Source organism: Rosa chinensis, chromosome 4 (assembly GCF_002994745.2).
Source record: "Rosa chinensis cultivar Old Blush chromosome 4, RchiOBHm-V2, whole genome shotgun sequence".
Lineage (NCBI taxonomy): Eukaryota > Viridiplantae > Streptophyta > Magnoliopsida > Rosales > Rosaceae > Rosa > Rosa chinensis.
The window spans coordinates 19,970,738-20,042,826 of record NC_037091.1 but is presented as its reverse complement, the minus strand read 5'-3'; the positions used below and the strand labels follow the sequence as shown (position 1 = coordinate 20,042,826).

The following is a 72,089-nucleotide window of genomic DNA, read 5'->3' as shown; positions in this document are numbered from 1 at the left end:
CGTGCTTGATAATCATGAAGACATTTAAAACATTGCATCAACATTAAAGCATAGTAAATATGCTATTAAAACGATCACATTTTGTAGGCATGCTTGGATTGTAGTAATCAATGAAGCATGTAAGGTAGGATATTAGCTTTGATTGAAAAAAAAATAAAATAAATGGGAACTTATCTGGAGCCGTTCACAAGTAGGGAAGATATAGTAGAAAAATTGGAGTTGCCTATATATAAGACTCCATATCGGCTAGCAAGTACCGATAATGCATTTACTTTTGTTCATATAAGGTGCTTGATTGCGTGACTTTGCTTCTGGTAGCATATAGGACGGTGGCCGGGTCCGTCATGGAGTAGGCCATAGTAACCAGGCAGCCATGTATGTAGAACCCGATGACAATGCGTCATGTGAGAATAGAAGAAGTGCTTGAATAATGTATGTGCATGCATAATGCTCCACGTAATAGTCATAGGTTGTGGCCATTGACCACTAGTGCTTGAATAACTTAATTGTGTGTACAGGCTTTAGTGAACACATTTAGAGTGCTTTGGTGTAGCCAAACTTTGCATGTGGTTACTCATGCCTTGAACTAGTGTCGTGAATAACAAGAGCTTCATGTGATAAGTCTGCATACTTGAGGGAAAAGATACAGCAACTATACTTGAAGACTACTATGTGGTGAGCGATGCAGCTCGTAAGTGATCAGAATTTTAAACCACATGGAGAGTATTTTCAATTAATAAGGAGAGCAGGAGCCATGTTTGGCTTCATAAGAGGTGAAGAGATTTATTCAAGTACACTTTAGTAACAAGACACTACTACAAAAAGTTAATCACACAACACCAATCACACAACGGAACAGAAATCATATGTTGTGTGTTTAAGTAAAGTCTATTGTACAACGGTATTAGTGATGTTCTGTTGTGTGAATGTCAACAAAATGATAACTTGTTTATCAGAACTACATTGCACAACGGAATTAAGTATTTTCCATTGTCTGAGTCTTAGAAAATCTAGCGGCAGATTTCCTTCCACTCTGGAGTCTTGGTTGCCTCTTGAAATCTGAAATTTGGGCTATTAAGCGCAACGGTGCTTAAGATTTCCGTTGTCTGATTGAAAACTGCGCCAAATTTTGAGGAAGTTTACTTGAAATGTCGCAAGCTGTAGAAATTAGACAACAGATTTAAGCTATTCTGTTGTGTGAAGAAGGAACATAGGCGGTAACATTTCGAGCCAAAATGTTGTAGGCGGCATGTTTCCCTCCATGTTTCCAAATTTTGATTTTATGTAGTGCACTCATACAACGGATGGTGAGCTTTTTGTTGTGGGAGTGACTTTGAGATTTTTTTGAAGTTTAATTGTCATGCCATATCGTGTCCAAAAGAAAGAAGAAAACAAAACAAAATCTCTCAGACCCTCTCGACCCTCTCTCTCGACATACAATCTGTAAACCCTCAGAATAGCCTCTCGACCCAAATTATCTTCCTCACTGTTCCTCATATTCACCAACTCCACCCCCAATTCTCTTTACCTCTCCTTCGATCTACTCTTATCCTTGAAACCCTAACTAATTCACTTATTAGGGCTCGCTCTTCATCTTTGATTGAAATTGATCTCGTTGGTGGGACGACATCAATGAGAGAAAAAAAGAGAGAGAAGCCATGAACACGATGCAGTACAGGGAGGGTGAGCACCACCAGCACCACCGCAGTCGAGGTCAGCGATGACCAAGCTCTCTACGACCTCTTCCCTTTGGGTCCTCAATGATGAATTTAGTTCAAATTTCTTCTTTTCATTGAAATGGTTTACAGAATTCGAAATGGGTTGTTGTTTCAGGCACTCGATATGTTCAGCAGAGAGAATAGTAGGCTTGCTTCTTTTCATTGGATTCCTCTTCACCGGCGCCGAGTCCATCATTGAGGTAGACCTAAGATTCTTTCGTTTCTTCATGAATTTGGTGTGGGTCTTTTCTAAAATGGGTTTAATTACTTCTTTGAAGCATTGGAATTTAGGGATTTATTGATTCTTGAAATTTAGGGCTTCTTCAATCTTTGGATTTTGTGAATCGGTGTTTGTGGTTGTTCATCTTGGCACTGCGTTTTGGTAATGCTTGTTGCTTTTAGGCATTCGTCTTGGCTGCTCATCATCTTGTTTGCTGTTCAACGAAGGTATGCTAGCTTCTTTATCATCGATCTTTGTCATCTCAGGTTTTCTAGGTTTTTTTTTTTTTTTTTCTCTCTTTGAATTTTTCTAGGTTTTGCAGATAGATGAAAATGTGCAGTATACCTATTTGACATGATAGAAAAGGAAATAAAAAGAAACTAGTTGATATTCTTCTATAGTGGAGTGCTTAATGATGTTTTCTGTAAATGACAGCTATTGCTGACATTCTGAAGAACAATGTACCTCTTCCCTCTGGGTCCTCAGCGATGAATTTAGTTCAAATTGCTTTGGTATCTTGAAAAGTTGCGTGTTTCTAAGAAATTGTGATTTTCTTGTTGTAGACTAAGAGAACAAAGAAGGCTGGAATCGTCGGGAAATATGGTAAGTTCTGTTAAATTTAGAGAGATCTAAATGCTTTTGTTCTGGTCTATGCTATGGCTTGTATATAATTTCATTGCTTTTGTAATGCCTTTATGTGATAGGGAATTGGGGACTTTGTTGGTGACCTGGTTGGGATTGCATGAGTGAATTTTTACAAATTGGGAAATAGATTTGGTGGAGTTTGGGAAATTGAGAAGGAAAGATGGAGAGGATTTTGACAGTGGTGGAGGTGGGGATTCAAGTCGGAGGGGAGTTGTTAATCAGTACCATCAAGATTGCAATACTGCCCATAGCAAAAGTTTTTACAGTATGTTCTTTGGGTCTTCTTATGGCTTCACTGGCACATGGAAGGAAGCTCTTGAATGGGGTAAGGCAAAATTACACTTATGTTTTGTGTTTAAAATTGCATTCTGGTATTATGGTGTGCCAAAGGTTGCTTACCTATTTGTTTCTTGCAACTTGTTTTCTCACTTTTGCTTCCATGTTTGATATTTTCTCAACTTGGACAAGCAATCATTTGGGAGAAAATTCTCGAGTGGTAAGAGCTATTTCTGCTGGGCCATGATTCCAATATCATTTTTCTATTTACCTCATCTTTGAAGTCACAGTAACTTTCTTTGTATATACGATGTGAATATCTTTTGTTTCCTTACTTGAGCAATTCGAAGTCATGGAGTTCTGTTATTGCTTTTCAGATTTTGAAACTTGGATAGAAGTTTTAGTAATGGTATCTAGTTTGACAAGAACTATCTTACTTTTTGCCACTATATATTTTTGAGCTGCGTACTTGTGAATCCCTACACTTGTTGGAAGGATGATCATAAACTTTGAGGACTATTTAAGTGACTTAAAACTTTCTTTGGATTGTTCTTACTTTGACTATATGTGTTGAGCAAGTTATGTTTTTCAATTATGAGCTGTAGCAACTGAGAGATATGCTCTGACACCTAATCTTGTGTCATATATATTTTCTTTGTCAAGGCTGGAATCATTTCTATTGTCCTAGACTTTTAGTTGCTTTTCCATAGTTGAAACTTATTTGGAGAGTTGTAGGGGTGGTATTACAAATGGTATTTGAAATGACAAAAACTATTTTATTTTCTGCTACTCTGTTTCTGAACTGTGATTTGCTGATGGCTGTCTCTACACTTGCCAGGATGACGATCGTTAATTTTCGACATCAGTATTGTAACTTATAGCTTACATGTGAATGTTACTATTAGTTTAAATATGTGCTTTGAATATGTCTTGTTTCTCAATAAAAATTTTGAATATTGAGCTGTACTGTAATGTAGAGGTCACTTTACTGGGATACACCTGATTCTGCATTATATTTTGTCGCATACAAATAAATATATGAATTTGGATTTTGATAATAATTTCAAAGTAGCCTCTTTAGATTTTCATATTGATCATTGCATATTAAGTTCTTATTTTGCTATAACTCATGAGAAGAAGTACAACATAAGGAGGCTTGTACTAGGAAATTATTGTGATGTATTGATTTTATTATATTATCATGATGATACTACATGCTTGGACTGTGATTGTACGATTTGTATCAAGTTTTCAGAATTTAATGGTGCGCATCGATCTGGAAGAGTAGTATGTGAGACTGGTTCTTCTATCTATGCAAGATATTGCTAGGTTATCTACAACGAGTTGGATCTACTTGTTGTTTCCCATGTGAATTTTAGTTGTGGTACAGTTGAAGTTTGTTTATATGATTAAGAACATGTATAAATGTCTGCGACTCACATTATCATGTAACTAAGGCTATTATATTTTTTATGCTGTAGGAAACACCTGCTATTAGTCAAGTCCTACTATGACAAAAGAATAATTGGATGCGCTGGTGTTGAAGGAGGTAAGCTCCTCCAGCTGCATCTTTTTCTTCCCTGCTGAACTTACATCATTCCGCATTTGCATTCATGTATCTCTTTTATTTTTTACTTTATATTATGGGGGTTAGTTATTGCTGGCAATGCTTCTATCATAATGCTATCTATGTGTGTGTGTGTGTCTCTGCTTGGGTACTTCTCATATTGGTCTCATATTTTTAACAGTGTGTAAGGGGTTCTGTTGTTCTCTTGGACAGTGATGGTGTAGCTGCATTAGTGCTGGCGAGTGGGAAGAAGGCACTTGAATGCAATAGTGTCAGCATATGTATTTTTTGGAATAATGATATTGTATCAGCTTTTGCTATCTTTCATTGTAATTAGCTAGGATGCAGCAGCCATCAAGCTAGCTAGAATGTCTTCTTTTTGGTTTTATGGTATGGATGGATACATGAATGCTACCTCTTTTGGTACATTAGATAGTTGAATGAGAGTATTTCAATGCCTAAATCTTATATTGTGCATTATTTTTGTGCAAATATTTCAGGTAAAGAACAATAAATTATATTACGTAGTATGAATACGCATATATCGTATCACACAACAAATCAATTTTAATCACACAACGGTACCTATAAAATTTTGTTGTCTCATTAATACTCACACAACAGAACAAATAGGTATCAGTTGTCCAATGTTAAAACACACAACGGTCCCTATAAAATTTTGTTGTCTCATTAGTACTCACACAACAGAACAAATAGGTATCAGTTGCCCAATGCTAAATCACACAACGGTCCCTAAAAAATTTTGTTGTCTCATTAGTACTCACACAACAGGTTCCATATTTTTCTGTTGTATGACAGGTTAACCAACAACATTATATTATTACTTTCGTTGTCTGAGTGTCATTTTTCTAGGGTTGGCTTGAAATAACGTACCTGCCGAAACCAGCCGCAAACCAGCCGAATCGTTGCAGTCGGCGCCGACAGATTTGGTTACCGACGCTACGGTACGGTACTGCCATACCGAACATATGTTCACGGCTCGGTAGTGGTAGTGCAAATTAGAGAGGTTCGGTATTACCCAACCGACCGGGTACGATGGGTTCTTATAATTTATTAATAATTTTTATCAGTAGGATGATATGGGCCGTTCATTTCTAAGAGCAATTAATCATAATTGTTGGATCTGAGTGGGGAGTGGGAAAACCTAAAGGGGTTGAGGTTCAGACCCCATTCTCGAAAGAAACAACCGCTCTTCTCTCTCTCTCTCAGAGAACCCACCCCCAATTTTTTTATTCTAGCCCCAAGTATACAAAGATCTTTGCAAATCCAGTCCCAAAAACACAATCTAAGCAAGATGCGAAGCTCACCAACATAAATTTCAACCTAGATATCCTTTGATTTTCGAAATCCCCAAATCTTTCGAAAACCTAGATCAGTTGCTTGGTTGAAGCGGTTGTTCAGAGGATTATATGGTGTTCAACTGGTGGTTCAGAGCACAACTGATTAGGTAAAATCTATCTCCTTAGTCTTGTCTAATTTGTAATTTTGTATGATAAAAAGGTAATCTATTAAGTGATTTTGTACAGGCCAAGATGGTGGGAAACAAATGGGTCTAGACTTTGATAAAGTGAAGTAAGTAATCTTCTTCGATGTCTCAATTAGTCTGTTTCATTTTTTGTGAATTGTTGTTGTGAAATGAACTTGAATTTAGTTCATTTCAAATGTTCAAGTTAAAGCTCTGCCTTTTAATCTATTTGGGCTGCTCACTGATTCAATTTGCAATTTTTTTGGTTATGCTTGTTGCTATGTCAGGGGAACTATTCCAGTTCTGCATGCATTTCAGCAGTTGGGTTATAATAGGTGTATCAGAATTTTAGTGATATTTACACAGTGGGGATGTATCAATCTAGAGCTTGGATGTGTGTGGCCGTTTTGGCCGTGTGCTTGTGCTGGTCTTCACTACAAGCTGGAGCACAAGCGCAGAATATTACCAACCTCGCAAATGTCTTTGATTAGGTAAGTAAACTTGTATGTGATTGGTTGTGTTTTGATTATTTGAACTGTGATTATGTGTAAATGACTTACTTGCAGAAAGGTAATAATCTGAAAATATTAACTTACTTTGCGTATTTTGATATTTTCATCAACTTATTATTATATTGACTTTGCTGTTTTTATTCTTTTTGTGGTTTTTACTTTGAAGGAATTTCTGCACTGAGTTTGGGAGGTGAGAACTCTTCTACAACAACCGCTACTTGAAGATTTGGATGCTGCAAATCTCCAGTTCAAAAATATAGCTGCTGTGTGGTTTTTGTTTAGTGATAGGAATCATCAAATCACAAGCAGATTTTTGATTCTTTGAATATTTATAGTTCCTATTTGAAGTTATGTAATATTTAAGTAGTTTAGACTTAGAAATCAGTGACACATGATTTGTGAACTTGTAAATTGTAATGTAGAACTGGAACATTATTAACTATAGGAGAAAAGCTGAGAGAAAAACATCAAGTCTGGAACTCACATCTCCATAAGAAAGTGAGGAATAGACTTGATGAAGAGGTATTTATTCAGAAAATTGCCGAGAGTTGAGTATTAAGTATTTGGTAAAAACTGCCCAGAAAAAATAGGCTTAAAACAGGCTAGAATGAATAATTTGGCTGAAAAAATACCAATCAGTATTAGGCCCATTCATCTATTTCGGTTGGGCCTGAACCGAAACTAAACCGATCGAAAAGTCGGTAACCGAAAGCTTCGGTATTGACTTTTTTTGGCACGGTAGTGGTACTGAGTTTGAGCATACCGACAGGATTCAGTCGGTAGTCGGCACAACCCAAAAACCATGGTAACCGTACCAAAGCCAGCCCTACATTTTTCTGTTGTGTGAGAAGTTAACAAACAACTGTCCCTACTTACTTCTGTTGTCTGACCACATCGACACAACAATTGAATGCGCCGCATCCAATTTCTGGCATTGGCATGAGCAGAATTGGTGCAACGGTTTTAAGCAGTGCGTTGTGTCTATGATATCCACACAACAGTGTTTCACCGTTGTGTGAATGTGCTCATCACACAACATCGAGATAGACGATAGACATGGTCCACATCACACAACAGATTTCCACTGTTGTGTGATGCAATTTTTGTAGTAGTGAGAGCTTGAAATTTGCATATTCCCTTTGAACTTGGATTGATGCATACAATCTTGGTGTATATGCAGTAATTGCACAAGAATATGTCAAATCGCAGACGTGTAAGTAGTAGGCGAGTAGCAGAGATATATAGAGGCGTATAACTTGATGGTGTTGAAGAATAGACACAATTACCAATAGCAAGACTTAGCTTTGGTTCGCCGAAGTTTATTGCTCGGAGTGAGTTCCTTTGAAGTTTCTTTAGAACGCATTATGAGCTTGGAGAAGAGAGGCATAGATGAGTAAGTGTCCAAGATGGGTGTCGGGATGTCATTGCGATATCGGGAAACAGATTAAACAAGTGTTGTGCCTATTGGTAAGAAAGCTGCCGATATCGAGAGAGGAACCGGTCTTTCATGCAGAGATACCAATACCGAGGGTTGAGAGTTGAAAGGGTGATGCCCGAGTTGCAATGTCATTTTGATTGCAATACTAAGTTGGAGTGGTTAGACCGAAGAATACACAATTGCTATTTGTCATGAGCATGCAAAAGTGCAGTGGCGGATCCTTATCATTGATGACAACAAACTCAACAAATATAGTGTGGAGTTTGGCTGGAACAATAATTTAAAGTTTTAAACCATTGGGGGGAAGCAATTAAGTAGTGTTGTGCTCACAATTCTCTGTACAGATATTAAGGCAACATGTATCAGATGTTCAAGGTTGAATATCAATAGGATATATATATATATATATATATATATATGTTTGATCGCTACTACCATGTGCATGACAATGTGGAGCTATTGATATAGTAAGCAATTGTAAGTGGTCCGTACACATAATTGTGTATATGTATGAAGATATGATGGAGCCCAAACATTAATTATGGTGCAAGGATGAAGTTTGAATAAGGGAAAATCTGTACGTGTATATTTTTGCAAGACTATCATATATATGTTGATAGTGGCATGAATGATGTTCATATTCATGTGAATATATTTGTGTTGGTGGACATATGGAGTCCAAACATTGATAGGCTAAGAGAATGTGTACAATAACAATTAAGCAATCATGCTATTTCTCTTCTATTTGAAAATGTAACGTGGGGACATTTGTATGAATGCCCAGGAGCATGTATATGTGATCTTCTCATGTATGAATGCCCAAAAGTATGTGCATGTGAAGCATAGAATAACTTCCGTTTGAATGATTTCTTAATTTGCATGTAGCAGCATGTATTTATTTCGGAGGCATGTGCGTGTAAGCATGTAAGGACTCCATGAGGTAGATAAAAACGCAATAGCTATGCCAACTGTTGTTATATTTTAATATTTTATTTATTATTGAAATTAAATTTGGGAGAATTTATTTTGTGTTTAAAATCTGAATTTATTTGTGTGTTTAAATTCAGAATTTATTTTGAATTTTATTTGTAACTCATGGTATTTTATTTTGATTTATTTTGGATTTTAATTCTTATAACCTATGGCTGTTGATTACTACCCTATTAATTGTAAGGAGTGTCCTAAGAGCCTATAAATAGCACAATTTGTTGCATGCTCAAATACATCATTGCTTTTACGTAATACTATTACAAGATACTACCATTCATCCATCAACTTTCTTTCTAAAATCCCCCAAAGTGTCTTGTGTGTTTTTTTGGCCAAAGAAAGGTGTTCTTTTGGTGGAGCTTTGGGTTCCTCCAATTTGTGCAGATTGGTGTGAGCCACACAACTTGTTGTTGGGCTGTTGTACCCTGGAGGGGACAAGTCAAGAGATTTCTGGTGCACCGGCATTGTTCTGCAGAGGGCTTGAATCTCCTTAAAGAGAGCGAGATACCCACGCCTCAGCCTATTATTAACGAGTTTCTAATATAGAAATTATAATTATTATTATTGTAATTTCACCAACAATTTTAAGGAGATTCAAAGAAGATGGAGTGTACTCAAGAGAAGCCGTTTGACAATGTAGGAGATCTTAACAAGCCTTTCCGCTTCAAAGGTGCACATTTCAAGATATGGAAGGGAAAAGTTCTCTTCTACCTTAATCTTCTCAAAGTTGCCTATGTGCTAACGGAGAAGAATCCATCAAAGAAGAATACCGAAGGCATGAAGGATGATGAACTCCTTCCTCATGAAGAAAAAGTTGAAAATTTTCAAAAAGATGAGTATAATTGTCGGTATTATCTCTTGAATTGTCTTGCTGATCATTTTTATGATTATTATGATACAACATACTCTTCTGTCAAGGAAATTTGGAAAGCATTACAGAGCAAATATGACACTGAGGAAGTTGGTGCGAAAAAATATGCTGCAAGCCGTTTTTTCCGCTATCAAATGGTGGATGGCAAGTCGGTTGCGGACAAGTCCAAGACTTTCAAATGATTGTAGCTGAAGTTACATCTGAAGATGTCAAAATTGATGAAAATCTAGTGGTGGCTGGTATCATTGATAAACTTCTACCTTCATGGAAAGAATTTCAAAAATCCATGCCTCATAAACAAAAGGAGATTTCCTTGGAGACCTTGACGGCTCGCATCCGAGTTGAGGAGGAAGCAAGAGGTCAAGATGTTCTTATGCAAGATACAAACAATGACACCTCCAAGATAAATTTAGTATCTTCTAATAATAATATGCCTAATGGTCATTTTCATAAAAATTCTCTTATGCAGCCAAAGAAGAAAAATATGAAAAAAGATGGTAAACCTCACCAACAGAATAAAGACAGACCAAGCTATGTGAATAAGAACCAATATCCTCCTTCAGAAAATAAGTAACAATATACTTGTTGTTATGTTTGTGGCAAAAGTGGGCATATTGCTCGAAATTGCAATTATCGAAAACGTGAGGCTATTCCTCAAGCTCACGTCACTGAAGAACCATATGTGGCAATGATAACTGATGTAAATATGGTTCAAAGTGTTAAAGGATGGTGGGCAGATTGTGGTGCTAATAGGCACATATAATATGATAAAGATTGGTTCAAGAAATACACTCCTTTTAAGGAGCCCAAAACAGTTATGCTTGGGGATTCACATACTACTCATGTGCTTGGAACTGGTGAGGTGGAACTCAAATTTACTTCTGGTAGGGTGCTAACTTTGAAAGATGTGTTGCATACACCCTCCATGAGAAAAAATTTGATGTCTAGTTATCTTCTTAATAAGTCTGATTTTAAACAAACTATGGAATCTGACCAATATGTGATCACCAAAAAAGGTGTATTTGTGGGCAAAGGTTATGCTTGTGATGGCATGTTCAATTTGAATGTTGAGACTAATAATAAAGCATCTACTTCAGTTTATATGCTCTCTTCTTTGAATTTTTGGCATGCATGTTTATGTCATATAAATAGTAGATATGTAGGAATCATGAGTAGCTTGGGCTTAATTCCTTCAGTGCAAAAAGATTTTGAAAAATGTGAGACTTGCAGTAAAGCAAAAATTACTAGAAGGCCTCACAAAAATGTTGAAAGGAATACCGAGCTATTGGAATTAATTCATACAAACTTATGTGAATTTGAGGGAATTTTAACTCGTGGAGGTAACATGTATTTTATCACTTTTATTGATGATTGTTCTAAATATGCTTATGTCTATTTGTTGAAAAATAAAAGTGATACTTTTGCCAAATTTAAAGAGTTCCTCCTTGAGGTTGAAAATCAATTCGGTAGAAAAATTAAAAGGCTCCGAAGTGATAGAGGGAGAGAATATGATTCTTTTGAATTCAATTCTTTTGTTCAATCTTCAGGAGTGATTCATGAAGTTACTCCACCTTATTCACCTGCATCTAATGGTGTGGCAAAAAGAAAAAATAGAACTTTAATTGAGTTAACAAATGTCATGTTGATTGATTCAGGTGCTCCATCTAATCTTTGGGGTGAAGCAGTTTTAACTGCTTGTTATGTGTTGAATAGAGTGCCACATAAAAATACAAAAATTACACCTTTTGAGGTGTGGAAGGGGCATAAACCAAATTTGGGTTATCTAGCCTTTGTGAGGTTAACTGATCCTAAAAGACCAAAATTGGGTGCTAGAGCTACTACTAGTGTTTTCATTGGATATGCTTTAAATAGTACAGCCTATAGATTTCTTGATGTTGAAAATCATGTTGTGATTGAATCTGGTGATGCAATTTTTTATGAAGAAAAATTTCCTTTTAAATCGAAAAATAGTGGTGGTCAAGAATCTAGAGAAAATATTTTTACACAACCTAGTTCTTCTTCTTCTAATTTGCATATACAAGAAACTAATGAAAATAAACCTAGAAGAAGTAAGAGAGCTAGAGTTGAAAAATATTTTGGCCCTGACTATTATGTTTATAATGTTGAGGAAAATCCTTTTTCTTTACATGAAGCTTTATCATCACCAGATGCAATTTTTTGGAAAGAGGCTGTGAATGATGAAATGGAGTTTCTAATTTCTAATTATACTTGGAAATTAGTAGATTTACCAACATGTTTTAAAACCATTGGGTGTAAATGGGTCCTTAGAAAAAAGCTCAAACCAGATGGAAGTGTAGACAAATATAAAGCTAGACTTGTTTTTTTATTTATTAATTTCATTACCCCCTGAGGTTTGGGGGTGTCATCATTTCACCCCCTCTACTTTCAATTTTGAATTTTTACCCCTTAAACTTTTCAATTTCAATCAGTCTTGTCCAATTTTTACTGTTCTGTTCCAATTGGACGTTAAGTTTGACTTTTGAGGGCTAAAATGGTCATTTCAACATTAAAAAAAAATTATAAAAAAAAATTTTTATGTTTTTTTTTTTTTTGTCTTCAACCTATACACCACAAAATATAATAGGTTTATAAAAACAAAAAAATATTCTAGGTGGTTGAAAGCCGCTAACTGGTCTACGATATTTGTAATATATCTCTGATAAAGTGAAGAATTTTAGAATATATCCCCAATAAAGTGAAGAAATATCTGTAAAAAATAATTTTACACTTTATCTGTAAATAAATATCTGTATATCCCCAATAAAGTGAAGAAATATCTGTGTAAAATCATTTTTGGTCTGCGATATTTGTGATATATATCCAATATTTATCCGTAAATAAATATATGTAAAAAATGATTTTACACAGATATTTCTTCACTTTATTGGGGATATATCCCAAAATTCTTCAATTTATTGGATATATATCACAAATATCGTAGACCAAAAATGATTTTACACAGATATTTCTTCACTTTATTAGGGATAGACAGATATTTATTTACAGATAAAGTGTAAAATTATTTTTTACAAATATTTCTTCACTTTATTTGGGATATATCCTAAATTCTTCACTTTATCGGAGATATGTCACAAATATCGTAGACCAGCGAGCGGCTTTCAACTACCTAGAGTATTTTTTTTGTTTTTATAAACCTATTATAACTTGTGGTGTATAGGTTGGAGACAAAATTTAAAAAAAAATGAAGAAACAGAACAAAAAAAAAAAAAAAAAACGAAGAAACAGAACAAAAAAAAAAAACTAAAAAGCAGAAGAAAAAAAATTTAATTTTTTTTCTTTTTTTTATGTTGAAATGACCATTTTAACCCTCAAAAGTCAAACTTAACGTCCAATTTGGACGGAACAGTAAAAATTGGACACAGCTGATTGAAATTGAAAAGTTTAGGGGGTAAAAATTCAAAATTGAAAGTAGAGGGGGTGAAATTTCACCCCCAAACCTCAGGGGGGTAAACTGAAATTAATCCTTTTTTTTTTTGAAAGGATTTGATGTTATTAGATATCAAAGCCATAAAAACAGGCCAGAGTCTAACAGAACTTACATAAGAAAACCCGGGACAAACCGGATAACCTATCTAAGCCACTCTAAACTCATTAAGATCTAAAGGGACGCTCGCTGAACAGCAAACCTAAACTAAGCAAGAGTAGTCTCGCTCTCTAAGGGAGAAATATTCATCTAGTCTAATCTGCCAATCACGCAATTGTGGTACAAATATCAACTAGAAACGTCTTAGAATAGCTTATAGAAATTACCCCTACTTCAAAAGGCTTGAGTCCAGAATGTCTAGAAACTTGGGGAATTAAGAAAGCGCGAGTCCCTTCCCCGTAGGGTTGGAACTAGCACCATCTGCATCCTCCTCAGTAGCCAACAACCTCGGCATCAGGTTGCTCCTTGAGCTCTTCTTGAGAGTCTGCCGCATATAGCCCCTATTTTCATAATTGAGCCGTATAGGCCCATTCTTTTTCTTCAGCTCAGTCTCTGCCTTTGGCCCATTTCCTGCCCTAGGTCCAGTCTTCAACCCAGCAGTAAGGCTTTAAGCAAAAAGCTGATTTAGACTTTTTTGATACTTTTTCTCCGGTTATAAGAATTACATCCATTAGATTATTGATTGCTATTGCTGCAATTCATGATTTGATTATTCATCAAATGGATGTGAAAACAGCTTTTCTAATATTTTATTTATTATTGAAATTAAATTTGGGTGAATTTATTTTGTGTTTAAAATCTGAATTTATTTGTGTGTTTAAATTCAGAATTTATTTTGAATTTTATTTGTAACTCAAGGTGTTTTATTTTGATTTAATTTGGATTTTAATTCTCGTAACCTATGACTGTTGGTTACTACCCTATTAATTGTAGGGAGTGTCTTAAGAGCCTATAAATAGCACCATTTGTTGCATGCTCAAATACATCATTGCTTTTACATAATACTAATACAAGATACTACCATTCATCCATCAACTTTCTTTCCAAAATCCCCCAAAATGTCTTGTGTTGCATGCTCAAATATATCATTGCTTTTACGTAATACTATTACAAGATACTACCATTCATCCATCAACTTTCTTTCCAAAATCCCCCAAAGTGTCCTGTGTGTTTTTTTTGCTAAAGAAATGTGTTCTTTGGTGGAGCTTTGGGTTCCTCTAATTTGTGCAAACTAGTGTGAGCCACACAACTTGTTGTTAGGCTGTTGTATCCTGGAGGGGACAAGTCAAGAGATTTCTGGTGAACCGGCATTATTCCGCAGAGGGCTTGAATCTCCTTAAAGAGAGCGAGATACCTGCGCCTCAGCCTATTGTTAACGAGTTTCTCATATAGAAATTATAATTATTATTATTGTAATTTCACCAACACCAACTAATGAAAACGGATCAAGAAATAAAACTTAGCTCTTTTCTTGTGATGACCCGCTCCCACCATGATGGGAAATTGCATGTTTAATGGATGCTGGAAGCGCCCTTTGGGTATGAATCCAGGCAAGAGCTACAGGTGCCCAGTTCAAGTCGGCGAGGATGAGGGTGATGATTGGAAATCGAGCAAGAATGATCTTCATAGAGCTGAAGCGAGAAATGTTCTGGTGTTTGGACTGGGTATCCATAGTAGATACTCGGGTGCCCGGAATTTTTGTTCCCTCTTTTTTTTTTTTTTGTTGGCGACACTGAGAGAGTAAGAACTGCTTTGCTTGTGTTGGGGAGCCAAAGCTACCGAGACCGAGAGGAGGACTACCTGCAAGGAGATACCGATAGTCGAGAGTTGTAATACCGAGAGAAGGTGGTGAGACCAAGTTGGGGTAGTCACCGATGCCGACACCGAGAAGGGGACTTAGGCATTACTTGTACAGCTGTAACGTATGAGTCGATGTGATTACGGTTTAATTAGTTGGAGAAACAGGCACCAGAAAGCACTTGCATTCCTTCGATACCTGCAATATCCAACGATTGCCCAGTTTGGTCATCTCTGATAGAGGAAAGGCTCAGGTTAATCATTAGTATCATCATTGGTTGGTTCTGGACATAGTTTCTACCTGTTGTTCGTAGCGCATAGAGAGCTTGGGAGTGAAGCGAGAGCCTCTGTTCTGGTGCTTGAGTCTTGACCAAGGAACATAACTTTCTCCAGCTTCGAATTGCCATGGGATTCAGAGACCGAGAGCCATTGGGAGAATTTTCGGTGTCATCGAGATGGGTTTGAACTGACACCGAGACCTCCAGTGTCATACCAGACCGAGACATCCAATGTCGTACTAGACAGCTCTCCAATTTCGAGATCGAGATGGGTTGACCCGGAGCAACTCTATGGCTAGAGTTTATCTGATGGAGGTTCTCGAATGGGGTCATGGCAGTGATGAGCCACAAAGAGAGCTGAAATTTGTTAACTGAAATCTGTGATCAGCTTTCCCTCTCTCCGAGCTCCCCTTCTTTGATCTCTCTCATATATGAATCCAAGGTTACCAGATTTGCCGAGATAGAGTTGGGAAGATGACGTCAATTACACGGAGGAGAGAGAGACCATTGGTGGTGTGATCGGTTTGCACAGGAGAGGATGTGAGGAGAGCTAGAGAAGGGCAGGTGTCGAGGGAGAACCTGGGTGTCCACATCATTTTTGGGTGACCACGGCGTTGGAGCGTGTGATGAATTTCGGCGTCTCCGGAAGGCGGAAAGGCTACTGGTGTCTCGTCGGAAGCCAGTGAGCATGAAGGTGATGGAGGTAAATCGCGGTGCTGACCGGAAGTAGGTGGAAGAGGGGAGAAAGAAAGTCCAGATCTACTTTCTCTCTCCTCAAACTCTTTGTAAAAAACCCAGAAGCTCAAATTTGTTTATTTTTCAAGATCCAGGCCCTGTTGACGTTGGATTGAGATTGTATGAAGGAGGTGAGCTACATAATGGTACAAGAGATCAGTCATGGAGGAGAGAGAAAATTTCATATCCACTTTCTCTCTCCTTAGAGCTGATTGTGAATAGAAACACAGAGGCCAAAAAGCTCGATTTTGGTGTGAGGAAGATGAAAACTGATAAAGATATGAGTGTTTTGGTGCATTAGCAAAGGAAGATTCAAGAGGAGAGGGAAAATTGGTTGCCAGAAAAAAAATTCTGGCAAGATGATGAAATTGCTCGTGGTGAGCTCATGGCACCACTGGAGGGCTCCTTCTAGCGCCAAATGTTTCTGTGTAAGAAATGGGGTTGTCGTGGGAGCTTCCATCTCCGAGATCCAATACCTGTCAACCATGAACAGAGGTCAGAAGGAAGACCGGGTTACCCGGCTTTCGATCCTCGGATGCCTAAGTCAGATACATGTAAGAATGTAGACTAGGTATGAGTAAATGGAGAGTGGTGGCTTACCTTGAGTGTGTGGAGAGACATGTATTTATAGTGTGGGGATGGGCTTATCACCCCTTTATTTCCAATGTGGGACTTGGTGTGGCCTACTCGATACCTCAAGTGTATGGTATCGGCATCGTCTTTGGGCGTTATCGGTATTGCTTTAAGTGGCTAATGAGCCTTGTGCTTCCAATACTTGTGCCTGAGAGGTATCTATACCAACACTGTTCACAGAAATATTCTTGATATTCCTGTTCTACCAGTTGGCTTATAGCGTTTTTCTTCTTTCTTCAGCTATAAAGCATTCTTTGTGATAAGTTTTTTTTTTTTTGACGAAAAGAGGTCAGCCCATTATATAAAATTTAGCAAGCAGTACAAAAACGAAACACCCCTATGAGGTCGACAGAAAGAATCATTCCTTAGAAAACCCTAAAACCTACTCTAAACAAGAAAAAGACCCAGGAAACCCCTAGTACACCCACCTTTTAATACCGATACACACTATTATTCCAAACAAAAATCTAAAAATCCCGAAGCAAGAGAGTAAAATGAGTTCTCAGAGGAATTGATTTTTGCGACCTTATAAAAAATTAAATAACATTCATCATGAGGGGAGAAGAGTAGAAGACTCCCTGTTCATGTCAGCTGCCTTCACCTTACCATCCACTTTAGAGGGTACCGTCACCATGCCAGCCTCATCCACACGACCCACACCCACAACCTCCCCCTTACTCTTCCATTTCCTAGGTTTCTTCACTTGCCCTTCCAATTCAAGGACCCAAGCCACTTTGGGCTTGTTCTTACTTCCACGAGAGCGGCCAAGTTTCTTCTTCTTAGGAGAAACTATAATTTTGCCATTCTTATGCTACAGCATCAGAGTAGTATCTTCATCCACCTGCAACTCAGGAGTAGGAAGAGCAAGATACCGTTTCCCAACCTTTGTAAGCTCAAAGGCCGCTTTTCTTTTCGAAGCCAGAAGAACCGATTCCGTGACCTTCAAACCCGGATATAATTTCCTCTCCACCTTCTTGGTATCTAAGACAATCAATTTAGGTATTGGTTTGGAAGGCACCATGGAAGCCCAATTGGTAAAGTAATTTCTGTCACTCAAACCGGCAAGGGCCTGCTCAGTACCAGTAGGAGCACCATGCATTACTGGTAGGGCTTCTATCTCACGGTGTGACGCATGAACTTCCACTAGCCCATCCAATCCACTTTGCACCGATTCTGGAATCACCACCATCTCCATCCCTACAACATCCTCCTCCCTCTGCACCAAGGAAATCCCCGTAGCATAATCAAACCCCGAGTCCAGCTGCTGTCTTTCTAACAACAAACCTGCTATGGCCGCCATCGGTGGTTTCTTCAACATTTCCTCCTTTTCATTCATCAAAAAACCATCGCAACCTAAAGCATCATGTTCAAACAAGCCACAGTCTCTGCAAAAACTGTTCACCTTTTCATAAATCAAAATGCTCCAATTTAACTATGGGAGAAAATTCAAACAACATCCGTGTGCGAACCCGGCGACGAGTGTCCAAAATCAGAAAGATTTTTTGCTCCTCCTCCTTACGACGAAGACCCAGTTGATCAAACAGAATCACTTGTCCAATAGCTGAGCCAATAAGTTAGAGCGGTCTTGTTTCGAAGGGCTACCGATAGCCCTCTTACCGCCACCCATATCTCCATACCCCACAATAGGACTGCCTCCACGGAGCCAATCCCATCATATTCTCCTAACAAGAGCATGGTATTCCTATAGAACCAGGGACCACCATGGATAACACGATTCCGGTCAGCTTTGCTGTCAAATTGGAACAGAAAGCGTTCACCAGCATCTTGGATTATAAGGCCAGAACTGAGACGCCAAATGGATGGAATTGTGCTTTTGAACCCCTGGATCCTAGTTTTAGGTCCAAGCAGACAACCCACCATGTACCAGTGGTCATCCTGCAAAGCCGCCGTCCCTACCAGCCGAAGAGACACTCTGGCTAAACCATTGGAGCGAGGGACAAAACTATCAGAAGCCATGATTTTCTAGATCAAAGTTGAAAAGGTGTTGTCACAGAATTCCACGATAAACCCTAGCAGAGAGACGGCTAGGTCAAGAATTGACTTCTTTGTGATAAGTCTTTTTTGACTCTTCACAAAATATAGGAAGGCCATTCTTTTCTTGACATAGACAGTAGTCACAAATGAATATACCAGGGCTAATCTGATATGAAGACATTATTTCTTCTTTCTTGCTTTCTTCCCAATTTTTTACTTTAAGAATATTCATCTGTCTGGATTCTAGATATTCTATTTCAAAATCAGACCTGTCATCTTCTTCTTCAGACCAGGAAGAGTAAATAGACCTGTCATCTTCTTCATCAGAATAAGCTCTTTCATAGCCTTTTATGTTTGTTGTTTCTACTGTAAGCTCATAATCTTCAAATAGAGCTTTTGTAGATCTTTTGTTCTTTTCTGGATAGTCATTGGCATAATGTCCTTCAACTTTACATAGCCAGCATCTGCACGCTTTGTTTTCTGGTTTATGCTGATGGTTATTTTGATGATTCTTTTTTTTGAAAAATTTCTTTTTAGGAACTCTTTTATCCTTTTTGAAATTGGAGCTTTTCTTAAATTTTCAATTTTTGTTTTCAGTTTTCTGAACCGTTTCGAGTAATATTTCTCTTTTCCTTTTTTTGCGAAATTTTGCTGCATGGCACCCCTAATTAGTGGGTATATCCATAATTCCATATCAGAACTTTTCAACTCCTTTGATTTGTTTCTTAGCCATTTTGGCTTTCAGATTTACTTTGCATTGTTATTTCAATAATTGTCTGATTCTATTAGCAATTCCTCATACTGAGAATCTTTCAATAGGCTTTGTAGCTATACTTTCCCTCATAGTTGTTCTCCATGGTTCAGGGAGTTTCCTATGTAATAAGTGTATTAGATCAGTGTTTTCTAGTTCACCTATTGTACAGTAGTATTCTTGGAATTCATTTAGATACTCTGCAAAGTATCTCATGTCGCAGATCTTGAGAGCATAAATGTTTGATTTGGCTAATTCTTTAGCTTTTCACTTATGTTTGAAAGATCTCCTCGAATTGGTCATATAATGGTACTGCAAAATCATATGGTGATTTTGAGTTCTTGGTTTGTTCTAACCATTCTTTTCCTCTTCTATTTCTTTGAAAGAGAAATAGTATTTCTTTGCTACTCAAGTAAGGGTAGTTTCATAATACACCTATAGATCTGGTGCTTCGAATTTTCCAAGGGTAAGAGCAGAGGCCATCATAAGGCTGTCTACCCATTAGTCAATAGCTTTTCTTGTATCTAGAACTTTGCATAGATTCAACCAGATACCATAATTGGTAATGGTTTCCTAGGCAGATTGTCTTCTGGGACAAATCTTTGAGAATTTCTTTCTCCTTTGCCTGTAGGAGTTTTTTTTATAGGGAGTTTTGGTTTTTCCTTTTCTTTAGTAATGAAAGTTTTGATGCTTTCTCCTTCTTCCATTTCTATTTCTTGATAAGGAAGGACTTCTCTTGCCTTTCTTATCTTAAAGGTTTTCATTTATTCGATTAGTTGTTTTAATAGTTCTGTATCTTTACAGGATTCTGCTTCTTCATAGAGTTCATAGAGCTTTTCTACTCTAAGCATATTTACTGGTCTATTTAGATTAGCTTCTAATTCTTCTTCAATAATAGGATCATGTAATGGTTCTTCGACAATGAATTTAGTATCGCTGGTACTTGCTTCTCTGGAGCTATTCCATCTTCTAAAATTTTTGTTTATCCTGATATTTTCAGGACATACATCACTTTTTTTGTGATTATCAAACTTTAGACTAATATCTCCAGTCTTTCTACTTTCGTAGATTGTCAATTTAGCACTTTCTGGTAGTTTCTTTGGACCATATAATTTCCATTCTATAGGAAAAGTTCCTCATTCCACATAACTTTATGTATTTGTTGAGAATGATTCTTTTGGCTGGTGAGAAATCCAGTAGTAAGACCTGAGATATTTGATATCCTTGTCTTAAGTTCTACTGTGGTACTCATCAGTTTATAGTATATTATGTATATTATTGCTAGTTTTTGCATATTTTCTTTCATTGTTATACCATCTGTTTTGACTCATAGTCTTAAATAATGGGCTGCTTTTGAGGAATGATCATTAAGAGATCTGTTTCTCCTGTTGTAGATGGAGTTGTAAATTCTAATAATTTGAAATGGTGGTTATCCATCAATTCAACTTTTTCTCTTTTATAGATTTGTTTGAAATCTAGTTTTGGAATTGAAGAGTTTTTCACCTCTTGTTCTATTTCATTGTATTCAAATTCTTTGGCATTTAAGTGCTGTACTCCTTATTCAAAAAAAAAAAAAAAAAAAAAAGAGCTGCACTCCTTTCTTTTTCCTAAAGATGCTCATCATTTTAGCATCTCTCGCTACCAAATGCTTTGGTTTTCGAATTTGATGCTAGTCAAACTCATTGTTGGTTCTGGAAAAATCATAGTTGGAACATGATTCTTCACAGGTTTTTCTAATGGTTTGAACCCATTAGATTTCGTGGATTTTGCTGGAAGATTTTTCTTTTCTTTCAGCAGTTGTTTCATAGAATCCAATATTTCTTTTTGTTCATTGATTTCTGCTAACACTTTTTAGCTCTTTTATTTTCTTCCCTTTGAGGGAGTTCTTTGCTATAATCCATCAATTCAACTTTTTCTCTTTTATAGATTTGTTTGAAATCTAGTTTTGGAATTGAAGAGTTTTTCACCTCTTGTTCTATTTCATTGTATTCAAATTCTTTGGCATTTAAGAGCTGTACTCCTTATTCCAAAAAAAAAAAAAAAAAAGAACTGCACTCCTTTCTTTTTCCTAAAGATGCTCATCATTTTAGCATCTCTCGCTACCAAATGCTTTGGTTTTCGAATTTGATACTAGTCAAACTCGTTGTTGGTTCTGGAAAAATCATAGTTGGAACATGATTCTTCACAGGTTTTTCTAATGGTTTGAACCCATTAGATTTCGTGGATTTTGCTGGAAGATTTTTCTTTTCTTTCAACAGTTGTTTCATAGAATCCAGTATTTCTTTTTGTTCATTGATTTTCTGCTAACACTTTTTAGCACTTTTATTTTCTTCCCTTTGAGGGAGTTCTTTGCTATAATCTATTCTATTTTCTAATTTTTGTAATTGGTAGATTATATCTAGCAATTTATCTAGAAGATCTTGATATCTAGATAATTCTTGTATCAAATTCTGATATTTTTCATCAGAGAGTTTTAATAGAGAGTTCAACTTCTCTATTATTATATCAGATATTGTCCCCATTGAGGATTCCTTTTGAGCTTTTTAAGCAAGTCTGATACCAGTTCAAGCGGATCTAACTAATACTCAAATAATCAAGAAGTTTTTGTTCCTCTTCAAGAGTTTCTTTGATATCTTTAATATTTTTCTCGACTTTATAGATTCTTTTCTGGACTATGAAGATAATATCCTAGTAACCTACAGTTTAATTCTCTTCTTAGTCATGATATAAATTTTTTTAATTTTCTTAACTTGTCTTTTTCCACTGCTAATTCTTTGCTAGCTTCTTTGAAAATGGCTAATAAATCTAGTCTCGAAAGAACTGAAATTACAAATTATGAAAATTAACTGTTTACCTTCGAATATAGAGGATGAATTCTAACTGTAATCAATATCTAAACAAATAATTTCAAAATATATATGGGCCCACCTTGCTTCGTTAGAAAAATTAAAATACTTATTCAAAGTAATAGTAAAATGGTAAAAGTTACAAAAACTAAAAAATGGTCATGAATGGTAAAAAAGGATATTAATGGTATTCTATTAACTGATTTGGGTAGTTGGGAAGAAAATTGAAAAAGTTTTCTATGAAAATAGATAAAAATAAGTTGGTGGGGGTGCATAGAAAGTAATTTGGTATAAAAGGGGTAAAGTGAGCATTTTCCCAAATGTTATGTTTTGTACCAGTAGAAATCATTGCTAGTATAAATCTTAAAAAGTGCATCGTGTTAATAATTTAATATTGCTTTGGACCGAACTTCAACTAATTAAATCAACTGTGTAATGTGGTGATTAAGCTGAAGAATATGTGTTAACTATTAAGTACCATTAAAAAGACTAAAAGAGCATAAGTTATATAAATTTTTCAAATAGGTAAGAGTTCCAAATCGATAGCTAGCGGGCTGATTGACTAGTATATGTGTTAATTACTTGAATGAAGAAAATAGGGCATAGCCTCTTACTTGTTCTTGGACTCGTTGTGTTTGGTTTGCTCATCCTCTTGGCTATCGTTTTGCCTTGGAATCTATCTCTTCACTAGCCCGTTGGTTTCAATGGTTGATGTCTTCTTCTAAGGACAGGTTCGGTGACAACTCCTTACTCCACACACATGTTACTTTTGTTCTTTGGCACATTTGGAAACATCGAAATGAGTGTGTTTTTAACCACACTTCTCCTATTCCTGATATGGTGGCTTCCAAATCTTTTACTGCTGCACTTGAGTATCTTAATCGTCCAGTGATCAGGTGTGTTCGTCATGTTTCACCAACTTTTTCTTCATCTTTTTGGACTCCACCTTCTCACGGTACATTTAAGGTTAATACCGATGCGGCTTGGCACTCGGACTCCCTCTCTTGTGGTACTGCTGTGTTGATCAGGAACTCTTCTGGGGAGCTTGTTGCTGGGTCAAATCATTCGCTTCATGCTTTCTCCACTGTGGCAGCCGAGGCTTTGGCTGTGTTGGCAGGTCTCACGATGGTTATCTCTTTAAACTTATCTCCTGTGATTTTGGAATCAGATTCTTTCCAGGTCTTTTCAACTCTTACCTCCGATAAATCTCATATGGATTGGATGATGGCTCACTTAATCTGCAAAATTCGCTCTCTTGCCTCGTTCCACTCTCATGTTAGCTGGCAATGGTCCAGCAGACAGGCCAATCTTACAGCTAACTATATTGCTGCTCTGGCTTCCAGGAGGATGTGTACTACGGATTGGGTTTCCAATCCTCCTTCGTCCTTTTTAAATTTGTTGTTTTCTGATGCATCTCACATCTCTCCTCAGGATTTTGTTCCTTCAGGCTTTGATGTGGGCTAGTTGTAGGTTGTACCCTGTTCTTGGTTTCTAATACATTTGTTTTCACGTCAAAAAAAAAAAAAATAGGGCACAGCTAGAAATCTCCACTAAAATCTAAACTAGGGGCATCTAATTCCAATTTCCAGTTTTCCAGTCTTAATAACCAAACTATTGGTCCACTATAAAAAGGGCTTTGGCCAACCATGCATTTCCCGGCTAGGTCTAGCTTAAATTTTCCAGTATTACAAAAACCCTAGAATTGCATTCTTGTAATTGGTCAGAGTGCGTTACCTTCCATTTTATGTGTTAATGGCTTCTAACTTTCGCTTCAAGACACTTTGGCTTGCTCGCTCTATTCCTTTCTGTTTGCGTTTAAGGCACTCTAGGGTTGTCAAAAGTATAAACTGCCCTCTATCGCATTTATAATTAATTTTCTCTTAGCGAGTAATCCGCAATATCGTGTTGTGTACGTGTATCCTAGCGTAGATACATGTCAAATTATTTCAACATAGTTACTTTTATATTTAGAGAAAAAAATTCAAACAGTACCCGAACTAAGGCCAACCCCTAACTTCAGTACCCGACTATGTAAAACTATCACTTTGGTACCCCAAGTTTGAAGCCCGACCCAAGAATGGTACACGCCGTTCATGACGGTGTTAAGAGCCCAGCCACGTGGCATGTTTTGAGAGGTAATTCGGTCTAATTTTTTTTTTTTTTTTTACTTAATAAAAAAAAAAGTGGTTCTAGTTGGACCTTCAAATTTGCTATTTGAACCTCCCATACTTAGTACACCTCTAATTTATTTTTTAGAATACTTAAAAAACTAAATAGACCTCTTTATTTTTACCAAAACACCCTTGAACATAAGATACAATAATATGTTACTCTACTTTTTATCTCTATCTTCAACATGAGAAGAATAATGAATCAAAATGATTATATGATATTGCTCTCTTATGAGTAGGTCTCTCCTCCACTAAAATTAATCAGAGGTTCTCAGTCTTGATATGTTGCTGGAATCTGTTTGAATTTGTTAAAAGAAGGAATTTCAAGGGTTTTTGGTTGGAAGATTGAGTAATAACTATATCATAATACTCAATGAATTTAGTTTGAGGAAATTCCAAATCAGATTGTTTTAAATTTATTTTTGTATTAAATGATGGACCATGTATAGAAATTATTGTTTTTACTTAATTATTTTAGGTAAATTTTAAAACTATATGTCAAAATAAGGAAATTCCAGAAAAATAAAAAATAAAAAATCAATTTAATTGAATGTTATATTTGGGGAGGTAATTTAAGAAGAGTTTTTTTTCTTTCAGGTTTCTCTCTTTGTCCTTATTTGTCTTTTCATATGACCTGACAAAGTATATTAATAATTGAAAAAAGTTGGAGATCCAAATATCAAATTTGAAGGTCCAACTAGAATCACTCTAAAAAAAATTTATGAGATCAATTTTTTTTGTTTCTTTCTCCATTCTGTTCTTCTCTTCAAGGACATGGACTCTCTCTCTTCCCCCCCCCGCTGTTCTTCTTTGTTCTTCTCTCTCTCCCCCCTCTCCCTCCCCCTCCCCTCTGTTCTTCTTTGTTCTTTACTTCACTTTCTTCTCGTTGCTCAGAGCCATACTTCATAATTGAATACACACAAAGCTAAGCAACACTACAACAAATCTGGGCTTTTTCCACCTAAAATTTACGGCGTGCGTTGACCGCGCGCCGTAAAAGACCAACAATGCAAGTCTTTTACAGCGTGCTACGAATGTATGCCATAAATAAGGTGTTCGTGTTGGTCTTTTACGGGGTGCTATTTATGCACACCGTAAAAGGCTTCTCTCATAGGTCTTTCACAGCGTGCTTTTATTGCATGTCATAAATGTTACTTTACATTTACGGCATCCTTATAATGTGCGCCGTAAATAAGGTTAACAATTTTGAGATCCCGCTTTTTTTTTTTGGCTAAATTCTAATTTCCCACCCAACACGCCTGACAAAGTCACAAAACAGACCCAGACGCTATAAGGCTATCAGCTCTCCCTTCGTCTCTCTTCTCTCTCACCCTTCTTCTCTTAATCCTTGTTCAAACTAATCCAATCATCCAAGGTGGGCGAATACATCTGTCTCATCTTCCCCAAACTAAATTAGGGTTTCTTTCTCTCACTTTACCATCTACCCTTCTCTTCATCTTGTCGACGACTAACCAAGTATGTGAAGGATCTCTAGTCATCGGTTGTCGCTTCTGTCTGGTAAACACCTCTCCATCTTCCTCTCTTTCTATTTATGTGACTCGAGTGCTAAGGTCGTGAAGTTACATTTACAATAGGGAGCTTTGGATAATTGATTTCTGTTGCTTTGATTCAATTATAGGGTTGAGGCTTCTGGGTAAGTGGGTATTAAGGCTTTGGAGTCGATTAATTTTTTTTTGCTTTATAGATTTATATGATTAATTAGGTTATTTGGGTATCAGCTAGTCGCGACTGTGTCTCCAATTTCCATTTATATCCTGAAATAGATTCGTTGCTAGAGTTAAAATCTTTTGGTTCTGTGCTAAGCTTGTTTACATTTCTTGATTTGGTCAAAAATTGGGTCTTGAACCCTTTATTGCTTGTTTTTATTCCGAGCCCATAAGACTTAAAAGCTTTTGATTATGTGCTCAGCTTGTTTACGTTTTCTTGGCCTAGCCTTCTTCTCTCCAACTGCCAAAATTCCTTCTCCTTCCCTTTCAAAAAAAAAAAAAATTCCTTCTCCTTTTTGTGTGAATTTGTGTTATTAAGTTGATTGGGTTCTTGGTTTCAACTGCTTTAGGCTTGAATTTGATGGAATGAATGATTATAGAATTGTATTATCTATGTGATTGCCTATAATGGAAAATTTCTTTCTTTTGGCAATTGGATTCATATATTAGTGAATTATTGACTTGCTTTTCTTGATGATAATGTCATATTGTATTGATTACTATCTGAGAAACCAATTCGTCAATATTGACAATTGGGTGTATGTGTTTTTACTGATGATTGATTGGCTATTTTCTTTATTTGGTGATCTGCATTTTATTTTCCCTTTGTGAAAGAAATTTTGCCTGCTAGTTGGTTTAAGTTAGCTATAAATAAGCATGTTAGCACAAGGTGGCCTAGCTAATGGATAAGCCTGCACTCTACTGCAAAGGGAGAAGACTCAAATGATTGTTGGTTACTTTTACTTGGGGTTTGACATCACATAACTCATTTCAGTACATGGCATATTCCACCTTCTTTTCAATAATGTTAAGCAAAGGATATCGTAAATGTTGCACCCTGATTTTCCAGTTTTCATATGGTCTTTTGTTTGTGTGAACTGTAGGAACAAGTTAGTATAAGGAGATGAGAACTGTGAACGTACAAGTTGTTTGGGAATCATATGCAGCTCGAATGTTGGCTTATGCATAGGTTTTATTTCTTTCCTAATTTACTTGGAAGGATGCTTTGCTCAATATTGCATAAATCCATCTCATATTGTCTTTTGAATTAATAGTCTGTTCAGTGATATATTGGTGATGCTTTAGCTAATCCACATGGACATGGGAATCATTCCAAACTGAATCTATTAGCATGCAATCTATTGGTTCAATATATTGCAATGTTAAATTTTCACTGGGATTTGTCCTGACTTTGTGCTAATATATATATATATATATATATATATGAACATATATAATCTTTTGATTTCTTTTATGCACATACTTGTTTGCTAGCTAAGGTTTGTTTTTATTGTTTTCATGTATTATGAAAGCAAGTATTATGAGGAGATTCTATTATGTCTTCTGCTTGCAATATAAAGAGGACATTCAGAGCCCTTTATTGTTTTACCTTTATGTCTTCAGCTCTGAAATGACCTCATGAATTGAGTTCCACTTTGAATTGTTCCAGCATATTGTATTATGTCTTCTGCTTACTACATTTTTAGTTCAATATAACCTCTTTATATTGCAAGCCTTATCTTGTGTGTTCTGCTTAGTCCTGTCAGAGCACTCTGTTGAATGCTACTTTGTGGGTCGTGACCCCATGAAGTACGCTAAAGAGCATCTTGGTGATAATCAATACTTTCCTATTTGGACCATTCTCGAATACTTCTGAAGTTAGCCAAATGCTTCAAGATGTTCCATCGGTAAGGCTAGTCTCACTATGTCAATTTCTTTGAAAATAGTAAATATGAATTTTGCATTGATTATAAACATTTATTAGTTCGTGCCACATAGCCAAAAAATGTAGACACTTTCTTTAGGATTGTGATATCTAAGTATTTATCTTTTTGGCAGAGGAACTCAATATATGAGCGTGTAGATTCTTCACTCCACAAAATTCGTGATACGTCGGAGGTAATTTTGTCTTTAAGTCAGCAATTTCTTAGTTGTATAATTTTAAGCCTATGGCTTCCAGTCAGTCATCTGCAGGCTGTACAAACTTTTGCTGCTGAGTATCTAAAAACTCCGCTTGGCGAGCCAATGAAGGGCAGGAAGAACAAAACCTCCACTGGGCTATGGGTGGAGAAGTCTTACAAGAAAACCACTAACTTGCCTGAACCTTTCTCACATGAATTAGTTGCTAGATTGGAGAACTTAAATGTAAGTCCTTCCTACTTTTACAGTACATATAACTTAGACTTATGCAGTGTCCCGAACTGATATTCCTTACAGTTCCAAATCAGATATTTGGTCTTTGGGTAAGCAGTGTACATTTGGAAATTTTTTGGAAAATTGATGGCTAAAGGCCTGCTGTTCTTAGCGTAATCATCCCAATTATAAGCATTGCTTCTATTTCTAAAGGCATTGAAGCTTTTCTTGATTAATATTCTTATCTGCAATATGTATTATACTTAACATATTTTTGATCCAATATTTCTCATTGGCCTGCATCTAAATGGAACAGTTGGAGTGATTATTTTCAGAACCGTCAATATATATACATTGAATGGGATGCCTTCTTGAGGTTCTTAACTGAGTTCACAAGGATTTTGTATATGATCAGGTTTTGTACTGCTATGCATAGTTGCTGAGCTTGTAATGCCGTTAAGGATATGTCGTTTTGAATACAGATATCTTACATTTTTGTGTTATGATTAGGTGTTGGTAGAGGGTTCTTGAGCTCATGCTGTTTTAATTGTGTTTAGAGTATCTACCTCAAAGTTTTAATCCAAGCATGGAAAGACGAGAGACAAAGGAACTATAGGAAGAATGTCAACAGATGCTTGCTGAATTTCCTAACAACTTTAAGAAATACCAAAATATCCTTGGTAAGCCTACTACACGGATCCTCATTTATGGGAAAGTTGTTTTAATTGGATTGGAAAGTCATTTTTGTGGTACACACTTAATTAGTTTATGATCTGTCCAATTCACCATATCATTATTCTTTTGGATAAGAATGCACACATCGTAATCTGAAGGGTTTTGCTAATACTTGATATCTCTAATTGATATTGTTGGTTGTTTCATGTTTTTTTTCTTTGCCTGGGCTTTTTGTTAAATATGGGGCTGGAGAAGTATGGCATGACAAAGTAATTTACTTGTGTATTTGCTTCACTTCCAGATGATATGAAACTTGACAACATACTCAATGAGAAGATGGCTTTAGTTCAACAATTCATTCGACCACCTTTACTTCAACCCTTTGCTGAAAGCATGGATAAATGAATGGCTTCAGTGGTGTGATATTATGTGTTACAGATTTCATTTTGTACTCATCTCATAGAGTTAATTCTAAGAGATATGTAGTGACATCTATTAGGGATGAAGATTTTATGAAATTTTTATGAAGTGCTAGTTCTTATGAAATGAGGGTAATAAGAATATATGGCAATTGAGCAAATAGAATTTTTTTTTGTTTGAGAAGACCTCATTTACTGCGCACAGTGTGCGCCTTAACTCGTAGTTCAGTCACTCATTTACGGCATGCAGTGCATGCCTTAAGTATGAGGCCTTTTACGGTGTGCAATGTGGGCCGTAAATGACCAAAGTGACATTTGTGGAACCACTTTTATGGCGTGTTAATTGTTCTTTTATGACACATTTTTGCATGCCGTAAAAGACGGCGCGAGCTTTTACGGCGTGTTTTTGTGCGCCGTAAATAGACTTTTACGGCACACATGGTCATGTGTGCCGTAAAAGACCAATTTTGGTGTAGTGCAAGCATCAAACTTGAAATTCAATATTGATTCATAAACTCAAAGAAACATGTTGGATTAAATAAACAAATCACCAGGTTAATTTCATATCATCACCACCAATTCCTCATGGGTCGGCCATGCCAATTTCTTCTTTACACTCAAATCAGTCATGACTCGTATAATTGAATAAGAAGACCACAACACACACTTCCAATTCTTCATCAACACTCAGAAAAGCATGAAGCAATCCAAAATGCAAATCCCCAAATTTGATGGGTGAAGAACAAACCCAGTTAAAAAGGATAAAATCAACCAAAAGTAATCAAACAAATTGAAGGATCTCGATGGAAACGACGCTGTCGTTGGCCTTGGCCTTGGGTCTAAGAGTAAAGTACAGTAGGAAAAGAAGAACAGAAGAGAGAGAAAGGGAATGAAAAGAGAAAAGGGGATCTGCAAAAGATAAGGGAAAAAGAAGAAGGGATCTACAAAATAAGGTTTGGGTAACGAAATGACCCAAATACCCATCCAAATTTAGCATGTGGATTGTTAGTTAACACCATCATGGATGGCATGTATGAATGTTGGGTCGGGCTTCAAACTTGAGGTACCAAAGTGATAGTTTTGCATAGTCGGGTATTGAAGTTAGGACTTAGGAGTCAGCTTAAATTTGGATACTGTTTGAAAAATTTTCTCGTATATTTATCATCTTTGAGATGCTCCCATTAGTGTTCTGGTCCCTTGTGCATGTAGGAAGAAGATAAGCCCATTAAAATCTAGATAACTAAATTAGTGTGGGTTAATTAATGAAAAAGTTAATGATGCATGCATTTGCAGCAGGAGTAACATGATAGAACCTGAACCAGCACAAGCGCGTATATGCAGTGTCATCATCGGGCAACTGTTGGGTGCTTGAGAAGCATGTGAGGAAGAGCGGAGAGGAAACATATATGAAATTGAAGCAGAATATGTCGAAGGATTCGATCGAAAGCGAACAGCACTTCAAGCCCATGGCCTTCTCAGTTCTCACCAAACACTCTCCTAGATACTCGTTTCGTAGAAAAGCTTTGCTCTCCTCAGTGCTACAACGTGCAGTTGCCCAAACGTGGTCAACCTTTACTTCATTAATCACCAGCTGGTGAATGTATGAATTAGGCCACCTAAAATTTGCTTTCTAATTGATGCGTCAGTAAGTCAAAAGAGGTCTGGTACTTAGTAATCTTAACTTATTCTATGGGCATATTTTGGTCGGAAGGGTGTTTTAACTTTTGACCAAAATCATGCAATGTGCAAGCTAGGCGCAAATGAACGTAGAAAAATGTCTCAGATCCGCAGCTTTGGCACGGGACCAGGAAACTCAGTGCCAGTAAAGGTTGGTAGCAGAAGGACCTACTCGAGCATGATATTAGTTGCTATAATGCTATGAGATCAGTAGTGGTTTTCATATAATAAATAAAATCCAATGCGGAAATATAGAGAAGCCTAAACGTAGATTAGATGGACCAGTTTTAGACTCTGTTACCTCTGCTCTATATGTGTGTTTAACCAATTATTACAGACTTCACAGAGTTAACAATTTGCTAGTGACAAGTGACTATCATTACACCTTGTAATAAGTGACTATCATTACACATTGTTATAACTAACATAATTAGTTAAATAGATGGGGCTTTGGGTGAGTTAACCAACGAGAGCTCTACCTCATGTGATTTGCATCACCGGTACGCCTTTAATAACAGTTTCCATTAGTTTATTTGTTCCAATATCTAATTAAGTTTTATATTTCGATTTATATTATTAACAAATTGAATGATGCATTTATATACATGTAATATTATACTCTAAGAAAGGATGGTTATTTCATTATTGTTATCTGCATATATATGTCAGTAGCTCAGTACAAAAACATGGCCAGACAATAGCATTCTTTAAATGTGACCATATGATCACATCGTCTATATGTGACCGTTCAATAATCATGCACATCTAAGAAACTATGCCATTTGGTGTTAATATATTTTAGCCTTTTCTTTATTTTTATTGAAAGATGAACTTAATTGATGAAATTAATATTCAGAATACAACTGAAATAAATTAAAGTTAAGATGTGATCTGGTCGATACTTTGTCCTAATAAAATCCAATGGGATTGAAACCTAGACAAATAATATAGTGTTTTAGTTTAGGCAACTACAAAGTCTTGACATGAGTTTAATATTATTTTTTAAAAGCTGATTTTTGCAATACACATAATTTTTTTTCTTTCTGTTTTGATCACCATGTACTATCTTTTATGCAATTTAATTTGGTAAAAAAAAAAAGTTTTTTTTGTTTTTTTTTTCATTTTTAGACATAGATCTAGCTAGCTTAACGTAAAGTCTACATATACAACCTAGTTTCTGATTGATCAAGTGAGAATCATATACAACCTAGTTTGTGCTTCAACTTTTAAATCGAGTATTTTATTTTATTTTTTTATTTTTTTACAACAAAATTCTCCCATAATAATAAAAGAATGCGCTGACCAATACTTTCAAATCAAGTATTGGCGTAACCAAAAATTTACTTTTATGGGAGCGAACTTGAACTGTAATAGCTAAATGATAGGCGAAAATTATAAAACTATAATTTAAAGATAAAATTTTACCATTATATTTAATTTTCACGAGAAACTATAAGTAAGATCTACAATATGAGTAAAAATATGTATAAGAACCTCAATTACGTGGGTGCTTTAGGCCATTAGGCTGAGTACCTTGAAGAAAGAAAGATTGTTGAGCAGTTGAGCGATGTACATAGATGATTCCCGATCCCATTGAATTGTTTGGTTACAAAGAAGCTTTTATTATTATTATTATTATTATTATTTTTAAAGCGGTTTGGAACCCAGCCTAGCTGGGAGGCTCAGCCCATTTATTGAATTTAAAACTTGCATCAGGGGGGGGGGCATAAAACCTAAACCTCGAGCTACATAAGTACTATTACAATAATTCTCGTAGAGAACATCCTGAATAATAGCAGGAGTCTCCTCTAACCACACATCATCAATACAAAAAAAACTAGCTAGGTGTGCAAGCCTATCTGCAACACCATTAGCTTCACGGTAGATATGACGAATCCTAACAGATTGAAAAGAAGACATATAATCCTTACAATCATCTAGAATCTGACTAACCTCCGAGAAATTCTTTTCTCCGCTATTAAGTGCAGCAATAAGAATGGCAGAGTCGCTTTCAATCTCAATTTCAGACCAACCTTGATGAATACCAACAAGTAGACCAGCTCTACACGCCTAAGCTTCCATATTGAGGACTGAGTGTGCATGTAGAAAAGGCCTAGCCAAAGCAGCAATACCCATGCCAACATCATCCTAGACTACTACACCAATGCCTCCACAGCCCACATCTGCTCGAAATGCTCCATCCACATTTATCTTCAATCTCCCACTAGGAGGGCACTGCCATTTCATGGGTGCCCGCTTCTTCTTCCTCACAGCCTTTGGATGGTACTGGTTACAAAGAAGCTTTTGTTTGGCAAGTATATGCCTCTCACAACTATGAGCTAATAAGCACGTTTACGTTGGGGTTAATTACTAGTGGAAGACAAAAACAAAAATTACTACATAACTTTGCCCATTTTTAAATGATCCTATTCCACATTACCACATAGAGTAGATCATAGAAAAGAAAAAAAAAATGTTTCCTTGACAAGATAAATAAATAATTAAAAAGTTGAATTGCAGTTAGATTTAGGCATTTAGTCCACAACCCATTTTAATTCGAGTATATGCTTAGTTCTACCCGTGATTTTTTTTTAATAGAAGTACGTTGATTGTTATTCAATAACCAACAACCAAATGGTCATAGCTTACAAAGCTTACACAAGAATTCCGGCAATAAAATCCAGTAAAACCTATCCAAGCTAGAGCAAACTAATTAAAATCATTAGGAGGCTAACAATTAAGCAAGCCTATCCAAGAATGACAAAGCTTTGCCTCATATGGAAAGAAATCATTTAACTAGGTCTCACATGGCAATCACGCAATTGTGGTACAAGCAAGAAACTAGAAACGTCATAGAAGACTCATAGAAACTTAATCACACTCACACAGGCTTAAGACCCCAGCCAGAACAATTAAACAATAAACAACTCTTTCCTTGTCTAGCTGGAGCTTATATCTGAACGTGCATTATTACCTTCAATTTTCTTGGCTGAATTATGTTCGCGAGGATGACCCATTTTCTTTCGAGCTAGCCCCAAAGAAACCGGGACCTCCACCAATTCATCCAGCTGAAACTCCTTAAGTATAATCACTAAACTCGGCTTGAACTGCTTCCTCTTCACACCCAAAGCTACCTTTGAATGTTTTTCAACAAAAACAGGCCTAGCAGCAAAGCCATGCATGTTGTCCCCATCAGAATTACGGCCCTACCCAACAAACTGTAGCTTTGGCCTAGTTAACCCAGCCAACCCAGCGGTCAACCCTAATTCAAAATTAGGGTTTCCCGTTGAGATTTCTGAAAGAGCCCGTGATGCACTTGCAGCAGCCGCCGATCCCAAGCCCGCCTCCATAGCTACCTCAGCCCCTTCCAGCACCGCCAGCCCCTTCAACGTTGCATGGGACATCCCCAGCCCTCCGACCGCCGCCACAGAAGTCGGCAAACTCAGCATCGAACTCAACCCAGCTCAGTCTGAACCTTCACAGCCAGACATTGCGACAACGCCTTCATCTCCTATCACAAACACTTCCTCCATGCCCAAAGAAACCACACGCTGCACAGAGACCATGACATTTCTCATAATGGAGCTCAACCGTCACCGAGACAGCTGATGAAAACTTGAACATCTGTCTTGCCCAGATCCTCCGACGAACATCTTGAATCACCCAGATACTCTAAACTGGGTCTTTTCGCTGCACCGCCCCCTAATCAACCATAATGAGGTCCCCAGCGCCCTTCCGATCAAAGTTAAAGCCTTCTCATTGTTCATAGCGATGCACAAACCCTTCACCGCCACCCATACCTCAAGGAGGTGCAGCAGAGCCGCCTTGAGAGTAGAAACGTCGTCATAGTCAGCCAACAGTAACATGGAATTGTTGTAGAACCATGGACCCCTTGAGAGAATCTGATTCTTTACATCTCGATCCTTGAATTGGAAGACGAAGATGTCCTCCTCCTCCTATCGGATCAAAACCCTCTCCCTTTACCCCTACACATTGGAGATCGCTGCTGAGAAAGACGGGATCACCACCATCGGCCATAGAGGTAGAGAAAAAAAATCGTGAATTGCATCTTCTCCTCCAATAAGGTTCACAAAAGCCTCCATATAAGGTGCGCAAGAGGAGCCACCATCTCCTCCACCATCACTGCGCAAGCTCGATAAGTTCAGACTACTAGGGCAAAGAAACTCTAGCAGAGCAAAAGTCAATGTATCTTTTAGATACAATTATGCCCACCTTAGTTCTACCCGTGATGGGCAGCAACCATCTAGTAATAAACTCCTTGAACAAAATTTGAGAAGTCAACTTTAGTAACAAACGCAAATGATTTCCTCTTGATTCTTTGAAGGTTTCGCATCCCTTGTACATGTTGGAAAAGTTTAGTTTAAATTAGAGCTATATGAAATCTCACATCAGAAAAGTGAAGAGTTATCCTTTAGTTATAAGGAATTATAGCATATACACTAATGCCGAGACCTTTTGTATTAAAATCTTATACACGTTCTCCACCCGGATGGCTAAAGTGGGGTGAGTATTGTTTTTATTGGACCCGTGTGTGTAACTCACTCATCACTTGCGCACAACAGCATATATCACTTGTTGAATCCATTTTGGATCTGTATCTCTTACATGTATAGAGAAATGAGTGTTCCATTAGTGGGAGTCTTTGCGAGCTTCCTTTCTGTGCGTTATTAAGATTTGGCCACCATGTCCTCTAGATTGTTGGTTATTTTTATTTGATCTTCTTTAAATTGTATACTTGTATTCTTTGTTTGTGGCTTTGGTTCCTAGATTTCAGTTTTATTTTTCTGTTTTGGGATTAGAGAGGACTTGTCTCTCCTTGGTTCTCAATTTCATATCACGCAAATGATTTCCTCCTAATTTTATTTGTTTGTTTGATCAAGCAATAAATTCTCAGATAATAAAGATTCTTTTCTTTCGGGATTGATATCTTGCAGTGTTTGTCTCTGATGACCAACATCTTGACCTCGACTCCTAAATATCAACTATGTATTGCGGGAAGCAATTTTGTTGCAAATACTTTGGCAAAATTTCCACCACCTCTTGAGTAATGGTTAGGTCTGAATTCTACCGTGAATACATCTAAGAGAAAAGTGAACCATACGTGCAACTCTCACCGGTGCAATTCTTCCAAAAGAGTTGGACATAATCAAGGCCAAATTCTAGCAGTATTAGGGTCTATATTAATGTTGGATCCCGCTCTTTTTAGAGGTTTGTGAATTTACTTTAATTTTATAAAATCTAAACTCTCCATCTAATTTAAGGCTATTGAGAATTGACACATCACTCTTTCATCAATTTTTAAATTTTAATTTAAACTCTGGTTAACTTACCTTGAAAAAAAAAAATAGAGTTAAATCCCTTCACGTTTTGTCTTCTTCAATGCGTAGTCCCAAACTCCCAACCGTAATTCTCTGTGCTTCCATAGGTCAATCATATTCGATATGTCTGCAACGCTAATTCATTGGTGCTTAGCAAATAATAGTACATACTAACTCGTATTAATATCATACATTATCCTCTCAACTTTCTCCATAATCATATACAAAACAACTTGATCCATTGAGTGGATGGTGACGACCGACCATCAACACCGTCCAATCCATTGTGGTGGCGAATGAGTATTTCTGACTCCCACAACAAAACAAACTTAAATTAGTACTAACATCCTTTTCAAAAATTAGTATTAACATCAACTCCTCCCATCCAACCATTTCCAGCCAATTCCATTTCATGTTGAATTTTTTGACCAATTTTTAATCTGTCGGCAATCTCCTTATGTCTTATAATATATATTTATGGTTTGGTTAGGCAGACGTCTCTTTCCATTGTATGATCTCGATTAAGAGCAATGGTTCTATAATTCAATTTTTCAACCTCCCAATAGTTTGTCCATGTGAGGACTAGGTGTAAGTCGATCACCGGAACCGGTATAAAGTTGTATATAATTCTTTTATTTTTATTTTTGTGTATATATATTAGCGAATTATAATATGTGATATTTTCATGTATGAGCTACACAACATTTTTTCCCAACTAGTTTCCTAGACCTCGAAGTCTCCCAATGAAGGTGTACAATTAAGGGTGTTGGATTGAATTTAAATCATTTACTCTTGTAAGAGCTACTTTACTAACTAAAACTAGAGTCAGTTCGAGCTACTTGTACTGTACTAACTAGAACCAAAGTAGTTTGAGCCCACAATTTCTCACATTTTCTTTTGACTTTACTACTGTAGTTGAACTGTGTTAGATTTGTTTAAGGATAATTTTGTTTCAATAATTTCTTCCAATATGTTAATTTTATACATGCAGTAGATTATTCACCGAAACACTTGTTTATCGATAAAACCATCCATCTACTTACTACATAGGAGCTTGAAGGTCTTCTTTTAATAATGAACATGCCTAATAGTCATTGATAGTCATTTCATTTATACCTATATGTACCCTTCATATATATGTATCGCCAGCATAACCATAAAAAAGATCATTAAAAAAGCATGTGCTAGCCGTTATTAAAACACTATAAAGTTGATGATTCCCACTAAGAATTTGTGATCAACTTTGTATGGTGTTTCCCACCATTGAGCTATATTTGCAGTTATATATCATAATTTTCAATTTTGGATTTTTGAGTTGCTTTATAGAATTATAGAGTGACTTAATTTAATTTAATATCAAATTTTTTTTTTTTAATAATTGGAAAAGGTCATTAATTATGTAATTCAGTAAGCAATACAATAATGATCTACTCCGGAGGGGCCGTCAGAAAGAGCCTTACACAGAGTACACTACCAAACACACCTCTAAACAAAGTATACTACCGAGCACACCCACCTTTTAAGATTACGTCCAGAATAAAAAAAACTCAAACCTTCATAGAAGAACAAAATGAAATAACAAAACGTCCGTAGTAAAATCTAAAAAGAGTAAAATTAAGCCATCTCTAAATTCAAAACAAATTTAGTATCGATAACGTTGTGCGAAACGGAAACCTAGACGATAAGAGTCGCCGCCGCAAATGACGCCTCCAGCGGAGGAAAGTCGTGCATGAAAATATGATTGTGATGTTTAGCTTTAGTCCATAGACATGCAATTGATCGGTAACTTGTTTAACGTGCCAATCATAGTACACACCATTATTGTTGGTCCAATGAGATAAGATAACAGTATTCTAGTGCAAATGGTTGGCATGGGGAGCAATACCATTCAATGTTGCATTTTTAACAAACTTTGGGAAGAGAAATCATGCATATTATAACCCTACCACTTACCTTATCTGACACTTATTTCATTCATGGGTGGGCACTCCACAAAATTGTCTTTCTTCAGCTTCAACATTGCCAGTTTGCCACCAACAATATCAATCTGGCATATTCAAAGTTGCAAATGTAAATTTATTGTTTGGGCCATACTTGTTTTACTCGGAATGGTCCGGTCCCTTTCCCAACCTAACATTAATAAAGTGCTAATTGTAGATGGTCCAGGGAAGAAAGAACCGGCAATATAATAATTCCCTTGTTGCTTAGCATCTTTTTATTATTTTCCAATTGTTAAACCCATTGTTAAACATATAAATGAGCATTTTGGTTGCCTATATGTCAATTTGCCTCCGCCCTATGCCCTAAAATTACTAAAAGAATTAATCATGTGAGAAAATTAAAATACGAAATTCTAGAGCAGTGCTAATTTTTTTAAAATAAAATTATAACTCATACTTTAAAAATATAAATTTTAAAAGCCATTAACAGTTAAAAAATGACCGACACTATGTAAGCCAAATGCAAAGGTTAGATCCAAGCCAGATAGACAATATGGTTGTAAAGATGTACAACCCTTTATAATTCTGCCACCACCAAATAACAGAAAAATTACTCACACCAACACTAAAAAAGCCCTCAACGTCATCACAGCTGAGAGCACCAGATCAACTGGTTGCATGCCATGGACACAACAAATCACAAGCACCATAAGCAATCAATGCCTAGAAATTCTTTGAAAATCTTCTCCATCGTCACACACGACCCTCTTTAAGATTTCGTTTCAGCGTTAATCTCCTACGAGAAAGATTTCATGTGCAAATCACGTCTTCAATTACAACAAAAACAAAATTACAGACATTGTAGTTCATCGACAAATACTATAGTTACCAATCTGTCTGAGATTGAAATTTTCCCCTAAGAAAATAACAAAAGCTAAACATTCATGATACAATACCTTTCTAAAGAAAAGAGTATTTTTTATTTTTTTTTAGCTTCCATAAATACTATGAAAATTACACAAACAAATTTCAGACAAGGAAAAAAAAAAAGAGAGAGAGAAAGAAAAAGAAACGGCTGAGTCCATTAAGTGAGTGAGTGAAAAAGTAGATGGGAGATGACATGCAGCCGCTTTCGCTGTTTGTCGTAGCTCTTGATTCATTGTTGCATACTAGTCATACCCCCTCTGCTCTGTCTCTCTCTCTCTCTCTCTCTCTCTCTTGTAGACTCTATCTTATACTTTAATTCTTTCTCCATCTCACAAAAGCTTCTCTCTCTCTCTCTCTAACCATTCGAGGAAGAAGAAGAAGAAGAAGAATGGAGAGGCAGAACCACCCTGGGGGAATCTCCTTTCACAACTGAAAGTAAAAAGGGGAGAATAAGAGAGAACTCATGGATTCTTCGTAGGTAACTTTGTGGTACAATTCCAGGCCCTCAATTTCGTTTCTTGTTGTTTTGCTTGTTTATTCTATTCCCTCTTTTATCACTACTCTCTCTCTCTCTCTCTCTCTCTCTCCCTCTCTCTCTTAATCATCAACGTCATCATTCCCTTTTGGGGTTTTTTGCAGCGTTGCAAAGTTTGGGGGACTTGGTGGGTAATGTGGACAGCCCTCTCTGCTTGTTTCTTCATACACTATGGCCTCGGATTCTTCTACTCAAGGTGAGATTATGCTCAGACTTTTTTTTTTTTTTTTTCTGGGTTTTGATTCATCTTAGATTCTGATTATTGGGTTGAATTGGTTTGCCGGATTTGCACGGAAAGTTTGTTCCTTTTTTGAATCGGGATTCTGGGTTTTACTGGGTTGGATGGATTTTTTATGGTAACTGCGTCTTTGTATTTTTTTTTTTTAAAGATTGTGTTGCTTAGTTTTCGAATTTCGATTACCTTCCCTGTGATGGTAATATGATGTTGGGCAATACGTGGCTTGATTGTGAAGGTATAGATTTATGATATGTTGAGCTGCATTTGGTTTCATGCTGTAATGGAGTGGTGTCATTTTCACTGCAAATGTTGTCTCTCTGCACTAATTAAGAATAGTAAGCTTTTAGTTTGTTTTAAATGGGTTGATTTGAAGGGTACGCCGACTCATGTGGAGAAGGAGAAGTGCGCAAGAAAATGTAGAACCATGGGGATCCAGAAAGTCAACTGACTTTGTGTTTATTGTGATCTTCATTGCAGCTTGCCCAATTATCTGTCGCCGTCCCGTACAATCTTTATTCTTTGTGGTCTAGTTGGGCTGTCTTAAAATTGCAAGTCAACCATTCTTGTTTATTTGTTACTATTTCTTGTAGTTTGCTTTGAATACTAAGTGAGTTCGACAACAAAGTGTTTGTAGTCTCAGTCGGAGGTAGTGGGATTAGTAGACTGTTTATACGGGTTCATGTTAGTTGAATAGGAATTTGCTATCGTTCTTTTCATGTTTGTGTTCTTTTGTAGTTGCTATGCCATATGGACTATGCAGTCAAACAAGTGTCTGCATCCCTAATTGAGAATAATTTTGGAATTCTAAATCTTTTGCATTGAAGCATCTTTCACCTTCTATACTGATATACGTAATCTTCTCTTTGGCACTAGGACTTGCACAGGATCTGTCAAATTGCAGTAACTTGAGTATAGACAAAAAGAGAAAACTTGTTCATGAAATATCAAAATGGTCACAGGGTGCTTCTGAAGTGCTACAGGCATGGAGTCGTCAGGAGATTTTACAAATTCTATGTGTAGAGATGGGGAAAGAAAGGAAATATACTGGCTTGACAAAAGTGAAAATAATAGAGCACCTTCTGAAAGTTGTGGCTGAAAACAAATCAGGAGGAGGTGATGTTGTAGCTGGCGTTAAACCACAGTCATCCTCTGCATCTGGCCAAAGAATTACCAAAAGGCAGAGGAAAACTGAGAATCCATCTCGACTATCTGTTCCAGAAAACAATTCTCCCATCAATAGTAGTGGTTGCGAATTAGCGAATACTATATTCTGCAAAAACTCAGCTTGCAGAGCTTCCTTAAATCGAGAAGATGCATTTTGCAAGAGGTGTTCGTGTTGCATATGTTATCAGTATGATGATAACAAGGATCCTAGCCTATGGTTGGTTTGCAGCTCGGATCCTCCATTCCAGGGTAAATCATGTGGCATGTCGTGCCACCTTGATTGTGCTTTTAAACATGAAAGTTCTGGTATTGGAAAAGAGGGACAATGCATGGGACTTGATGGAAGCTTTTATTGTGTGTCTTGTGGTAAAGTGAATGATTTGCTCGGGTAAATATTCCTTTTAGCAACTCCATTTTTACTTTATTTCGTTATATTGGTTCAAGTTTTACTGATAACTGTGTATAACTGGGAACACTTTCATTATACTTTAGTTTTTCCCAACTCAAGAATTTTATTTTTATTTTTTTTAGAGTTGACTATTTTATATTTATTTTTATAAAGTTTCTATATCAACTTTGACTAAAGTAGCTTAAGACTAGAGATTAGAGAGGGATAATAGCTTTGTAGGTCAACTTTGTTTTCATATAGTGGTTGTATGAGTGTAGGATAATTAACATTAACAGTCTCACCTAAAAACTGAAGTAATTTGTTTTATTGTTGTGCCATACCATTCTTATTTCACTCCTGTGGAAACTAAGCTAGCATAGGAGACTATCCATCATCTTTTGTGCAACTACCTTAGCCCGGTGACTTCTCTTAGTCAATGACATATAGGCAATGTTGCTGAAGAAGTATTTGAGCAGGCTTTTTGTTTCTCTTTTAATTAGTTGTCAGGTAGTGTTAGTCTTTCTTCAATTAAATTCCGCAAAACAATCTCTGGTGATCTCTATTTTGGGAGTTCGTCACATTGGACCACATGAACAACCACGTGCTGGGATGGATTTCCTGGGGGTACTTCCACCTCTCCTTCTCAAAAGCACCGCTAAACTTTTATTAGAATAGCGAAGTTATTATTATTATCATCATTATTTTTATTATTTTTCTCTGGGAGTGTCTCCAAACATTGCCTGTGTTTTTAACATACATGTGTTCTATTCTGTTCCTTTTTAGAATAAAGTGTTTTAATTCTGTTTTTCAAATAAAGTGAAATTAACTTGAAGCTAATAGAAATATAAATTCACCTCTTAGGTATTGCTTTGTCACTGACTTCACTGCTTTCAATTAAGTTCACGCTAGACAAGGACTGCAAAAGTTGTATTTGTTATTTATATTTTTTTATTCTTTTATTTTTAAATTAACCTTTTGATTTAGTTGGTTTTTATTTTATAATAAGCATTATTGTTTTGGAGCTCTCTCGGTTACAATGAGGTTGACATGCACTATCTGGCTATGTTCTTACTGAGTTTGTAATATTTCTTCGTAGTAGATCAATGTGCTATCATAACTACCTGCTATCTATAAGTTGATGGAATTGATATGTATTTCTAAAGTCTCTACAGAAGCTTACTTCATGTCCCAATTTAACAGCATGAGAGCAGTTGACATTTTACCTTTAAAAGCTCCTCTGTTTGTCATAATGTCTGTTCAACTAGCCAGAAGCTGTGGATTGTTGAGTTGATCAGTTGCAGACATGTGTTAGGAGTCTGTTACTAGAGAATAATGTGTTTGGGGTGAATATTTGCTGCAGTTTTGGCATTCGACTTGTTCGTAAAATAGGAATTGAGAGAGAGAGAGAGAGAGAGAGCAAATTCAGTGGACATCTGGTCCCCTGTGATGTAATTTATTCATCCTTTTAGCAAAAGAATTTTTCTTTAACCACCCCACAAAAAAAAGCAGAAGAAATAACACTATTTTTGTGAGCTTTTCCTCCAATACATCAATCTGATTCAGTTATCTACTCTTACATGTATGTAGATCCTGGCGAAAACAACTAGTGATAGCAAAGGATACCAGACGGGTGGACATACTGTGCTATCGTGTGTCCTTGAGTCATAAGTTTCTCAAAGGAACTGTGAAGTATCAAAAGCTTCACGAGATTGTAGATGAAGCTGTGAAGAAGCTTGAAGCTGAAGTGGGTCTGTTAACTGGCTTACCCAATAAGATGGGTCGTGGTATTGTTAATAGGCTTTCTTCTGGACCAGAGGTTCAGAGACTTTGTGCATTTGCTGTGGACTCCCTTGATTCATCAGTTTCCAATGCAACGTTCCATCCATTGCCCAAGCCTGAAATACAAGGTAATCCAAATTTGCATAACTGTCAAACCATCACCATTCATTGGATTTAATTGTACACCAAAATTTGCTGATGAACCTAGTTACAAAATCTGTTTGCTGGTGGCACTGTGCAAGAAACTTAAATTTGATGTGATTGAGTTAAGTAATTATTTTCTATGATCTCTTCAGCTATTTGGTCCCACAGTTACTTGGTTTTCATCTTTTCTTTATATTGTTGCGCTCATTCTTTCTTACTAATTGAAAATCCATTAGGTTATTGGAGATATTATATTTATTGCTTTCTTCAGACATTTGTGTATCAAAGGAACCAACGGTGCTTGTGTTGATTGTACTTCTTTTAAAATTTTCAGATTTAGATTTGATTGATCCAGATATGATCAGATTTGAGGACATCCATGCTACATCCCTCAACGTGATTTTGGGTTCTGTAGATCCTACCCCCGAAAGCTTGGTTGGTTACAGGTTATGGCATCGTAAGGCTCAAGATATGAGTTATCCAGCAGAGCCAACATGCACATTGTTACCACCAAAGACAAAGTTTATTGTCACAGGACTAATTCCAGCTACAGAATACTGCTTTAAAGTCACTTCATTTGATGGTTCAAGACATCTGGGCATGTGTGAAGTTCAGATCTCCACAAGTACTGCTGGGGATGAAGTTGCAAATTGTTCAGTCACAGAGCGAAGTCAAAGCCCAGCTACCAACTATAGTGGCCTTTCTAATCCATCTTCAGTGGAAGATGAAACTAATAACATTACTCCCTATAGTGATCAAGCTGATAACCGAGCAGACACTTACCGTAATCAATGCGAGGACACTGAAAAGTCTACTTCTGCTAATTTGTCAAATGGTGCTATCACCTGCAATAGCATCGGCAGAGGACCTACAGAAGCCAATACAGTTTCTTTGCTGGATGAGGAACATGCGGCCTCCATATCCAATTTCGACATCCTAAAACCTGAGTGCAAGCAATCACCCGAATGTCAAATTATTGAAGACATCAGTACTGGTAATGGGTCCAATTCCCCTGTTCGAACTGGAATGGAATGTGTGCCCTTTGTTAATAGCTCAGAAGCTTGCTTGCCCATCACTCCATGCAAATTGGAAACACTTAAAGATGGGTTAGGAAGGAACGCAAGATCCAATTCCAGCTGCAAGGATTTGAAAAATGGGGCTGGGAAAGGGGAGGAACCCCAAGATGGCAGTACGTCAAAGAAGAGAAGTGGGGAAAGGCAAGACGAGAAGTGTGTGGCAAATGGTGTTTCGGATAGGGATTTCGAGTACTATGTGAAGGTTATCAGATGGTTAGAATGTGAGGGACATATCGAGCAGAACTTTAGACAAAAATTTCTGACTTGGTATAGCTTGAGAGCAACCCCACAGGAGGTAAGGATTGTGAAGGTGTTTGTGGATACCTTTATTGAAGATCCAGCATCTCTTGCCGGGCAACTTATAGACACCTTTGCAGAAAGCATTTCAAGCAAGAAGTCATCTGTTGTGCCAAGTGGGTTCTGCATGAAACTTTGGCATTGACCATCTTCTTAAGGTTATTGTCGAGTTTTATGAGGGTCCAAGGGACATATCAAACAAACTTCAGGCAGAAATTATTGATTTGGTGTAGCTTAAGTGCAACCCACAAGAGGTAATGGTTGTTATGGTGTTTGTAAATACCTTATCAAAGTTCTAGCTCCTGGTGAAAAACAACTTGTTGACACCTTGTCAGAAAGCATTTCAAGCAAGAAGTCTTTTGTTGTTCCAAGTGGGTTCTGCATGAAGCTTTGGCATTGACTCTACGAGGTTATTGCTGTAAATTTCTAAGAAGTTTTTTCATTCTAAGCCTATTCAGGGTTTTATTCAGAAGTAAGTCTTCAGAGCTCCCAACTCCTTTTACATAGTCTATCATCATTTATCATCATCCCCATTTGCCCATTCTTATTATAAGAATGTCAGAATTCAATTCTTATTATAATTTAATTTCTTCTTCATTCATTAATATGTTTGTATTAGTAAATAGTAATTTTTTTTGCCCCATTTCTGTTCAGCAGATAAGTTACAACTTACAACTCTCTATATTGATAATGTTTTGGCTTGGACCATCAATAATGGTTTCATGCTCTATTTGTTGCAAGGTGGATAAGCTCAAAAGTTTCACAGTTCTGGTCTCAAATCCATGAAATTTAAGAGTTGCCTTTTGCCAATTAGTGATATGGAAGCTAGGAGTAGTGATATGGCATCTAGGAATCTCGACTGTTTTACATTTATTTCCAAATTTGACTGCATTAATTTCATCATGAACAATTTACATGTAATGCGCTACTTGAAATGCATGAGCATCTCTTCTGAGCAGTTTGGTTTTGATAGTTAATATTACTTTTAATGCCTTCATTGGTTCATCTTATATACTTAGGTCTCTACTCTTCTATTCTCTGTTAACATTTCTTGTTTTCTTGTAGTTGGTCTGTTCCCCTAGTTTGCTTTTGCTTGGTTTTTCTTGTTAAAAATCTTTCAACAGAGATTCCACCCATTTAATTTCTCATTATTACTTCACTCTACCATTTTCATTGTTGCTTCCATTCTCATTAAGAGTTAATTACAGATCATCCTGGTTTTCATTCTACAAATGTTGATGAGCAATTTGATAAAATGGATGAGTCTGAGGGTACACTTATAACATGTTATTTTTATCTCCGTATTATATTTATAAAGCTCCTATAAAGATAGGATCAGATGCAGATCACATACTCAGACTGAATCACTAGATCTGTATCCTAGTATTGAGGATATTGGATTCATCATCAAACCTTGAACCTGTTAAGGTCTGTGATGCACAAAGCACTCCGGTCATTCGAAATTCCAGTTATTAGTACGTGCAACTGATGCATCATCCTTGCTTGTAGCCACAACCCTCAAATGATATTTAGATTCTGTTTGAGACTGCTTCTGAGAAGGCTTTTATGTTTGGTAATGAAGTATATATTCGGCAAAATTACCAATATACATTTGGGGAATTTTGGAAGGACTTAAAGTGATAACTTCCTCTTGGAGGTGCTACAGAAGATAAACACCGGAAGCACTTGTGTTCAATTATTCAAATCTTTTTCTTCCATATCCTTCAGTTGAAAAAATAATGCCCAAAAAGTTTTTAAATATCAGAAGGCCAGAAGCTGCAAACATAATTGTTGCAAGCGAAAGGGGTATTCCCATTTGAACGCATACACTCGGTAGAGTTATGAGTATGCCCAACATTTAAAAATTTATCCCTTTTTTCCCAACCAACCCTGTTTTGAATCGCTAAATGGAAAACTCAAATCCAGCCCAACACTCTCCCCCTCCAACTTTTTCCACAGTCGACCATCTTTACAGCCCCCCACCTCCAACTATGTCCCCCATAAACAAGTAAGAAGATGGAATATTTCCCCCTTTATATGCAATTTAAATGAAACTGATATAAATGGTTAACATATATATGTTATATTGTCCTTGAGACCCCAAAAAGAGACAGAAATTCTTATCAATTCCAACTCACCTTCAAAGACTTTTTTTTTTTTTTTTTTTTAATATATAGAACTAGAAGCATTTGGACCCAAGACTCCAAACTCATTGTAATTTGTTTGAGTCTTCTGTGCATGTAGAAGAACCTTCTGAGACTAAAGACCCATCTCCACAATGAGTTGCTAATATGAAAACCCAATTGGCAGTAAGATTTGGAAGGAAAAGAGAAGACAAAGCATAATTAGGCATGGAGACTAGTTGGAGGGGGGAGGAGGCTACAGACGACCATCATAGCGATTGCGATACGATGTTGAGCATGATTAAGGGCAAAGATGGAAAATAAAAAATATATTAAAAAGGCCGGGTATACTTAGAGCATTTTTAGTAGTGCTATCTATTTTTGAGTTAAATTTTAGTCAAAGTAACAAAAAAGTCATTTTGGCTAGTCACTTTAGAAATACGTCTGTATTAGTGCTATCTATTTTAGCTAATTTTAAATCTATATTATTTTTTAACTGAAGAAAATATAGTTTAAATGTATTTATAAATTACATAAAATAACTTGAAAAGAATGTTTTAAATTATAGAAAGTCTCATCTCGCTCTTTATATTTATGAGCGAGATAGCTAAAAGTTATAATAGAGAGTCATTTAGGAGTCTTGTGCAGCTGCTAAAATAGATAAAAAGCTAAACATGTTTTCTAAAATAGCTAAGGAGCCAAAATAGAGAGTCTATTAAAGATGCTCTTAGAGATTTGCTGGGTTCAAATAGAAAAAACCCAGCAAAATTGTCTTTTCATCTTTCCCACTTTCACCATGACAATCTCCTTTATGTTTATGGTTCTACAATTTTGATGATGATTATTCAGTATTTTGAAGAAAATTTATAGTTTTCTTGATCACTTTCAAAGCATGAATAATTTATGTTTGTTGAATTGTTAGGACTTTAACATGTATGCTTCTTTTTTAACTTCAGCTAAGGGTTTCTCTCTCTGAGCGGAGGCCAAACTAGGGTTTCGAGGGGTTTGTCTACATCCGTACGGCGGCGCGTCTATGGACGTTGTCGTCGAACGAGATCTATTCCTAAGCAATTAAGGTTCTTCTATTTGGGGTGATCTCGCTCCAGATCGAGGGTGGCAGTATCCGGTGGCAGGAGTGTTCGCAGTGGTGGGGTGGGTGATGCTCAGTTCTGGCAGGACGAAGTGGCGGGTCGGAGGGATTGTGGAGGTCGGATCCTAGATGGCGCTCTGCGGTCTGGTTGCACGAGGATGGTGGATGCGAATTGATCCGCCTTGGTTTGGGGATGGGAGTTTTTCTAAATCCGATCGGGGTATGGTGGCTGGTAGATTAGTGTCTTGGGACAACTGGGTTGGAGGAGCGGTGGCCGGCGGCGATCTGTTGCAGGTTCGATCCGATTGGGTGGATATTCCGAAGCCGGTAGAGGACCGGTGCAGGTGATGGCCGGATCATGCAGGGGTGGGTCCGATGCAGGCGGGTGCAATCGGTCTCAGGCGGTGGTGACCCGGTGTAGGTGGCGGCGGCCCAATGCTTCTGCTGGTTCAGAATTGGGCTGGGCTCTAACTGTGGCTGTGATATCCTTGCCTCTTGGTCTCTAGGCCTTTTCTGGCATTTTAGTGGGCTTTGTCCCAATCTAGATTAGTTATTTTTGCCTGCAATTGGATTTTGGTATTTGTCGGCTTAATTCTTAGTTTCTTTAGTTGTACACCAATTGAGGTCTCTAGGGGACTAGATTTACTACAAGAGAGAGTTAGGTTGCTAGGGTTTGGGTCCTTTTGTTTTTAGGCCGAATAAGTGAGCTCATTTTGTATGCAGTGAGGGTACCAGTCAATTTGTTTGGCGGCTTGTGTCATTTATGATTTTGGTATGAGACAACAATTGATGTAACGTGCTTTCTGGCCATGAATAAGTAATGAAGTTATCTATTATTTCAAAAAAAAACATGTATGCTTCTTTTGAGTTTCTATGAGTCTAATGATGTTGGTTATGGTATGACGTACTTGTCACAATATAAGTTGTCCAAGATAATTCAAGGGTGAACTTCGTTTTTCTCCTTTCAAAAAGATAATAATATATTTAGGACTCTAAAATGTATGCTTCTTTTGAGTTTCTATGAGTCTAATGATGTTGGTTATGGTATGACGTCGTTGTCACGATATGAGTTGTACAAAACAATTCAAGGGTGAACATTGGTTTCCTCCTTTTAGAAAGATGGGAATATATTTAGCGATCACTGTCATCATTTTCCTCTTATTAATAAAATAATAATAAATTTTGCGAACTCTGTCATCATTTTCCTCCTAAACCTTGATGCAGAAAGACATAGCTCGATCCTCCTAAACCCTAATGGAGAAATATATAGCTCGATCCTCCTAGAGATGTAGCTTAACCAAAAGTAATTAGTTCAGTTAAGCTGATAAAGAACAAGAGGCGGTGACAAACTGCCGAAGCAACCCACCAAAAGTTGACATCAAATTTATCAGTTCAAATACAACTTGCAATGTATGTTGCACCTGTTTCTTCTTGTAGTGAATTGAAAAAAAAAAACAACTTTATTTGAAAAGGTTGGAATTCAGTCGAGCGGGCAGGCCGTTCCTTTACACTTTTTTTTTTTACAATTAAAGATAATGTAATACATTAGGGGATATATATATAGAACCAAGAACCCGGAATCATGAAAATGATGAACAATATTAATAGAATGCATGAGCCAACTTGGCTAAAAGTAAACACCATCGTAGATCTAGATAACAAACTCGCTAGCTTATGACCAACTCATTGGCTAATTATTCATCATCATCTGTAGCAAGGAAAGAAAAAAAAGAAAAAAAGAGGAAAAACCCAGCAGTCTAGGGTACGGAATCTAAACAAATAGCAATTGAGCACTTGAAACCAGCCAAGACCTCATATTTCTTCACAGGAGTCTCATGATCCTTCTGGTAAATGTAATGCTGCATTTTCAATCAAAACAATATATTACTCTTTCAGAATCAAAAGATGAACCAAATTAAACAGCTCATAATGGATGAAGTCCCTAGCAGGCTAACAGCTTCATATAAGCTAGATCAGTCACAATATATATTCTTCATATATAGCATCATCCGTGAGTTGCTTTACAAACTTAGGGACATGCATTGTCCAACGCATGTAAGTTTCCTCTACGTACAAAATCTGTTTTCCATCATCTACTTGACTACTTCTCTATCTTTCTCCTTTTGTTTTTGGTATCATTTAAGTGGAGAATTCTTGGGTACCTTGGTGTTTGCCATACCCTCATTTTGTTAAATATTTTGGACCATTGGATTAGTACTATATCTAATGGTTCAAAATATTTAACAAATTGGTAACTTGTTTAGCCCGTAGCCTTTCTAATTATGCTACTCATTTCCAATAAGCAAAAATGTAAACACAAACTACTAATTGAATTGAAAACAATAAAACCAATTAATGTTTGATTATCGATTGACAATTGACAATTATGATTTTTCCTTTTTCAAAAAAAATTAAAAGAACCTTCTATCCTAAGTTCACCGAATTACTATTAGTTAAATAGTCTATATTACTAATTAATTTTTTTATTAGTGAATTAATGTTTGATTAATGCTTGTTATTAATAGATAATTACACAATTGAAAATTATGTTTTTTCCCTATTAAAAACAAAACCTTCTAACCTAAGTTCGCAAAATTAGTATTAGTTAAGTAGTCTTTATTACCAATTAATTATATCATTAGTAGTTTCCTTGACCAAATATAATTCTTTTTACATGCATTTCATGATAACCACAACAATTAGTGTAAAAATAAATAATATTTGTTTTAAATGTAGTCAAATGAGAACCTACTTTAGGACTTATTTACTCAAATGAGAATCTACTTTACTCTAATAGAACCTATTACAATTACCACTTTTAGGAATTAATTACTCAAATGAGAACCAACTTTACTCTAAGGAAGACCTTATTTACTTTAATGATCGAGGATTTTTTTTCTAATTACCACGTGTGTCCTCAAAGTGACATGAGTCCTCAGACTGGTAAATATTATATAAAATAAAACATGTATGAGAAATGTTAATATCCATAGTTTTACCCGTCCTCATTTGTGTAATAAAGTTCTCCCTTGCGTAATGAAAGTAATATATTGTGTAATGTCCATCGTCGAATTAGTAATTACTTTTAATCGACGTAATTTACCACAAATTCCAACAATTGATGAAAAAAAGAAAATTTTTGTTCTAATTATAGTAATTACTTCACCTAAACTAATGTACTAATTTATGGACAATTTAACAAGTATGACAACAAATTTGTTGTCAGAGTGGTAAATCTTTATGTTTTTATTATTAATGAAATGATTACTACAATGACTACACATTTTACCACAATCACAATAATTGATGTAAAAGCGGTAACTTTTGTCCTATTTATAGTAATTACTCAACCTAAACTAATGTACTAATTTATGGACAATTTAATAAGTGCAACAACAAATTTGTTGTCAAAGTGGTAAATCATTATATTTTTATCATTAATGGAATAATTACTCAATGACTACATATTTTACCATAACTCGAAACTATTGGTGTAAAAGTGGTAACTTTTGTTCTGATTGTAGTAATTACTTCAAAAACTATACCATTTACAAGATTACCAACCATTTTACAATTCCGACAACATTTGTGTTGTGAACATGGTAAAATTAAAATTACTCTAAAAGATATGTAACAATTCAGTATTGTAAGGAGCTTCTCCACTTGATAATCAAGGTTCTAAATTTGATAAAAGTTGTCCAAATATGATATTTACATCTTTGACCACTCAATTACAATAACCACAACAATTGTTGTCATAAGTTGTAATTGTAGTTCAACTATGTGTAATTTATTATTTTGACAATACTTGTTACATGATTTTTAACAATGTTACATATCAAGAAAGAGCGTGTTGTTAATATGATGAATTTTATTTTTAAAAATGACACTTGTCAATATTTAATTAGGTAACTTGTTGACCAGTTCAGTAGGTTTCCACTATATTAATTTACTAAAAATTAAAAAAATAAGGGTATGACATACATCAAGGTACCCAAGACGACCCCTATAGTTGAAACCTATGAGTTTTTCCGATTTGAAATATTGATAGTTCTAAATAGGACTTTTCGTCTCAGACACAAAATGAAATTATATGATTAGTAATTACTACATGACATACTCAATGAAATTATATTAGTATAGTGAAATTCTAAATTAGTGTTTTGAAAAATATTTATGTATAATTGTTTAAGAGTTTTTTTGTTTTTGTTTTTTAAAGTATATAAGAGCCAGAGCGGCTACTCTCAAATCATGATTAATGAAACTGTTGAATACATCGCCCGCGGGGAGGGGGGGGGGTGGGACATGAAACCTAAACCCCGGTCCATATTACATGAAGCATAGAGACAGTTTCCCGAATAATAGCAGGAGCCTCCAACTAGCAAAGAGTGCAACACTGACTACTCTATTTGCTTCACAATAATAGTGGTATACAGGAAATATAACGCTAAACTGACATGATAAGACAATTAATTAAACTTGTTTTCCCATTATATTGTCGATCAGTACTAAATTTGCTGACACTACGTTTCATCCTACCATTAGGAGGTTATGCTCATTTGATCTAACAAAAGACACGCGTGGACAAAATCAAAGATCAATGCCGATGTGGAGGGCCGATAGACTAGGGAAAAGAATGACGACTCGACTAGAAGCAAGTCTAGGTAAGCACGTGAGGCGCATTTCAAAGTTAGGGTTTTTTTAGCTCTTCTCAAGACTTTGATATTTTTTGTTTAATTGTTTAGGAAAAGTATATGATTTTGTAGCACAATATAAGAAAATTGAAAGAAAGAAAGAAAGAAAAATTTTGGTTGGGGGCGGGGAGCGGCCACAGGGTGATAAAAGATTTTCATAAACAAACAAAACAAATCGTAATGATTTTTATCCATATTTCCAGTCATTTTTGTATATTCTGCCATTAAGTATCATTACATATAGTGGTCGGGATCCGAAATGGCCGGTGGTGGCGTCAGCGACGGTGGCGGCGTCATGTATTGCTGTTGTTGAGGTTGCGATCTGTAGGAATCCATGGTCTCGAATTGCAGCACCTGAAAGATAGGTTGAGTCATTGATGGAGATATGATTGGTACTGGAGAAGTCGATTGAGAATCTATTTGAAGTACCAAAGGCTCAATCACCTGAGCTGTTCACCCCAATCTCAGATGTCTCAACTCGTTTAATATCTCAGAGTGGAATAAAATCTATTCCGTCGCCATCGACACCATAGATTTCTGAAGTTCACGGAATCCCGGTACTGTCTCTTCTATCTCGATTTGGAGCTTCATCCTCATACTTGGGTCAGGTGGACGCGGCGGTGTTGATGAATATTGTGGTGGATCTCCAACTCTCCTCGGCCCCATGATTTGGGGCTCTGATACCATTTGTTACGATCCCAGGGATCGTAGCCATAGAACGACATTGTTATAGAAGAGGAAGAAGGAAAACAAGAGGAAAAAAACTAAGCAAATAAAACTGATTCAATTCTTCGATATCTCGATACAATTTCTATTAGCTCTTTAAGCAGAGAGAGACTCTAGAGGTAGTGGACTCATGTAAGGAAAAGCCCAAATGATGAGATGCTTCAACTATATGACTATTGTAATAAAGCAGAACCTCTTTCGTCTTCTCCCAAATCCTAGCCGCCGTGGCTGGGAATTCAATTAGAGGTGGTCGGCCTAACACCAAATGGCCCCTCTCTCGCTACCTTCTCCAGATCATCCAATGTCGAATCACTCCGACAAGCTTTCAGTCGATCTTCCGTGCACCAAACAATGTGAATCTTAGACTTACGGGTACCGACAACTGGTATGGAAAATCATTAGGGAGCCTTGATGCTTTCCGAAATGAGATTGCAGATAGGGATTTTTCAATTGATTGGGGTCGAATCAGGCCGAGCAGAGCACAGCTTAAAGTTGTTGATGTTGTGACGGGCGTGGCTGCAATTTTGACATCAAAAGCCAGTGTCGAACTGGGTTTGAAATGGATTGTCAGAAACCCTAGCCACCTTGGTTAGGAATTCAATCGATTAAGGTAGATGAGGGAGTCTGGAGCCCAACGCGGAGCGAATAGTGTTTCGACCTGTAAGGTTGGAGCTCCGACCTGAGGGCAGTTTGAAAGGCGGAGAAGCGGCCTGGTGGTTAGCTACTGGTGATGTGGAGGCAGGACATGTGCACTGGCAGGAGATCTTGACGGCAACAGGGGCTGTCCTAGAAGCAGCGGCGATCGTGGTTGATGATGAGGGGCTACCCTTTTTTGGACGAGGGTCCAAATCATTTGGGTGGCCCAGTGGAAGGCTCAAACCAACCTGGGTGCGCAAATCAGATTCGTGCCTTGTTTGGTGGACAATTATGGGCATGGGCCCTAGTGGGTTACCTATGGCAGTGGTCGCGATGTGGGCTAGAGTGGGGCCCAAAATATTCTTGGTGCCCAAGACAAGGATGATGCTTTCGTGGATTTGGACCTATCTTCGGATCAAGCAGATGGTCTCTGGTCCTCTTGGGTTTCGGGAGGAACGACTCAGCTAACCATGCTTATGTTTGATGTAAGCCTACAGAACAGTCAATATTCTACATCCAAATTGAATAGTTTCTTAATGCACCGCAATTGAGCGCATTGGCTTCAGAAGCTGTTTTTTTACTATTTTTCCTAGTTAGAATATTCTTGTTCTGATAGGCTCCTGAATAAAGGAGCGGAATTGTTCTAAGTGTAATGGCACCTATCACCCCTGGTGGGAAATATGTATCATGCCATTCTGGCCTAAATATTTTACTATGAATACAATCGTTATCTTCCTTAAAAAAAAAAAAAAAAAAAAAAAAAAAAAAAAAAAAAAACCTATATGACTATTGTACTAAGGAATATTTTGTCTTTTGTTTTAGAGTTCAACTCGGGTGATTGCAGGTGGAATCTAACTATGTAATTCCGTCTAGCCTATTAAAACATTTCAAGTTTTCGGTCTTATTAGTTGAAATAAATAGATGAAGAGAGAGTCTATTCCAAATCAACCATCCCACAGTTGAATTTGATATTAGCTCGGGTAGATTAGGATTAGGAAAGAATTCGAAGCACTTTCTGTTGATCTCTGTGATTGATAGCAACAATTAGATGACGTCGTCATGATTGAGGTCGGCAATCCTTGATAACCAAGTTAGTGGTGCACCAAAATCCTGTTAGTGTTTAGGCTTGCTAATCATCACAAAAAACAACGTACGACGAACACAAAGATATCATTGTCATTCACAATAGGGTTTCATGCACGAATAAAAAAAACTACATAAAACATACTAAATATTTAATCACTCACAAGTCATAACCATAATAAAACACGGCCGGGAGAAACAGAACGCTGGGTCATGCATGCATGAACGCAGTGAATTGCTGCATGTCTGAATTAACCGGTGATGCAAATAAGATGTCTCATGTCTCTTCAGCTCTTGTAGTCTTGTTAACTGCTCCATTTTTTATTTTTTATTTTTGGTAAGTTGTTAACTAATGCAACTGGGGTTTTATTTTTGGTAATTAGTTCCAAAAAAGGAATGAAATCTATACAAGATCTCCAAACGAACAAGGACTCAACAGCATCAATCGAGGCCTATATAAGTTCATAACTCACCATGGCTTACAAATCTAACCTCTGACTCATCTCATTGTGTCGTTCTTGTCCTTGTTAGCTTAGAAGGCTATGAAGTCGACGAACTCTAGTTCAGCACCGGCCAGAATAAAGGAGAAGCAGTCAAGGCTGCCTAAGCTCGGGAAAGAAAAAACGCAGAAGACTCGACAAAAAATATTCAAGAATAGATGGTCGACGCTGAAAAGGAAAGCAAAACACCTTGCTTCCCTATGCAATGGCCAGGTCTGCATGGTTATGTCTGGATCCAACGGCATTGTCGAGGTTTGGCCAAATCCAGGAAACCCAGCCGCGGCTGAAGCTATCATGGTAAAGTACTTGGAAGCTCATAATAAACGAAGCTTTATGCGCAAGAAGCTGGAGCTTAACCTTTCCGATTTTTCGGAAATCCAGAAAACGGGAGCGGTTGATACTGGAAGAGGGTTTAAGAGTCATCACAAGGGTTTTGCAGTGTGCGAGGAGGAATTTGGCAGGTTTCCAAGGGACTTATGGATGGATTTATCTGTATACTTGGAGTCCAAGGTACAGAAGTTGGATAAGACAATTAGATCAATTGAGGTAACGAATCCTATTTGCATGAATCAGGCTAATGGATATTTTGGGACAGTAGAGAGTTCTGGTCAGATATCGGAGAATATTTATAGCAACAACGATTTTAACTACAATACCTTTTGTCCATGGGGATTTTCGGATTGCCACAACAATCCGTATGAAGGTATATATGGTACTACTACACCAAATTCTGGACAATCTGTGATATCGAACGCAAACTCCATAGGTTTCGCGGCGGTAGAGAACAATATGCACCAACAAAGAACACAGAATATTAATGGCTTTGGAGAAACAGATCTTCTTTCTCATCATGATCAGCACCAGCAGTTTATGGAGGTTCCGCAATCACATCCATTTCATTTTAATGAAGTACCAATTTCATTGTGGTCATGATCGATCAGAACGCGGATTGTTAATTGTCTGGATGAACACGTACGTTGTAATAGTTCATGGGCGACGGATCCTTCTGGTTTACTTCTTGTGGCAAGATTGTACCCATTTTGATGCTTTATTAAATAATATTGTCGCTTTCTTAAAAAAAAATCATGAAAAAGCACTACTATAAGTCAAAAGCACTAATTTTAACTTTTCTATTTGATTCATTCCATCAATTTTTTTCTGATGCATGAACACGGAAAAATTATTCTATGGTCACTGATCCTGATACATGTAATGGTCTAGATTGATGTCATCGGTTTATACGACGTGTATTTGATGATTGGTTCCCTTAATTTGGGAATCAGGGATCACTGAATAATTACTCCAAGAACATCAGAGCAAACAGAAACAATCTGAGACTTGCCAATGACTTTCAGGGGAATTTGCATGTCTAATGTGAGTATCTCACTACCTAGTCAAATAAGACGAGATATAGAGAATGAATGTTCTGATACTAGATTCATCTCACAGTGGAGATATATAAAGAAGATTTACAGGAATGCAACAGGTAAGTACTAACTACGAAATAATTACTATATATTCTATTCCTAATGTTAAGCCATGACTCACGCTAACACTCCCCCTCAAGTTGGCGCATACACATCAACCATGCCCAACTTGCTTAGTGAGTCATAAAACGCCTTCTTGGAAACTCCTTTGGTAAGTATATCTGCAAGTTGCTCTTCAGTTGGAACAAAAGGAAAGCTAATAATTTTGGTATCTAGTTTCTCCTTTATAAAGTGACGATCAACCTCCACATGCTTAGTACGATCATGTTGTACTGGATTATGTGATATGTCAATGGCTGCCTTGTTGTCACAATATAATTGCATAGTACTTTTGAGTTTGAAACCCAGATCACGTAACAGATTTCTCAGCCACAGCAATTCACACACTCCGTGAGCCATACCTCTATACTCGGCCTCAGCACTAGATCGTGCCACAACTTTCTGTTTCTTACTCTTTCATGTAACCAAATTACCTCCCACAAAGGTAAAGTACCCTGATGTTGATCTCCTGCATGTAATATTTCCAGCCCAATCTGCATCTGTAAAGCCACAAACCTCAAGGATGTTGTTGTGTACTCCCTTTCCTGGAGCTGACTTCAGGTACTTTAAAATTCTCATAATAGCATCCATGTGACTCTCACTCGGGTTATGCATGAACTGACTCACCACACTCACTGCATATGCAACATTTGGTCTAGTATGAGCCAAATAAATCAAGCGCCCAACTAACCTCTGATAGCAAGCTCGATCAGTAGGTACCTGATCTGGATACTCAGCTAAACAATGATTCTGCTCAATAGGAGTATAAACAGGTCTGCAATCTAAAAAACCTGTCTCTGTTAGCAAGTCAAGAACGTACTTTCTTTGGCACAGGTAGATCCCTTCTCTCCCCCTGGCTACCTCAATTCCTAAGAAGTACTTAAGTTCACCCAAGTCCTTCATCTCAAACTCAGAGGCTAGCTGTCTCTGCAGTCTATCCATCTCAACAGTATCATTGCCGGTGATTACCATATCATCCACATAAATAATTAGAGCTGTTACCTTCCCTTGTTGATGCTTGAGGAACAAGGTATGATCTGAGTTGCTCTGTTTGTAACCAACCTTTTGCATGAACTGTGAAAATCTCCCAAACCATGCACCAAGCGACTGTTTGAGACCATACAGAGACTTTCTCAATTTGCATACAAAATTACCAGGAGAAGCAACTACATACCCAGGTAGAAGGCTCATGTATACTTCCTCGGCTAACTCTCCATGAAGAAATGCATTCTTGACATCAAACTGTCGGAGTGGCCAGTTTAAACTAGCAGCAAATGAGAGCAGAACCTGAATAGTGTTCATCTTGGCAACAGGAGCAAACGTTTCATCGTAGTCTATACCATACATCTGAGTAAACCCCTCTGCTACAAGGCGTGCTTTGTTCCGATTCACTGATCCATCTGCATTATGTTTCACAGTAAACACCCATCGACAACCTACAGCCTTCTTGCCTTGTGATGGAGGCACAAGTTGCCAAGTATTGTTCTTCTGCAACGCCTCCATCTCTTCCTCCATTGCCTTCCTCCACTTTGGATCCCCCAATGCATCCTGCACTCTGTTAGGTACTGATACAACAGATATTTGATTCACAAATGATTCATATGACTTAGACAACCTCCTAGTGGACATATAATTGGCTACTGGGTATTTTGATTTGGCAGTAAGACTAGGTTCATATCTTTTGGCTGATTGACCTCGAGTGGTCCTATTTGGTAACACATATTGCTCAACATTAGACTCACTATTGCTAGTACCAGTGGGTAGACATACCTCAAATGAGTGATCTTCAGTACCAGGCAGTTGTGGGTCAGGGGTAGAAGTGATGGCAGGAGGGGCAGTTGTGTCTTCAACTTCATTTTTAGTGATTGAAGCTGGTGTCTTGATGTCTTCTGCTTCTGGAGGTGATGAGCTGATGCTCTCAATTGGATCCGTCAAAATACCTCCTGCCTGTGCAACTTCTTCTCCGCTTTCTGATTCCTCCCCTCTCCATGATACAGCTCTTCAAAATATGAATTCTCCCCTGAAGAGCTGTATTTGAGGAGGAAAAGTAACTCATGTCCTCAAAGAAAGTAATATCCATAGTGACATAGTACTTTCTGGTTGGTGGATGATAGCACTTGTACCCTTTCTGAGAACCTCCATAGCCCATAAACACACACTTAAGCGCTCGGGCATCCAGCTTAGACCGCTAGTTTTTAGGAATATGGACAAAAGCAACACAACCAAAGACACGAGCTGGAAGATTATGAAATGAAGGTAAGGAGATGTGAGATTCAAGAACCTCAAATGGAATTCTTCCCTGAAGGACACTAGATGGAAGACGATTGATAAGATGGGAGGAAGCATAGATAACATCACCCCAAAGATACTTAGGCATATGAGCACTAAAGAGAAGGGCACAAGCCATATTAAGTAAATGACTATTTTTCCTTTCAGACACTCCATTTTGTTCTGGTGTTTGGGGACATGTGGTTTGGTGAACAATCCCATGGGTTTTGAAAAATTCTTGGAAAACATGATTAACATATTCTCCCCCATTTTCAAAACAAAGGACTTTAATGGTGCTATGGTATTGTGTTTGAACAAGAGTACGAAAAGTTTGAAAAGCTGGAAAGACTTCATCTTTGGTTTTAAGAAGAGCAACCCATGTGTTGATGTCTAAAAGTCCAGCGGTAGCTGGGCCCTAGCTAACGTTGATCCGGTGGGCGGATCGGTACTTGTGTTGTTCTCGAAGCTACCGTTATCTGTCAAATGAAATACAATGGGCGTCAGAGGGAGACCGCGCCGGGCGGTCTTCTGCTCTCCGATGCCTAAGTTAGTCAATGTATTTGTGTTGACAAAGTAACAATAGATAAGTATTGAATGCGTAATTAATGAGGAGAGAGGAGAGAACCTTTTATAGGTGAGGAAGAGGTTGATCTTCTCTTTGTTTTCGATGTGGGACTGACATGCTTCAGTTCCCAGTTTCAGAAGGTTCTGATGCCATCTTGGCGTGGTGCGTGGCGGCGCGTCGGCGGTGATCTGGAGGTGGTCCGACGCCGAGGCCGTAGCCTGCCTGGCGGTGTGTCTGTATGTCATTCCTTTAGTTGGAATTAGTACCTTTGGCGGTACAATGAGCGTGGCCCATTATAGCTAATTATGCTTGCAAATGTACATGCATGTACACCATGACAATCTAGTACAATCATCAATAAACAACACAAAATATCTCATACCGGACACAGTGGGTTCTCTAGAAGGCTCCGAAACATAAGAATGAATCAACTTAAAAGGAATAACACTTTTATTAGAAATACTAGGAGAATAAGTAGCACGATGACTCTTCGCCAAGACACATGTTTCACAATGTAAAGCAGACTCATCCACACTAATAAACAGAGTAGGCATGGTTTTTCTCATAAGACTAAAAGATAGATGCCCTAAACAGCGATGCCACAACCAAATTTCACTTAGCTTATCAGAATTCGAAGTCAAAGCGGTGCGGGACTGTGCTCCTGGTTTCTCCCCTATGTATGTCTGATCCAGATGGAACAACCTGCCCCTCAGATACCCCCGACCGATTAACTCCTTGGTGAGAAGATCCTGAAAAATCACATACATAGGATAAAAGGTTACAGAGCATTTAGACTCAGTATTCAACTATGGAATAGATATCAAGTGATGAGACAAGTCAGGCACATATAACACATTATGAAGTTCTAAAGTGGGAGTAATATACACTAACCCTGACCCTAACACAGGAAAAGCCTCACCATTGGCATTGGTGACATAGGACACTGGTCGGGAAGACAATTCAATAAAATATGATTTATCATAAGTCATATGATTGGAGGCACCAGAATCAATAATCCATGTATCAGAACCAACAAAGTTAGAAGCCTTTAAAGCCATACCAATCTTACCACGACCAGTTATAGAGGCTGTAGGAGTAGCCCCACCTGCTGTATGATGATCCTGTCAGGCCATGCCATAGAAATCTGGTTCTTGGACCAACTGAACCGCAGCTGCCTTCGCCTTAGGATGATAACCTTTCTTTTTGGGGTACCCATTCAGTTTCCAGCAAGTCTCTCGAACATGTCCAAGGTCGTTGCAATAAGAGCAATGAGGACAAGGGCGGTTGGTGAAGCCCGGTGGAAGACTTTGCTGATGAAGTGGAACTGAATTCTGCTGCTGAAGGAAATGTGCTGGTGACTTGGCCTGAATGGCGAGGCTAGATACTTCAACCTGTGCATGCTTGACACTTTCCTGCTGAGACTCATCCTTGCTGATGTATGTAAAATCTGTGTTCAGACTAGGAGGATCTGTCATTCTGAGCAATTCTTCCTTGGCACTGCTATGCTTCTCATCAAGCCCTCTTAAGAATGCATGAATCCTTTCAAGTTTCTTCTCCTTCTGGTACCACACAAGATCTTCCTGATTCTTGATCTTGCAAGGACGCTTCTGATCAATTTCAGCCCATACATTCTTCAACTTGGTGAAATACACAGCTATTGGTTGGCCATTCTGTTGCATACTAGCAGCTTTGCACATCAATTCATGAACCTATATAAAATCAGACTTATTTGTATATAGATCCCCCAATGTCTTCCATATTGCTTTAGCAGTCTCACACTCTTCCACCAATTGTAGCACATCTTCAGTCATAGCTTTGAATAAAATTGCCATCACAGATCCATCATCATCCTCCCATTTAGTATAGGCATCCACATCTTCCTCACTAGGTGCTTTGGTTGTTCCTGTCACATGCCCCATCTTGTGTATGCCACGAAGGTAGACAGACATAATCTTCTTCCATGTTCGAAAATTGGTCCCATTGAGTTTCGTACCCCCAAAAGAACCACCATCTGAACTTCGAACAGACACCTCAACCTTTTGGACCTCATTGATCCTGGAACTCTGACCTTCACTTTCCTCACCACCCATCACAATAATACAGTAGTAGAAAAACACAAAAAACACAGAGTACAAAGTATGCAGCGGAAAAAGACAAGAAACTCCAATAAAAGACCGTGCAGCGATTTTTTTTTTTTTTTTTTGGAGAACCTGTTGGACAGGTTGACTGAGTGAGGTGAGTTGACCCGAGTTGAAACGGTGATAGCGACGGTGACTCAAAGGAAGCCGGCGGCTAGGTACCTTGCAACGAAGCCGGAGCTGGGTGATGATGCCGGGGATTAGGCAACGTCGCCGAAGGGAAGAAATCGATCTGGGGAGTAATCGATCACCCGTCGAACTGGGATCTGGGCTGACGTCCGAGCGACTGGTAGCGACAAAACCGATCGACAGGGGCGACGCCGGGAATTGAGCAGCAAAAAGTGACCGATCTGGAGGCTTGAACCAGTCACGACCTGGAGTTATGGAGATCTGACAAGGCGACGAAACCGATCTGGAAGATGGCAGACAACGCTTGGAGGACAATCTGGAAGATGGCAGACGACGTCGGTTGAAGGCGGCTGGCCTGACGTTGAAGAAGGCTGACTGATAATCGTCGAAGTCCAAGAAGAAGATGGTCAGATCATTCTTGGACGGACGTTGGTGCAAGGAAGATAACGACATGATGACAATAACGCCGTTAAGAGAACAATAACCCTAACAATGGGGTTTTTGAATTAATTCCTCAAATTAGGAACAAATAAAATATAAAAACAAGAGACAAAGTCCTCTCGGATCTTTGCTCTGATACCAAGTCAAATAAGACGAGATATAGAGAATGAATGTTCTGATACTAGATTCATCTCACAGTAGAGGTATATAAAGAAAATTTACAGGAATACAACAAGTAAGTACTAACTACGAAATAATTACAATATATTCTATTCATAACGTTAAGCCATGACTCACGCTAACATATCTGCGAAGCTTAAGAAACTGCTGTAGAACTGTATTGATATCGAGGGCATTATGAGCAATGTGACTCCAAGGCTTGCGATTTGTTGCCCAAGCAGAAAAAACCAATCGACTCTGCTTTCCCCTGAGGACTAGTTAACCATTAAGGACGTTAACTTCACAACTTGTTATTTGATTCAAATAAGAATATCGACGCTGAAAGATGCATCATATACAAACGAATCATTATGTGGTATCATTTTCTTTGTTTGCTTCAAACCACTTTTCTCCAAATGAGCAGACTTGTTTTCAAATCAAACCCTCCCTATCTTCTTCTTCTTCTTCAAACATTTTCATGCATGAACCAACTCAAGCAAATCCATGCCCACACTCTCATCACCGGCCTAGCTCGTTTCACCTACATCACCAGCAAGCTCTTAGCCTTCTCCGCCTTATCGGAACACGGTGATTTACGACACGCCGAGACTCTATTCAATCGAATTCCGGCACCCAATGTCTTCGATTTCAATTCCATGATCATGGGTTTCTTGAAAAACTCACACTCTGAAAAGGGTCTCTCTGTTTTTACCAAAATGAGAAGGATTGGCGCTGACCCAAATGCTCGAACTTTCACAAGTTTGGTTAAAGCTTGTGTTGGGGTTTCTTTGCTTGATCAGATATATGGTCAGATAATGAAGTTTGGACATGGGTGTGATGTTTATGTTACTAGCTCAGTTATTAGTGTGTACTGTAAATTGAGAGCTGTGGAATTTGCTAGGAGAGTGTTTGATGAAAGTTTGGATAGGAATGTGGTGTGTTGGACTAGTCGTGTTTTTGGGTATTGTGGCAATGGGTTGGTTGATGATGCCCGTGACTTTTTCGATAAAATGCCTGAGAGAAATGATGTGTCTTACAGTGCAATGGTTTCGGGTTATGTTCAGAATGCTTGTTTCAACAAAGCTATTGATTTGTTTCGTGATTTCAAGCGTCGTCGTGCGAATGTGAGGTTGAAAGAGTCGCTTTTGGTTAGTGTTCTTAAATGCCTGTGCTTCTGTGGGTGCATTCGAGGAAGGGAAGTGGATTCAGATGTATTTGGATGACCATGGTTTTGAGTATGGACTTGAGCTCGGTACGGCAGGAATAGATTTTTATGCAAAATGTGGATTCATTAAAGATACTAAAGAGATATTTGATAAGATGCCGCGTAAAGATGTTACTACTTGGAGTGCTATGATCATGGGATATGCTATTAATGGTGAGAATGATACAGGGCTTGAACTTTTTGCTGAAATGGAAAAGAAGGGACCTAAACCAAATGCTGTGACATTTGTTGGAGTTCTCACTGCATGTCATCACAAAACTCTGGTAAATGAAGCATGGCGAGTATTGGGACGTATGAGTAAAATTTATAGCATTGCTCCTGAGATTGAGCACTATAGGTGCATGGTTGATCTCTTGGCCCGTGCTGGGCGAGTGAATGAGGCAGAGATATTGATAAGAAGTATGTCAATGGAACCAGACGGAGCTATATGGGGGTCTTTACTTAATGGGTGTCTGATACATGGCCATTTTGAGTTAGCCGGTAAGGTTGGGAAGCTTCTCATTCAATTAGAGCCTCAACATAGTGGAAGGTATGTTCTTTTAGCGAACATGTATGCCAAAATGGAAAACTGGGAGGATGTGTTGAGGCTAAGGAAAATGATGAAGGATAGAGAGGTAGTTTCAATTTCTGCTTGGAGTTTCATTGAGATTGATGGTGTTGTGCATAAATTCTTAGCCAATGATAAGTCTCATTCTCATTCAAGAAGTATATACCAAACATTAAGTCAACTAAGCAAGGAACTCGAAAGTTTTTCCAATGCCAATGATTCTTTGCTATTGTAAACCAAGTGGAATCGGAAAGGTCAATCGCCCGGACTGCTTGTATTCAATCACTATGTCCGTGGATTCTTCTGCTGATGGTAAACCTTTGTGTTTCTCTCTTCTATTTTCTTTTGTAATATCTGTATCTAGCACTAACATAGATGTTACTTTTTCGTCCTGTATAACAATCTGATTGGGGTTTGTATTCTTACATGTATCTAGATCCTGGCGGAAGCTAGTGATTGCAAAGGAGTCAGACAAGTGGACATCATGTGCTATAGTGTGTCCCTGAGTCATCAGCTTCTCCTAGGGACTGAGAAGTATATAAATCTTCATCAGATTGTGGATGAAACAGTTAAGAAGCTTCAAGCAGAAGCATTTGGCTTACCCGTTAATATGCGCAGGGTTATATTTTGGCACTGTAAGGCTCAAAATATGAATTATCCTGCACACCAACTTGCATAGTCCCACCAACGAAGATAAAAGTTTGTTGTCACAGGAGTAACTCCGGATATAGAATACCGATTTTAAATTCACTTCATTTGATGGTAGAAGACATGTGAGCATGTGTGAAGTTCAGATCTCCACAAGTACTGGTACAACATTCTACTCTCATTTTAAGTGTTTTTATCCTTGCCTTCTGCCTTCCTCTGAATTATAAATAACACAAGCCTTTGAGGCAAATTAATAATTATTAATGTTGTCTGTATTCAATAGATTATGAAATGAAATTGACCATTTAGTTAGCTGGGAGGGATTATCTTGCACCAAAATACCTCACTCAACAGTAATGTGCCTGATTATTCTGTAGTATCAATGTACCTGATTCTTAGTGGTCAGAAGATGCTTTGTTTTTAATTAATTTTCATGTTCTTCATCTTATCACCACGCTTGTGTAATTTGGTGCATTTGTATATTTGCTTTGCAGATATAAAAATAAAAAAATGTTATATTCGTAGACTCATAGTAAGTTGGCACACACCCAAGTCCACATCCACCAAATTTATATGATTTTTCAATTCCCATGAACAGCCAATTGCATAGGTGAGTCATACGTTCTTATATTTAATTCAAACGGTTTCTCTGATGTCTGCAAAAAATGGCTAGCAGATGCACCGTGAATTGCTGGGCCCAGTTCTTTTAAACAATCCCAAGTGGCCATTACTGGCAGTGATTGAGGAAGGCAAAAGCAGCAGTTGATGAGATCAATGCTCAAGTGCCTTTTGAAACCCTCTCAGGAAATTGTGCCCACTGTCTTCTAATACCACTCTTTAACAAACTGTGCATCACCCTTACAAACACACAGACTGGTTTGTTTGTTTCTCTAACCAACTCTACCACCTTTACATAAACCTTTTGCTCTGTGTTTCTTTACAAACCACACTGCTGTTCTTTGTTAAACAGAAGATGTCTGCTGCTATCTTCAATTCTCCGGTTGCTGCATCTGGTTACGTTGGCTTAGCAACCAACCCTTCAAAAATTTTCCCAGCTAAAGACTCTATCGGATGGACCAAGAAAACCGTCTCCAATGGTTCAAGAACTTGCTGCATGAAGGTAATGTGGTCTAACATATTTTTTTCCCAAACTCGAGTTCCCTAATACCCAAGATTTCATTGTACTTGGTTTGGTTCTCAATCTGCACAATTTGCTGAGTTTTTTTTTTTTTTTTTTTTTTGCAGACGTGGAACCCGATCAACAACAAGAAATTTGAGACTCTGTCTTACCTCCCACCACTCTCTGATGATTCAATTGCAAAGGAGATTGACTACATGCTCAAGAAGGGATGGATCCCTTGCCTTGAATTTGATGAGGTCAGTTGATTTCAAAATTATTAATGTTCTATGTTCTAAAAGGAATCAAATCGCAACTTCTCTTTTAGTTACTAGAGTGGACTATAGTGCACTCTGGAGGAGCTTTTAGGACTTTATCATGAATTAGGCTCATGCTGTTGATATGAAGTGATGCCAATCACTGGATTCTGACCATTTAATCGGACCCAGTGATAGGACACACCAACCATGGGCCATGGCCATATAGTTTTCATGTTAATCTCTAGCATTCAATAAGTGAGTTAGAGTCATATGTAATAGCAATAGAACCTTCCTTGAGAATATTAGGTTTGGAGTGGCATTTGTCAATGATTTTTTGGTGCCTAACTGTTGCATGTATGAATGGAAGGTGGGTTATGTTCATAGGGAGAATAGCAGGATGCCAGGGTACTATGATGGAAGATACTGGACATTGTGGAAGCTACCCATGTTTGGTTGTACCGACCCTTCTCTGGTGCTCAATGAAATCCAAGAGTGCAAAAAAACGTACCCAAATGCTTATATACGCTGTTTAGCATTTGACAACCAGAACCAGGGTCAGTGCATGTCCTTTATCATTCAGAAGCCAACCATCGCGGCCACCAACAGTGCTTGAAGGCAAAATACAGTCTTCTTTCCAAGAACTCAGTTTTCACATTCTCGCAGTTTTCTTCTTTTTCCTGTGGTATGTATGCAAAAGAATGGTTTATAGTTGTAGTCCCCTGTTTTGGGAAGTATAATAAGAAGGTTGGTTATAATAAACGCCTTTGTTTCTGTAGTGAATTTTGCAGTCCACTTTTCAACAGATTTCACTACGTGCACCTCATTTTTAACCTCTAGATTTAGAATAGCCCTAACAAGACATGATCCCGAGGGGATATATTGGCAATTCCCCCACCCCATCCCCATCCCCATGCCCACACCACCACCCCCTCCCTCCCTCTCCCTCCCTCCCTCCCTCCCTTCAAGATCCAAAATTTACTTTATTTGGTATCAAATGCGAATTACAAGCAATAGAATGCTTTTCAAGAGCATCTATAACGTCACATGAATTGTAAATGAATGAATGTGATTTACCAAAAAGTATGCAGTTCCTAATGAAATAGGTAACAAAGCAACTTTACCGCCCATTTATCCATCGATCACCCTTTTTTTTTTTTTTTTTGAGGTGAAAAGGAAAATTGATCACCCTTTGGTTTTTAGTTTTCTTTGTTTTGGAGAGACGAGGGAGTAGAATTGTAATTAATTTGATCTAGATATTGGGGCTGGCGACTGCTACTATTGGATTTGATTTTTAGTTTTTTACGGTGGAGATTAAAGCACTTAAAAATTATTCCTTTAATCTCAATTCTCAATATTAAATCCAAAAATAAATTATTGTTGAAGGAAAACCTAATTTGTGTTTAGCCCAAACTCTAGGTTACTTGACCTAGTGGTAATAGGATTTAATTAGAAGGATCTAGAATCCTAATCAATGTAGAATTACTTTCCTTGTATGATTGAGATTCTATGCATTGTAATCCTCTATATAAATAGGCCCCTATTATCAATGAGAACACACAGCAAATTCCTCTCAAATTCAGTTTCTCTACAACACGTTATCAGCACGAACCCTAACCCTGAAACCTAATATTCGTAGCCTCCAAACCCCCGAAACCTCCGCCTCCCACCTTGAAGCTCTCACCCCCAGGAGCTCAGAACCGGCGACGAAGACCCCAGAACCGGCCGGGAAATATCCGAACCGGCCCCCGGAAATATCCATACCCTCTCTCCCCGGTTCGGAGCCTTCCTCCCTGTCAACTGCCACCAAAATTCACCAGCAGCTGCAGCAGCACCTCAAATCACCGGAGACAAAAAATCATGATCGGAACCGGCCTAGAACCCCGTGAACCGGCCGCCTGAACCACCGGAGCCGCTGAACCGGCAGAAAGAAAAAAAAGAAAAAAAAAAGAGAAGAACCTGCGAAGCCCAAGCCCGCATGCAGCCCAAGCCAACCTGCAGCCCAAGCCAACCTGCAGCCCAAGCCCGCCAACAGGCCCAGCGAAGCCCTAGTGAAGAAGCCGAGCCGCCGAGCCGCCAACTACCTACCACGTCAGCGCCCAGTCAGCCCTACCACGTCAGCACTGCTCTGCCACGTCAGCACCCGGTCAACCCTACGATCAACGCCAGTCAACATTTTTCATGCCACTTTCCGGCAACTTTTCCGGCCGACTTCCGGCGACTTTTCCGGTCAGCTACAGTAACTCCGGCAGCTACAGTAGCTTTCCGGCGACGCTTTTTCCGACCATCTTTTAAGGTAATTTTTTCTAAAAGTTCCCGTTTTTGTAAAGTTTTTCAATTTCTTCTTCTTTTCTCGGGGACTTCCAAAATCCCTTCTTCTACCCCCCTTTCTCTACATAGGGGAGACCAAAAGCCGAACTGTGGGGGTTCGCGCTCACTCCAAGCTTGGAGCTTGTAGAGTCCTCCAAACTTAGAGTTTGTTGAGAAGAAAACGATCGACCACATACATCGTTATTTCGATCTAATCCAAAACCCCTCTTGGAATCGGATTTTCTTGGAAGCGACTACGCTCAGAAAATTCCTAATTTCTTGGAAGCGATTACGCTTAGAAATTTCATATGTTTTCGTGGTAGCTTATTTCGCTCCAAAACTAACCCTAATTTCTTGTTCTCTTTCAGGATGAGTAACCTGAACAAATTGGACTTTGCTCCATTGGGAACAACTGGCTCTGGATATCACAGGTGGGTTCGTGATATCCGCCAGCATCTCAAGGTCGATGGAATCTTGGATATGATTCTCGAGCCTAGCCAGGACGTGATAACTGTTGAGCAAGCTCAAGCTTTGGAAGCAAATAGAGCAGCCTTAGAGGCAAATAAGGCGAAAGCCATCATCCTAATGACTCGTCATATGGATGATTCGCTCCAGTACGAGTATATGAATGAAGAAGACCCCAGAAGGCTGTGGGTCTCACTCGAAGAAAGATTTGGCAACGTCCGTGACTCCTTGCTTCCTGACCTAGAAGTGAGATGGCATAGCCTCCGCTTCTGTGATTTCAAGTCAGTTCTTGACTATAACTCGGAAGCACTTCGCATTAAATCCTTAATGGAATTATGTGGTAAAGAGATCACAGATGCGATGTTGATTGAGAAGACTCTCTCTACCTTCCCCGTCTCTGCACTGATGGTAGCTAAGAACTATCGAATCGATGTAAATGCAAGACGGATCACAAGGTTTCATGAGCTCATTGGAGCTATGAACGTCGCTGAAAAGCATGACAATATCCTTGTGAAGAACTATAATTCGAGATCCGTGGAAACAGAGCATATTCCGGAATCCAATTATAGTCGCACCTCTAAGAGAGGGCGCTAAGAGCAAAACCCTAATCTTAGGTATACTTCTGGACATTCTGATCCATATAATCGCTCTACTTCGGAAGGTAACAGCCAAAATAGGCGAACACGGAACCGAAGAGGTAAACGTGGAAAGAGAGAGGGAGGCAATGCCTCTGGCCATGTTGGTGGCGCCACCAACACTAAGAGCCATCTAAATGACGCTTTCAAAGCCCCTCAATCAATGGAGTTCGAGCAAAGAGATGTATGTTCTCGATGTGGAGTGTCTGAGCATTGGGCACACATTTGTAGAGCTCGTGAAGAACTTGTCACCGCCTACAAAGCATATTGTGAAGCAAGAGAAGCTCACTATGTGGAACAAGAAGATCAAGACGATGATCTAGAGTGAAGGGTTGAAGACTACAAATCTGGCTAGGATCAATAGATCGCCAATTCTGTTTAAGTCTTTATTTTCCAAGAGATGTAGGCGATTGCCATATTACTTTTATTGGATTAGATTTTCTTTGATCAAAGAAACAATGATGTACTCCGTTGGCTTATGAATAAAATTTCGAGTTCTTTTCATTATGACTCAATTTTGATTCTGAGCATATGACTTTGTGACTACGATGGCTGGGCCATCAATATTAATTCAAGGACATGGAATAGCCCAAGTTCCACTTGCCAAATGGCACCTTGATTACTGTTGTCACAGAAACTCTCTACGCTCTTAGGGCACATTGTACCCTATGAATAGCCAACGAATTCCATGCGAAAATGCATGTAGAGAACGGAAATGAGTTCCTTTGCATTACCTCTAATGATTGCGAACAAAGACGCATCTTAGAGCAGTTTATGTGTCTCTCTAGTGAACTTTATGTCACTATTCGAGCTATTAAATCCAATAAAGTTATGAGAGAAGATCTCTTGGATTTAGACACATATTGGCTTTGTCACGACAGGATAGATCATCCTAGTCATGATATGATGATCCATCTACAAAAGACTTCACATGGACATCATTTCTTTCGAGCGAAACGAAGCATGAATCAAAAGTTGATTCTCATACTATGTGTGACCGACGCTGCTGCCTAGGGCATCGCCTCCATCCACCACCAGCCTAGGGCTGGCATAGTCCCTATCCATGACTCCATGGATAGCGTCCATCATGGTGATGGCGCCCCAGGTGATGTTGCAATCACCAATTTGCTTCAAAATAGCGTTTCAGACGCTCAGGCCTAACCAAAATTCTCATTGGTTGCTTCTAAAGCCTCTCGCTCGTTTTACTAAGCCTGTTCCTTAGGGAAATTAGGACTGAGACCGTCCTATGCAAAGGATATGACAATACTCATTCTGTTCTTACAAAGAATCCGTAGGGATATTGTGGATTGATTCAACCAACTTGCGGACGCTTAAATATTTTATGATGTTGGTTGACACGCAAACACGCCGGTCACGTGTTGTGTCATTGTCCACCTATAAATGCTACTTATGCTACCCTCCTAGCACATATCATGTGACAACGGGCTCACTCCCCGAATCATCCTATTCAGTCAATTGGATTTGACTATGCTAGAGAGTTTACATCGAAAGACTTTCGATGGATATTGCAATGGGTTTGATGTTGGACATCACATTCCCATGTACACACCCAATTGGTCTCGCGGAAACGACTACGATGGTAGTCCGAACATTGGTAATGCGCACCAATCTTCTTACATCCGCTTGGGGTGATGCGATATCGCATGCAGCCTTGCTAATTCGTCTACAACCTATCGCCACTCAATGTACCTATGCGTTACAGCTAGTGACTGGAAACACGTATTTTGTACTTACGCACATTTGAGTGAGCCATTTATGTGCCAATTGCGCCGCCACAGCGCTCTATGATGAGTCCTTACAGACGAATGGGCAACTACGTTGGATTTGCGCTTCCAACAATCGTCCGCCACTTAAATGCCCTTTCTAGGCGATCTCCTTACCGCTAGATTTGTGGATGTCACTTTGATGAGACAGTCTTCCCGTAGTTAGGGGGAGA

General features: G+C 38.0%; 3 protein-coding genes and 1 pseudogene across 4 annotated transcripts; all 4 read left to right on the top strand.

The window, feature by feature from the left end:
• Positions 1-27,399: 27,399 nt before the first annotated feature.
• On the top strand, positions 27,400-28,395 carry LOC112200118. Its single transcript, XM_040517912.1, has 3 exons — positions 27,400-27,807; positions 27,959-28,018; positions 28,094-28,395. Exons 1-3 carry the CDS (start codon positions 27,787-27,789, stop codon positions 28,322-28,324), a joined length of 312 nt encoding a protein of 103 aa, XP_040373846.1. The 5' UTR covers positions 27,400-27,786; the 3' UTR covers positions 28,325-28,395.
• Positions 28,396-39,476: 11,081 nt separating this feature from the next.
• On the top strand, positions 39,477-45,455 carry LOC112196935 (VIN3-like protein 2). 2 transcript variants are annotated; one of them, XM_024337416.2, is made up of 5 exons: positions 39,477-39,707; positions 39,869-39,960; positions 40,876-41,554; positions 43,142-43,461; positions 43,812-45,455. In XM_024337416.2, exons 2-5 carry the CDS (start codon positions 39,936-39,938, stop codon positions 44,993-44,995), a joined length of 2,208 nt encoding a protein of 735 aa, XP_024193184.1. In that variant the 5' UTR covers positions 39,477-39,707; positions 39,869-39,935; the 3' UTR covers positions 44,996-45,455. The 2 variants fall into 2 exon arrangements, with proteins under 2 accessions (XP_024193184.1, XP_024193186.1); XM_024337418.2 differs by having other exon boundaries at positions 39,477-39,718.
• Positions 45,456-63,370: 17,915 nt separating this feature from the next.
• LOC112196408 lies at positions 63,371-65,983 on the top strand (annotated as a pseudogene).
• Positions 65,984-66,084: 101 nt separating this feature from the next.
• LOC112196410 (ribulose bisphosphate carboxylase small chain clone 512) lies at positions 66,085-67,505 on the top strand. Its single transcript, XM_024336751.2, has 4 exons — positions 66,085-66,224; positions 66,319-66,468; positions 66,594-66,725; positions 67,093-67,505. Exons 2-4 carry the CDS (start codon positions 66,322-66,324, stop codon positions 67,336-67,338), a joined length of 525 nt encoding a protein of 174 aa, XP_024192519.1. The 5' UTR covers positions 66,085-66,224; positions 66,319-66,321; the 3' UTR covers positions 67,339-67,505.
• Positions 67,506-72,089: the final 4,584 nt, after the last annotated feature.

Coding starts and splice junctions, on each gene's coding strand:
- LOC112200118 (XM_040517912.1), top strand. CDS start 27,787: ATGCTTCAAGATGTTCCATCG. Junction 27,808..27,958: donor TGCTTCAAGATGTTCCATCG/GTAAGGCTAGTC, acceptor TCTTTTTGGCAG/AGGAACTCAATATATGAGCG. Junction 28,019..28,093: donor AAATTCGTGATACGTCGGAG/GTAATTTTGTCT, acceptor AGTCATCTGCAG/GCTGTACAAACTTTTGCTGC.
- LOC112196935 (XM_024337416.2), top strand. CDS start 39,936: ATGGCCTCGGATTCTTCTACTCAAG. Junction 39,961..40,875: donor CTCGGATTCTTCTACTCAAG/GTGAGATTATGC, acceptor CTTTGGCACTAG/GACTTGCACAGGATCTGTCA. Junction 41,555..43,141: donor AAAGTGAATGATTTGCTCGG/GTAAATATTCCT, acceptor ACATGTATGTAG/ATCCTGGCGAAAACAACTAG.
- LOC112196410 (XM_024336751.2), top strand. CDS start 66,322: ATGTCTGCTGCTATCTTCAATTCTCCGGTTGCTGCATCTGGTTACGTT. Junction 66,469..66,593: donor CAAGAACTTGCTGCATGAAG/GTAATGTGGTCT, acceptor TTTTTTTTGCAG/ACGTGGAACCCGATCAACAA. Junction 66,726..67,092: donor CTTGCCTTGAATTTGATGAG/GTCAGTTGATTT, acceptor TATGAATGGAAG/GTGGGTTATGTTCATAGGGA.